The sequence below is a fragment of the Coenobita brevimanus genome, chromosome 50, assembly GCF_032717465.1.
Source record: "Coenobita brevimanus isolate Jiangsu-jjx chromosome 50, ASM3271746v2, whole genome shotgun sequence".
In the NCBI taxonomy this organism is placed as follows: Eukaryota; Metazoa; Arthropoda; class Malacostraca; order Decapoda; family Coenobitidae; genus Coenobita; species Coenobita brevimanus.
The window spans coordinates 12230377-12302465 of NC_137003.1; the positions used below are offsets into that span (position 1 = coordinate 12230377).

A 72089-nucleotide genomic window follows, 5' to 3' on the forward strand; every position below is an offset into this window, starting at 1 on the left:
GCATAGAGTCTTTGAAGCGAAACAACGAATCAATTTTGAAAGAGCCTATAGTAGCAAATCGAAAAGCGATGCTTGTGTAAAACTTTTACCGACTCTGAACTAAAATTATTTCCGTTTTTGTTGAAATCTCACCAAAATAAGGCAAAGTTGGGTAAGCTACCTCCTCATTCAGTGTAGGGGAACATTGTTTGATTGATATCTATTTATCAGGAAAGTATTCACTAGACTCCTAAATAAATGTGCACTGTAACCTTTATGCACAAAATATTTCTCTCAGAAAGATATGTATGGTATAAGTGGATGACAGACAAGGCTTTGTGAATAAGTAACCAATCACTCCTTCTACATTCATTCTTTTCATATAACCATGTCATCGAAGCATACTGGCCTCTACCTTCTTATCAGGAGACATTTATTCCACTTTTATTCCTGAATCACACAGTTTCCTATCTTATCCATATTACTGACACCACGCACATCCCTTATCAGTTCAGTGTTCATATCTCTTTTGCCTTTAATTTCACATTCTCTGAATCCCCATATGAACTTAATTCTTAGGTCTCGCTTTAGAATTAAGCCATTAATAGCAACAACCACGTTTCCTTCCTGAGCCACTATATACTGCACTTCCAACATTCATTTACATTTTCTGTTACTATTACTGCACTTTGATACCTGAAACTATGCATTCTCTCTAGTTTTCCTTCATTCATTAGTACGACAGTTTACCATCTTCCTGATGACTTGTGTTTGCAAGAGCTCCCGTTTCTACAGAGATCAGAACTCCATTTCCGGGCCTCCTCCCTTTACTGACTTTCGTCTAACTGCTTGTGCTATTTAAATTTTTCATTTTACATTATCGATACAGGTAAAAATACTGACTGCTTTTTGGGAAAGATTAAATATAAAAGCATTATGCACGGACGATTCTAATTTCCCCGGGACCCAACAATACTCCTACTTGCATTAAATCCACAGATCTTTACATGCCACCACTTTGGCCCTAATACTATGTAACATCCATACTAAATACATACAAGGGCTACCACATTTAAGGAAATTGTGAATGTACTGGTGGCCATGGGCCTTGAGGTATGCTGTTATGGCCTTCTAAAGAAAACTGAAATACTCAAGTTTTCCATATCCTAATTTGCGATCAACTAGGCATTCTTTCAGTCAGTAGTCCACTGGTTTGCCGTTTGATCTTCCTTGTTATATGGGTTGGTTAAGGTATAATGTAGTACAAGTAATGTTTCATATGCTCAGTTAGCCTGTTAAATGAGAGCCCATGCTGAGGACTTGGAGTGGGTTCTTACAGAGAGAGAAATGTTTTTAAAACATAACGCCACATCAGTAATGCTGGTTCAGCAAAATTTGGTCGTAGCTCACGTTTGTGAATATATTTAGCAGTGGAAGCTCTCCTTCAGGTAAAACAGTGTGTTAACACAGTCTTTTAATGTCTGGAGTTTCTTCGAACTTAGCATCACGGGCAGACAAAACTTTTGGTTTAATCGGCTGTAGAGTCACACTATCGTGACCATGAAACAGGATACAAAACCCACACTGGCAGACGAAAAAAGATGTTTTTCCAAACAGTTTCGGCGACAGCTGTTGTCCTCATCAGTGACCACTCTTGGTCTGTAGATCCACTGAAGAGAGCGATAGTTGTCGCCGAAATTGTTTGGAAATACAGGTACATCTTTTTTCGTCTGCCAGTGTGGGTTTTGTATCCTGTTTTGGTTTAGTATCCGTGCCGGGCAACACCACCATATATCTGTCCCTTTACATCACATAATTATTTGTCCTTGGTATACAGATTATAGTAATCACTACTGGTAATAATTATTAATGGCCGATTAGTGTAAGCAAATGAAACTTTCTTTCCAATATTCTCATGTTTAGTAGACTATTTGTTACCTTATCAATAGGCTACCATAATATAATCGGCAGCAAGCACAAATTTCTAAATTCTTTTTAACTCAATAAATATTACTAGCTTCTAGTCCAAATTTGACTCCCATGGGATTCTGCAAGGACTGTACTTCGCTTACAACTGTTTGCCTACTGGCTTAAAGCCGAGGCTCTTTTACATCTAAAGTAGGACTCGCGTAAATTTGCGCCTGTGGTGGGGCCCGCACCTGTGTACAGTGTTGCCACGTTTTCTATACCGTTATCTCTCTCTCTCTCTCTCTCTCTCTCTCTCTCCTGGCGCGAGATGTGAGCCACCCTGAGTACTTTTGATTCTTTTGTAAGTTATTTATAATTGTGCTTTCATTTGTTAATTTGGTTTTGTTATATTTAGTGATATATATCATTTTTTGTATACGGCAATAGATGACCCGTTATTGCAGTACCATGATTGATTTTCATTCATTCATTCTCTTTCTCTGGGTGTGGAAGTGTTGCCACTCGCGAGTGAATAATGTTTTTTTTTTTTACTTCGGTATTGGCATATGCCTACTATTCTGTCCTACATATTAGCTTATGATTATAAATGTGATTATTCCTCGCTCTTAAAATTACGGTAAAAGCCAGTAAATGTGAGCATTTTTCCCTAGCAACACCTGTACAAGCTATGCTTGGGTTTATGGAGGTACAAACCTTAGGCCAGACTGGGTGTGTCAGTGTTGCCACTCACAAGAATTATATGAATTATTTCTTTTACTTTGGATATTGGCATATTTCTTCTTTTTTCAGGCTCATTATCTTATATCCATAACTGTGATATTATTACTCTCCCTAAAACTATGCTAAAAACCATTAAAAGTGACTACAATTTCTTTTAGCACCACTGTACACTATGTATGCCATGTTTCTGTGTTACTGTATAAATATTTTATGGATAATAAGATTACTGTTGATTCATTCATCAAAATACACAAGTGTAAGTTATATTCAACTGAATTTATCGTATTTGTGATGCCTTGTACATAAATAGCTTCTGTTTCACATCGCAAGTTGGGGAAACGTGGCACCATTGTACACAGGTGCGGGCCACACCAAAGCCGCAAATTTACGCGAGTCCTACTATAGTTCATGAGCTCGTCCCGAGAGGTCATTGAAAATGCCCCAAGAAAGAACAAATTCGTCCTACTAGTGTGTAATGCTTGAGAATAATATTAGAGATACTGCACATTGATAGTATCACTAATTCCTAGAGTTCCCAAGACAATGATCCGTGTCGTATGTTATCACAGCCTAACCTTCTCCCGCGGAGTGGGAACGGGTGTAAAGTTTTTATCGCCATGTGCATGCGTGAGTGCGTGTGTTGAGCGTGAGGCAGAAACAAAAGTCACAGGCAAAATCAAGGTTCGGCCCATGTGCCCGGGTGTGAACAAAATAATTAAAAGAGTTCCTATCAAAATTAAACCAAACTTGGTGTATGCCTCGGGGATTGCCCAAAGGGTGGATCTAATATATTTTTTAGATCTACAGGTCTACGGTCAAGATCACATCGCGGTGTTAACTTATACAGGCTTCATCCAGTTTAGATAAAACTTAGGGATGCGATTTATGGTATAGCAGGGATAAAGTTACTCAGTGTTGAAAATAGCCAAGGCTACAGGGAAAGTCAAAGGCTAAGGTCACAGGGCAAGGTCAAGTTACTTTTTATCTGATCTGAAGTAAACTTAGTAGATGTGTTAATGGTCAGGCAAGGATGAAAGAATTTAATTTTGAGAGCAGTTATTGAGAGGTGAAGGTCGTAGGACATGGTAAAATTTACACCCATGTGTCTCCGTGCAAACAAAATAACTAAAACAATTCTGAACACAGTTGGACCACATTAGCTGGATGAGATGAGGATCCCTTAATGGATTGACAAAGAGTTTTTTTAAACAATAAGTCAAAGATAAAGGTCACAAGGCAAGGCCAACTTAGTTTTTATTTGATTAAAACCAAACTATGCACAAGGACTTTTGTTTAGGTGAGTATAAAGAGATTTTGATTTTAAAAAAAGTCAATCAAAGGCCAATGACGCATTGAAAGGTCAAATGTCACAGTCACTAGGCAAAATCACCTCAAACGGTTTTGATCAAGTTTAAACCCAAGTTTGTGGAAGGGTTAAAAGTTATGCAAGAATGAAATATTTCGATTTGAGAATAATTAGACGAATATCAAGGTGGCAGATTAAAGTCAAATATTATTTTGCCCCTTACACCAATTGGTGGGAACGGATGATGTTTATGTTATGCAAGACAGTTAAGTGAGTATATCACGTAGCACTGGTATCACGATCGCCAGGATGCAGGACAATTTTCTTTCTGGCTTAGAATTATATTTCATATAGCTCATTCATCTAGTTAAGGCAGGCTGAACAAGAGTAATATACACTTTGACAGTTAATGCTTTAAATTAAGAGAGTTGTAATAAAACCTCTGCACATTTTCTGCATTTATTCATGGTACATTCTTCGTACCAACCACAAAGCCGAAAATAGGAGTGTACAGTTCCTCTATACATTTCTGGCGATAAATAATTAAGCAGCCGTATAGTCAAGTAGCCAGGCCACTCATATATATATATATATATATATATATATATATATATATATATATATATATATATATATATATATATATCTATCTATATATATATATATATATATATATATATATATATATATATATATATATATATATATATATATATATATATATATTATATATATATATATATATATATGCTTGGGAAGAGGGAAGGGTCCAGAGGACTGGAAATCAGGTATAATTATTCCATTATACAAAGGAAAGGGGGAGAGAGAAGTATGTGGTAACCATAGGGGTACTTCGTATTTGCCTTCTTAGTGTGACTGGTAAAATATATGGTAGAATACTCATTGATAGGGTTAGGCATATGACAGAGGAGCTAGTTGGAGAAGAACAAGGGGGATTTAGGAAGGGAAAAGGGTGTGTAAATCAGATATTTGTTCTAAGATGTTTAGTGGAGAAGTATCTAGAGAAGGGAAAGAAAGTGTATGCTGCCTTCATGGACTTGGAGACAGCTTATGACAGAATAGATAGGCAAGGTATGTGGAAGGTATTAAGAATATATGTAGTGGAGGGGAAATTGTTGAGTGCTGTGAAGAGTATGTACGAAGGAGCTAGGGCTACGGTGCGAGTGGATGGTGAGCTGAGTGAGTTCTTTGTTCTCAATGTGGGACAGAAAAAGGATTGTGTGATGTCTCCATGGCTGTTTAATATATACATGGATGGGGTTGTAAAGGAAGTGCAAGGTAGGGCAGTGGATATGGGGGTGGCTCTGATGAATGAGGGTGAGATTTGGAAGATTCCGGTGTTGCTGTTTGCTGATGATACAGTATTGTTGAGTGAAGACGAATGGGAGTTGCAAGGTTTGGTGAATGAATTTGGGACAGTGTGTAGGAGGAGGAAGCTGAAAGTTAATGTAAACAAAAGTAAAGTTATGGTGTTTGAGAGGAATGAAGTCACAGAATGTACAGTAAGGTTGGATTGTGAGGATATGGAGAATGTGAGTGTATTCAAGTACTTGGGTAGTGTGATGAGTAAGGATGGAACTTTGGGGGATGAAGTGCGTGAAAGGGTACAACAGGGAAGGAAGGTTGTTGGTTCACTGAAAGCAGTGATGAGGAATAGGGATGTGAGTATGGAAGTTAAGAAGTCACTGCATGAGAGTATTGTGATCCCTACCCTGACGTATGGATGCGAGGCGTGGACCCTGCAAGAGGGGAACAAGTCAAGAATGAGAGCAATAAAAATGAGTTACTTGAGAGGAGCATGTGGAGTGACATGGAGGGACAGGTTGACGAATGAAGAAGTGAAGGAACGTTGTGGGGTGGATCTGGATGTGGTAGAGAAGATTAGGAGAAACACACTGAGGTGGTTCGGACATGTGGAGAGAATGGAGAATGAAAGACTGACTAAGAGGGTGTGTGTATAGGTGAGGTGGAGGGAGGGAGAGGGAGGGGTAGACCGAGGATGAGGTGGAGGGATGAAGTTGAGAGGTATATGAGGGAGGGGGGGGTGAGTTGGGGGGAGGTTAGTCAAATGGTAGGTGACAGAGCGACTTGGAGGCGTTTTGTCTGCGGCCACCCTTTGCGGGATTAGGGCGTCGGGCTATAGATAGATAGATAGCTAAATAGATTTATTAATATAGTTATTTATAAATAAATAAATAAGTAAATGTATATACATTTATATTATTTATAATATATATATACGGCATATACTTATTTATATATTCAATTATATATATGTATATATATATATATATATATATATATATATATATATATATATATATATATATATATATATATATATATATATATATATATGCGGGTAGTGGAGGTACATAAACTCTGTCCTTCACGTACCCCCAAAGGAAAAAGTTACAAACAGTTAAGCCCGGTGATCTCGGGGGCCACTTGCATTTTGTCCAGCGCGGCCAGTCCATCTGTTTGGCAGGTGCTCGTCGAGAAATTTGAGGACAACGGGTGAGAAAAGAAAGTTTTTGAGTTAATGTATGTGCAGTCTATATTTATTAACATATTCCAATAAGTTTTGATATTATAGCTACTTGAAAATAAGGAGTGTTTTTGTGCTCACCCTGTGTATATATATATACGCTTTAAGTACCTAACGCCAACAAGAGCACATCGGAAATTACGGTGCCACTGTATCTGATTATGCAACTGGCGTTGCGAAGTGAAAGAACACATACCACATACTTTTATTCATCTTTACACTAATGACAGGAAATCCAGCTGTTCGTCTAATTACAATATTGCAATAGGGAAACTAACACATAAAGAGCTGACACACATAAGTAGCACCAGTACAGAATGTCGTGAGCCATGAGATTAAGGCTGACATCTCGTCACTTAGATTAACCCTGGGATGCTGCGTGTGGGATTCTTTAGGTGGTTTTGGTGAAGTTCTCAGTGGTGATATCCTGGCTGGAGCTCGCACGTTTTTTTTGTCACGCCACACCTAGACGGTCGGGGACAAAAGTTCGTCTACTATTTCATTTCATCTACTTCACATTAATTGAAGGCATCTACGTAATTGTCATGCTCATGTAGCATATCAGAGAGAATTAACCATCGGTAGAGAAACATATTAAGCCTCCAACTACTTATAATATTAGCCAGCAGCAGAAAAAATTAGAGGACGTGAAATATATAGGTCTCCACAACCTAGTATTGTGACCAACTGTATTCTCTCCGTTTCCTTCTTATTACTTTCTTCCCGACACTTGTTAAGGTGGTGCCATTCCTTATTTCTTCGATTCGTTACAAACTTAGCCCAGTTGTTCCTTGGGCTAATACCCCTATTTCTAAAATATATTTGGGCATTTGTAAGGGATTTATCGTGTCAATATCGAACTATATAAATAGGAATTTGGAGGTCCTGTGTTCGTGTACGCTTGTCAAGCATCACTGCAATTAACACAAATGTATGTCAGTGTAGCGCATCTGTCAAGAGACCTTTCTGCATGCCGTTTATGATGGCAATCGTTAACAGGCCACTGTTGTTTTACCACAGTATTATCATAAGTTCTGCTATTATTCAGTTTTTATCGCTACTGTTGTTTGCATCTATCAACTTTTGTCTAGAGTTAATTATATTTTGCTGAAGCTTTGCAGGTCATAATTTTACAAATTTATCCGTCCCAAAATAACAGTATTGGACTCTAAATTTTAACTTTTACGGTAACTTCAACTTTTGGTCTATTTCGAACCACGGCTCGCACCCCTTTTCCTGCGGCTCGCACTCCTTTTCCTACTGCCTTGGTCGCTTTCCGGACAAAGTCCCCGAATCCACGTTTTCTTCTTTTTCTCCCGTCTGGTCTTGCCGTCTCGTCGGAGAAAGCGACATTTGTCTCACACTCCTCACTGTTAAAAGAAGAAATCTGAGTCACTGTAACTGCATAAATTTTCACCCATCCACACCCGCTCACCCACCTACCCAAACACACACACACACACACACACATACTGTATATATATATATATATATATATATATATATATATATATATATATATATATATATATATATATATATATATATATATATGTATATATATATTATCTATCTATCTATCTATCTATATTATGGATGAGTGATGCCGGTCACTCTCACCTTAAATATCAGGACTAACTTACCTAGCCTCGGGCTTCTACGCTCCTCATGGGGCAATATGTGTATATATATATATATATATATATATATATATATATATATATATATATATATATATATATATATATATATATATATATATATATATATATATTTATATATATATATATATACACAGTGTGTGTGTGTGTGTGTGTGCAGTGAAGAAGGAACCAAGGGCATAGAAGCTCACAAGTTGTTCCCTCAAAAAAAAAAAAAAAAGAGACAATAGAAAGCCCACAACAAGATCTGTTCATTCCAAGATGCCTAACACGCTGCTTTTAAAAGACAGGAAGTCACAGGCAGTAGAAAATACAGACAGAGGAAAATAGTTCCAGAGCTGACCAGTTGCATTCAACAAGAACTGGGAGTAATGGATAACTCTTGCATTGCAGTGTAGGACAGAAAGAGGATCGGAGTTTGCTGTTAGACGGTTGTTACGCGCCCACCGTACTGGTGAAGGGATGCAAGCAGAAATTTCATAGGAGCAGTGACCATTGATGTCGCGGTAGTAAAGAGATAAAGATGCAACAGTGCGGTGAAGAGATAGAGGTTGAAGGGAGGCAATTAGAAGAGAAGAGTTAAGAAGACGAAAAGCCTTTGACTCCACTTTGTTGAGAGAAGCTGTATGTGGGGAGTCTCCCCACATATGAAAGTTGTACTTTACTCAGGGGCTAATAAAACCGTGTATAAAGTCAACAACTCCGCAGGGGTAGAGAAGGCATGGAGTCGGCTTAGCACACCTAATCTTTTTGAAGCAGATTTTACAGGGGAGGTAATAATTATGATCTTTCCAAAATCATTCCCATGAGAATGAAATCTCAAGAATTTTCAGAGATGATGCAGAAATGAGTTGGGTACTGTTCAGACTTAGAGGATATTCCTGTGGTAGATTTTGATGGGTCAAAAGTTGTAAGAACTGAGTTCCTGATGCATTGCAAATAACAAAACAACTTTTCCCCCAGAGATATGAGCCAAGTCAGACATTAAGTGTGCCACAGCCTCGGCCCTTGCTTGTTGAAGCAACTGCTAAAGTGGATGCTGCAGGAAGTGGTTGGAAATGTGGTGGGTGGAGTCATCAGCATATGAATAGATAGGGTTAGATGCACAGCTTAGAAGGTCATTGATGAAAAGAAGGAAGAGAGCTTGTTATCGGACAGAACCCTAAAGAACACCATTACTGATAGCCCTAGGAGAGGAATGGTGGCCGTCTACAGCAGCAGCTATAGAACGACCAGAAAAGAAGTTAGAGATGAAGGCACGGACAGGATAGAAAAAGATTTTTTACCAGACTCGATCGAAAGCCTTTGAGATGTCACGTGCAATGCCAAAGCTTTCACCAAAGTCCAGAAAAGAGGATGACAAGTTAATCTGAAAGGAGTGTGAGAAGATCGCCAGTGGAGCGTCCCTGGCGGAGCCCATACTGACGATCGGAAAGAAGGTTATGATAGGAAAAATGCTTTTTTTGTGTCATGAATAGATTCAAAAATTTCTGAAGACAAAATGTTAAGGCAATTGGGCCATCGATAGAGGGCTGCGAATTGTCATTCTTCTTTGTGACAGGCTGAATGAAAGCAAACTTCCAGCAGAAGAAAAGGTGCAGGTTGACAGACAAAGGCGAAAGAGTTTACCTACGCAGGGTATAAGCACGGAAGCACAGTTCTTGAGAACCACAGGAGGGATCCCCATCAGGCCCATATACCATGTTAATAGTGAGGCCAGTGATGGCAAAAAACACGTCAATTGAAGAAGTTTTAATGTTAACCATGCGGAAGTGAGAGGGGGAAGTGATGGAGGAACAGCACCGGAATTATCTAAGGTGTTATTGGAGGAGAAAGTTTGCGCTAAGAGTTCTGCTTTATCTGTAGAACAAACAGCTACAGAGTTATCAGAGAGGAAAAGAGGAGGGAAGGATGATGAAGTAAAGTTGGTAGAAAGGTTTTTGGCAAGGTGCCAGAAGGAATGGGATGCCTTTAGGTTGGAGAGTTCTGAGCAGTTAGTGTGAATGAAATTTTTAGCAGAGTAAAGGACAGACTTGCCATGATTCTGGGCAGAAACCTAAAAGGGATGAGATTCAGGGGTGGATTCGCTCCGGTACCTGAAAGCAACCATGACTGAACTGATTTTTTTTTTTTTTACAGGCCTCACCGGAGTGATAGGATGGTAAAGTTGTGATTGGAGGAGCCAAAAGGAGAGAGAGAAAAAAAAATGACAGCATAAGCAAAACTCTTTGTTGTAAGGAAAACTCAAATATGTTGGAACTCTCTCCAAGACAGTCAGGGATACGAGAAGCGTGCTGTATAACCTGCTCTTGGTCACTAAGGGTGGAAAAGGTGTAAGCTTCTTTACCAGGTGGATTAGTGAAAGGAGAGGAGACTCAAAGGCGTTGTGAACATGGAAATCACCTAGAATGGAAATTTCAGAGAATGGAGAAATTGGTAGGATATGTTCCATCTTAGAAGACGGACAAAAAAAAAAAAATAGTAGAATTAGGTGATAGATAAACAGCACAGACATATTTAATCATAGAATGATAGGACAGCCTAAATCAGAGAGTGTAGAATTCAGAAGATTCAAGTTAAGGAACACGAAAACAAGTTATGCTGCTCCATACATATACACAGCAATCACCTTTGGCTTTGAAGTGAGCAAAGAGGAAGTAGGAGGATACAGAGAATGGTTTGTTATCAGTTGCCTTAGACTGTTTAGTCTCAGTAAGGATGAGGCGAGGTTTAGAGGAAGAAAGGTTATGTTCAACAGAGAGAAGATTAGAGGAAATACGCGACTCGGTGGTTCCAAGCATCTCTTTTGACCGTCAACAGGAAAAGAACGGATGGTGGGGGTTTTTATGCCCCCCCCCCACACTTGGGGACTCCGAGACTGGGTGTTCACACACACTCACACACACATTGTTTTATATACAGTATATATATATATATATATATATATATATATATATATATATATAACATAAACACTCATTAGTAGTTGTAGCTCCATAACGGTTAAGATTTGGTCACATGTTGATATAACATTTTTTGCTTAGAATTCACTCATTTATCATTTCTCAAAGTTATGCCCTTTCCTCCCAGGACAATATATATATATATATATATATATATATATATATATATATATATATATATATATATATATATATATATTTCGTGGTAGGTAAGGGCGCTCACCATCCACTCACTCGATGTAGTGCTGCCCTCGGGTGTCTGCCCTTTCCTCTCCTCCCTCCTGCTTTCCTTCCATCTTCTCCTGTCTTTCTCTCCTTCATTCTTTCCTCGTCCTTCTGCTTACGGGTGACTTTACACTCCCTCTTCTGTCTTTCTTTCCTTAATTCATTCCTCTTCCTTCTGCCTGTGGGTGACTCTACAATGAGTGACAAGCCAAATTTGTTTCCTGTACACCAGGAAACCATTTACTATGCTGGGTTGTAACCATATAACCAAATTTTGACGCCTGGTGGTTTAGTGGGTAATTACGGCGCTCCAGTCGGATTGAGCCGGTGAAGGTTAGTATCCAAGTGGTGGTTGGGGTTTATTGCTCACGTAATGCCACTTAGGGATGAGTGAGGCTGGTCACTCTCATCTTAAATGTCAGGACCAACTTGCCTAGCCCTGGCCCCCTACGCTCCTCATGGGGCAACGTATAATTGGATGATGATAATATATATATATATATATATATATATATATATATATATATATATATATATATATATATATATATATATATATATATATATATATATATATATTCACGGACTGTCAAAGTTTCTGTGATAGGTAACATGCATGAACAAATAGATACTGTAACACAGAATGTAATTCTTAGCGAATTATACGCTTGTGCCTAATCCTGTTTGTCTGTCTGTCAGTCTGTCTGTCTGTGTTTTACCAAGATTAAGAAAAAGCTATTGGGTGGAACTGCACCAAATCTGGCATAATAGAGGACCACCACCTGAACAGAAGACTGATTTTTGGATGAGAAAGGTCGCAGGTCATAAGTCGCGGACTAGTCAACTCAAACAGTTCAGACACAGTTTTGACCAAACTTGATGGAAGTGCTGGGGAAGAGGAAACGGTTCAGTAATTCAATTTGTACGAATAAACGATCCAAGACAAAGGTCACAAGACAAGGTCAAAGTTTTGACCTTTAACTCAGCTGAATACATTCGCTTCGTATTAGCCATACAGGAATATGAGTTTTCACCACCATGACAGGATTAGGCCCTTCTCTGCTAAGGACACTTCTGTTCTTCGTATTTCCGTATTTCCAGATGATTCGACAGTAATTAGCTTCGGAGAGGATTATTCTGGAGTTTTAAGCAAAACTTTGAGTGACTCTTTCAATACAAATGGTCTCAGTTAAGATGCCTCAAAGTCGCCTGAAAACAGGGACATATAAATCAAAAGAATGATTCATCTTCTTCAAGTACTGAACAGGACGGGCCTTACCAATCAGTCTTGAGTGTGTCTGCGGTAAGATCCTGGGGAATGAGTTGTATGAGTAGAGCAAATCCATCTTTTCTGTCTGTCACCTCCAGGTCTACCAGGGGCTCATTACTATCTGCCAGGAGCGAGCTAGTGTCTCCCAGGGGTGGGCTAGTGTCTCCCAGGGGCGAGCTAGTGTCTCCCAGTGATGGGCTAGTGTCTCCCAGGGGCGGGCTAGTGTCTTCCAGGGGTGGGCTAGTGTCTCCAAGGGGCGGGCTAGTGACTTCCACTGGCAGGCTCGTTTCTCTCACATCATCACCTGCAAGCCAAAGAGAGAAATAATATATTATGTTGGCTTATTAATCATTTCCATCCAAGGATGTCATTCCTACTTTATTCTTCAGGACTGCAAGAGATCATACCATTGGGGGATAGTTAGATGGTATTAGCACTGAAGCCCAGTTCTTGATAAAAACAGAAAGGGCGCCATGACGACTGTACACCATATTAGTACTGGCGTCAAGGCAGACAGAGAGTACATAATTTTAAAGAAATTTAGAGAAAGATAAAACGGTGGGATGAGGAAGTAGATGAACAAGGCAGGAATTTTCAAAGCAGTTACTGGAGAGAAATTCAGCAAAGAGCTCAGCTTTATCAGAGGAAGAGACCTCTTCAGATCCATCTGAGTGGAAAAACTAAGAAAAACATGGATAAGGACATTGTTCGAGATGTTTTGGTTAAGGTGACAGAAGGAGAGCAAGAAAATCTAAATTCAAGCGTCTAGAGCAAAAGATCTGGATGGAACTGTTATTGGTAGAGCAAGGTACAGACTTACCATGTTTCCAGGCAGAACGTAAAGAGTGCACAAAGGGAAGAAGGGAGAGAAAGAGACTGAGGAAAAGGATAAAATGGAGTAATATGAAAAAAAAAAATGAAAGTATTAGATATGGGAAACGGAGTGGAGATTTGGAAGAATGGAGTAACAGGGGAAAGGACGGAGTAGAGAGAGAGTGGGGGTATGGAAGGGGGGAGAGAGAGAGAGAGAGAGAGAGAGAGAGGCTGTGAAGAAAGGAAAGGTTGAGGTGGGAAGTACAAAAATGTAAACAAACAGCAACAGAATTATTAGTTCTTTGGAGGCTGTTTTATGTAGGGAAAGCTTTAACCAACGTTGTTATCCAGTGAGCCAAAACATATTGGCAGAAAGGCAGTAAAAGTCGCCGTCACTCACCAACCCTCCAAACGAAGCCGACAGGAAATAATGAGGATTAACATGCAACGTGGAAAATGTTTTGTTGAGGTATCTTACGAAAGGATGAGTGGTAACCATGATCTACGCTGTCAGCATGAAAGGGAGAGTAACATCGTCGCCACTGGGCATTGTATACAGTATTATCCGTGTTGCTCTCTAAATGTGTGCTGCATATTTTTAGTTCTAAAAGATATTATACTTCAGAAATGAATTATTGCTGTGAACGTCGTGGTAGAAGCCAATAACGTATCCAAGCGATTTTTATATGATTGTACTGCATCACAACTCACCAGTGAACGCTGACTTGGAGCCTACACGCTGTGGTGCTGTTTACCCTGGGTGGGGCAAGCAGCTTCAGCATCCACCCAGAAACCAAACTTCCTCATATTTTTCTGCCTCTCGTCATGGGGATGAACCGTGGTCCAACCCCAAAGAGGCGCTGTTTACAAGGGGACGCCGGTTCCCTGCACAGTGTATGTACTGTACTGTACATGATGGATGGCCTACATAATCGGTTGCGAACCTGCAATCGTCTGGTTTGCTCGGTTAGATGGACCGTGGTTAATAAACAGCAACAACTCTGCTAGAGGAACTATTGAACTTCATGTGATAGAAGGTATCTGCTATCAACTTTATGTCCATTGTCCCACTGCTGAAAACCTGACTCATTTATTGTGAAGCACTTTTCGACTGGCATATTGTTATGTTCTCTTTGAAGGTTTGGTATCCTGGATTCATATCCAATAGCAGCCTAGTTTGCATATAGTTTAGCTGAAGATATTTAGGTCTTTTAAACATTCCTCGCTTAATTTGTTGCCCAGATATCAGTAAATCTACCTTCACTGTCCTCTCTGCAGTTTCTCTATACCTCTTTTGAAATAAGGTAACTAGAAATGAATGCTCTAAGGGTGGACATATAAGAGACTTACAGAAGGAATGGATCATATGTTTTGATTTAAAGTTGAATGCTCTTCCTATGAATCTGATTACTATGCTGGATTTCTAACAACCTCTGTACACTGTTGCTTGTTTCAAACTATTTGCTATCTTCATTCCTAAGTCTATATTTTCCATTATCACATTCAATATTGTTCACAGTATAACTTTAGCACTTTGCATTTGGTAATACTGGAATCCATCTTTCATATTTGAGCACAGATAAGTTGGTAAAGGACTCTGAAGTATGTCTTTGTAAGGAAATGTCTGCTCTGGTCCCATTATTGTACTAGTAACAAGTTTTTATATTTCACAGAATAAGCCTTCACCATTATCATTTATTTATATTAAAATCAGATTAGGATCCATCACTGTACCTTGTGGCACCTGTTTGTTACATGATTCCAGTCTGATTCTTTTCCATTTACTACAACATTCCACTTACGTCCAGCCAGCCAGTTTTCTGTTCACCTGATTACTCTACGGCTGATACCACAGGTCTTCTGTTTCAGATTTTTTTTTTTTTTTTTTTGTAAGATATATTACCAAAGTCCTTTTGAAAATCGAGATACACAGTGTCAGAAGATTTTCAATGTATTGTTAAAAGATGCGAGAGATCTGTAAAGCAAGAGTGCTTACTCTGAAAACTATAGTTTGAACTTTCATGAGACTTGTTTCTAAGTATTTGACAAACTTGTCTCTGATGATATTTTCCAACAGCTTGCAAACAACCGATTTTAAATCTAAATAAGTAGTAGTCTTCTGTCTGGTAGTTCTTTCCGAAGATTGGGGTTATGTTTGCTGGAATTCACTTTGTGCCACCTTCCAAATTTTTAATGTGAAGAAAAATCAGCTAAAGGCTTTGATATTTCATTCATTTCTCCTTAATAAATATGGAGCCAATTTATCTGGCGGTGGTTTGTTAATCGCCATGGGTTTCGTTATTGCAATTCGTTTATTGCTCTCTAGCCGTACTATCGTGAATTATATTAACTTTATTTAAAATAAAGCGGAGAAGGTCAGGAACGGAATATGTGTATTGTTTTGTAATTACAGACGCAAAGTAGGCGTTACAATTTCTAGCAGTTTGGTTACATCGTCAGCATGCTTTCCATTGACTGTGAGTTGTGAGGTTACTGTTGGCGATCGTATCTTCATGAATCTGATGTAGCTGACAAATTCTTTCGGTCTGCGCGACTGATGCTAGCAAAGTGTTCTTGAAGAACAGGGAGGTGCGGGAAAAGGAACGGAGGTAGTAGGTGAGGGAGCTGGGAGAGGGAAGGAAAGAGCTGGGAGAATGAAGGGGTTAGTTGGGAGAGGGAAGGAGTGAGCTGGGAGAGGAAAAGGGTGAGTTGGGAGAGAGAAGGAGTGAGCTAGGAGAGAGAAGGGGTTAGTTGGGATGGGGAAGGGGACAATGGCTTGCAGTTGGACAAAGAATAACAGACAGCAGAAACACATACCTGTAGACAACGGTATGGCAGGTGTGACGGTGACTGGGTGAGTGGACACAGGCCCCTGCATCACCATCACCATCATCAGCAATATGAGGTAATCTTGCATCTTGCAGACACTTGGGTGAGCCCGGCTGGCTGTGGCGGGACAGTGAGGCTACCACGAACACGCTCCTGGTTTTATCCCCCCGATTTGGCCTTGAGTTACCTGATGTCGCTGTCTGGTAACCAGTTGACTTTGAACGGGAAATTCCAGTTTTTAAAATTACAATTCTGAGGACGTCATCACTTTCTCTGTTGTTGATATCCATTAACGAGCTAAGCAGGGACTATCATTTTTGAAAATGGAATGGTTAGATATATATTTCACTAAGTCTTTCACAATCAGAGAACTCTTCGCGCTCGAACTTAATCATCTGCAGGAATGTGAGGACGAGGAATGGGAATAAGAGAGAATGGGGAAAAGGAAGGAGGAAATCGTGAACTTTGTGAAAGAAGAGGGGCAGGAAATGGAAGGAAGAAGACGGGATATAGACGAAGGGGAGTAGCAGGAGGTACGAGAGTTCGATAGAGAGTGGTGAGGAAAGCAAGCAATACGAGGAATTGTTGAGAGACAGAAGGAGGGAGGAGGGACAGAGCGTGGGACAGGTAAGGAGGCTATTAGACTGAGAGGGCGAGAGCTAGAGGGAGAAAGAAAGAGGTTGGGAGCTAGGAGCTTTACAAACGAAATGTGAAAGGGAGTAGGAGAGATGTTGGAGTGAAAGTACGGAGCAGGAGAAATGATGGGACGAGAGGAGAAAATGGGAAACTCAGCGAGATGAGCGACGAAAGGAGTGGAGAAGACAATTGTGAGAAGGAAGTAGAGAGTGGGAGGGACAGTGGGAAGAGACACGAAAGGAGTGAGAGAGACAACGGAGAGAGGGAAGGAGGGAGCGGGACAGACAGCCAGAAGGAAGAAGAGGAGAGTGGGAGAGAAAGCAGGAATAAGGAAGAAGTAGGGAATGGGAGAGACAGTGAGGAGCGGGAACAAGGGAGTGTGGGAACAGTGGGAAGGAGGAAGAAGAAGGAAGTGGGAGAGACAGCGGGGAAGAGGAAGAAAAAAGTGTGAAAGACAGTGGGGAAGGGAGAAGAAGGGAGTGGGAGAGACAGTGGGGAGAGGGAAGTAAAGAGTGGGAGAGGCAATGGGGAGAGGGTTGGAAGGAATGCTAGAATATATAGGAAGTGCAGATAACATGAGATCTATTAGGCAAAAATAAGGTTATCTGCTGGGGTAATACTACACAGAAGCTAAAACCATGAAAATATGGTAAGGAAGAGGAAGGCTTGGCACCTGCCACCTCACCCTTTGAAAAATAATGTTCGGAATGCAAGAGACAAAAAACTCAAGATCGTTGGAAAGAAAGTTTTTGCATTTAAAAATCAAATGATGAAATTCCATGAACTCTGCGATGTGTATACTACCATTTTGACACATAAAAATAAAAAGAACTCATGCAATCACAGTATCTCCTCTTAAAGAAAGAATCTTACAGTCATCTGTATATCATGTCAACCTAGTAATGACCAACACTCAATTACTTGATAATAACAGTGTCGATATATTAATCTAATCGAATCTTCAAGATATCTATAAATTATACACTAATGACTGTTACTGGTAGAGCTACCAATTTCCCATCTAACTGCCTATTATCCAGTCCTTTTTAGTCCCATCAGAAGCGTAGTCTCCCGAGGCTAAGCACCTCAGTCCCAACATTTTAGACAAGGATGACCGGCCTCAATTACCCCTAACTGGCTTTATGTTAGCAATAAATCCCCACCATCTCTCCAGTATAAGCCATTCTGGGCGTCGGTCGGTTGAAGCGCTTTCACTCACTAGACAAGTGGTTCCCACCTGGGAGGGGGGAAGGAATCCTTCTTGAGAGAAATTTGGACATTCCAGGGAGAAAGAAGCAGCTAATACCAAAATGGACGAAGTAGACTTTTTGATGTGTTAGTTATAGAACTGACAGTTTTTTTTTTTCTTTGTCAAATGCTTTTATGCTTTTAATTTGTGACTTTTAGAAGTAAAGTCGGAATTCGAAACCTTACATAATTATCATGCTACATAAAACCATAGAACCTCTAAAATAGTCCAAAATCTTTGTTAAAATCTCCATGATACCATTAAATTTCTTGCCGTTACTTATCAAAAAGTACCGTTAAATGGAGGCGAATAACTCTAGAAGCTAGTTATTCAAGGTAACTCCAAAAAGACTGATTGATTTACAAATTTTATTGTGTAAGGTTTACATAATAAAAATTACACAAATGGCGCACCCCCTAGTAACACATACGTCGGGTGGATTGCCTTGATGGGTTGAACCATTGTAATAAACATATAAATAGATTAATAATCACAGATATAAAGTTACACGAATATGGTATGATTACACATTGTTTCTTAACGAGAAACAGGCAATGGTAAATTTCCTATTATAAAATTGTGGAGATTATGGTATGGTCACAGTGTAATGATATAATAATTATTTCATATCAGTATTCACCAAGGAAAATCTAGGCCTGGTCCCTCAAGCAGCAAATATTTACCATGAGAATACGGAAAATATTCTTAGTAAAATAACCATTAGTAAGGAGGACGTATTGAAAGAAATTAATAAGTTAAAACCTCAAAAATCGCCAGGTCCGGACGATATATATGCAAAAATTATGAAGGAAACCAAAGAAGAATTATGTCAGCCACTTTTAACGCTATTTAATGACTCTTTAAGTTCAGGAGAAGTTCCAGAGGCGTGGAAAACCGCAAACGTAGTGCCCATCTTTAAAAAGGGTGATAATTCAGCTGCGTCGAATTATCGTCCGATAAGTCTAACGTCAATAGTAGGAAAAATGTTAGAGTCAATTTTGGCAAATAAGATTAGAGAACACTTAGAAAGATTTAATCTTATAAACGAAAGTCAGCACGGATTCAGGCAAGGACGATCCTGCCTCACAATTTTGTTGTCATTCTACTCGGAGGTCTATGAGGCAGTAGATAGCGATAAAGCTTACGATGTTATTTATCTGGACTTTAGTAAAGCTTTTGATAGGGTCCCACACGAAAGGTTAGGTAGAAAGGTTCGAGCACACGGTATAGACGGCGATATCTTAAAATGGATAGAATTCTGGCTGAAAGGATGAAAGCAGAGAGTATTAATAAATGGAACTAAGTCGGACTGGGGATTAGTAACTAGCGGTGTACCACAGGGTTCAGTACTCGGTCCCTTATTATTTATCATATATATAAATGATCTAGACTTAGGAGTCAATAGCAGCATCAGCAAATTTGCCGACGATACAAAAATAGGGCGTATCATTAACTCGACTGACGATTGCCATAACTTACAAAAAGACCTCGATACATTGTCCAAATGGTCTAAAACTTGGCAAATGGAATTTAACGTTGAAAAATGTAATGTACTTAACGTAGGCAAGACCATTGGAGATACTAAATACAGCTTAGATAATAAAGAAATTAGCAAATCGGAATGCGAGAGAGATCTAGGAGTTATGATTAGTAACGACCTTAAACCAAGGCAACAGTGTATTAATGCGAGAAATAAAGCAAATAGGGTCCTAGGATTTATTTCGAGAAGCGTGAGCAATAGATCATCTAAAGTAATACTGAAACTTTATCTAGCATTAGTAAGGCCACATTTAGACTACGCAGTACAATTTTGGTGTCCTTACTATAGAATGGATATTAATTCGTTAGAAAATGTACAGAGAAGAATGACTAAAATGATGCATGACGTCCGGAACCTGTCATATGAAGACAGACTGAAAAGACTAAGTCTGCATTCGCTAGAGAGGCGTAGAGTAAGGGGAGACTTAATTGAGGTGTTTAAGTGGATGAATGGTATAAATAAGGGAGATATTAGCAAGGTACTTAAAGTGAGCATACAGAACTAGAAATAATGGTTTCAAACTAGAAAAATTCCGTTTCAGTAAGGAAATCGGTAGAAATTGGTTTGGTAATAGAGTAGTAGACGAATGGAATAAGCTACCTAGTAAAGTAGTTGCTGCCTCTTCCATTGAGAGTTTCAAGCATAGGCTAGATAAGCATATGACAAATAAGGGGTGGATATAGAATAAAGAAAATCTTATAACCAATACTAATTCATAATTTTTTTCTTTTCAGGTTACACTATGATAGTCTCTATTCTCCTTTCACACTTTCCTGTAAAATGTCCACGCCAGTTTTTCTATACGACGTGGTGTTCTTTCTGACTTTTTCCTGCCGGCTTCGGCTGGAGGGTTTGGAGGGCGTGAGGAGAGCCTTCTTCTTTGCTATCCTTATCTCCTTCTAGTAGTTCAGTTACTCTTCTAGGAGCTGCCTAGCATGGGCCAACCGGCCTACTGCAGTTATCCTCTCTTCTTATGTTCTTATGTTTAATGAGAGAAAGAGAGAGAGAGAGGATTATAACATAAGAACATAAGAATATAAGAAGAGAGGATAACTGCAGTAGGCCGGTTGGCCCATGCTAGGCAGCCCCTAGAAGAGTAACTGAACTACTAGAATGAGATAAGGATAGCAAAGAAGAAGGCTCTCCCCCGCCCTCCAAACCCTCCAGCCGAAGCCGGCAGGAAAAAGTCAGAAAGAACACCACGCCGTATAGAAAAACTGGCGTGGACATTTTACAGGAAAATGTGAAAGGAGAATAGAGACTATCACAGTGTAACCTGAAAAGAAATTTTTTTTGAATTAGTATTGATTATAAGATTTTCTTTATTCTATATCCACCCCTTATTTGTCATATGCTTATCTAGCCTATGCTTGAAACTCTCAATGGAAGAGGCAGCAACTACTTTACTAGGTAGCTTATTCCATTCGTCTACTACTCTATTACCAAACCAATTTCTACCGATTTCCTTTCTGAAACGGAATTTTTCTAGTTTGAAACCATTATTTCTAGTTCTATCCTGTATGCTCACTTTAAGTATCTTGCTAATATCTCCTTTATTTATACCATTCATCCATTTAAACACCTCAATTAAGTCTCCCCTTACTCTACGCCTCTCTAGCGAATGCAGACTTAGTCTTTTCAGTCTGTCTTCATATGACAGGTTCCGGACGTCATGTATCATTTTAGTCATTCTTCTCTGTACATTTTCTAACGAATTAATATCCATTCTATAGTAAGGACACCAAAATTGTACTGCGTAGTCTAAATGTGGCCTTACTAATGCTAGATAAAGTTTCAGTATTACTTTAGATGATCTATTGCTCACGCTTCTCGAAATAAATCCTAGGACCCTATTTGCTTTATTTCTCGCATTAATACACTGTTGCCTTGGTTTAAGGTCGTTACTAATCATAACTCCTAGATCTCTCTCGCATTCCGATTTGTTAATTTCTTTGTTATCTAAGCTGTATTTAGTATCTCCAATGGTCTTGCCTACGTTAAGGCAAGGGAGGGAGAGGGAGAGGAGGAGGAGGTAGGTTAGCAATTATAGAGGACTTTAGTCTGAGAACTGTCAGTAATTATAAGATTTAGAGGAGAGGTAAATTGGCAAACACAGGTGGAGGGAGAGAGAGAGAAAGAGAGAGAGAGAGAGGGAGAGAGAGAGAAAGAGAGAGAGAGAGAGGGAGAGAGAGAGCGTGGTTGCATACTGTTGTTGAAAAAGAATGATAGCATTAGATATTAAGTTACAAGAATATAGTATGACGACATGACGTTACCTAAATAAATATTGAGTGATACTTTTACAAAACGGTCGTGCGGTTACATTGTTACAATTTGTAGTACATCATAATATGGTACTAAATACTGTATAATATCTAAATATGTAGACTTGATGCAATATACTTAGTGATAGGTACATGAGGAGAGGGAAAGGCTACAACAGTAGAAGTTGGTACGAACTTCAGTGAGATACCCATTAGGGAGAGGGGGGAGAGGAAGGTCAGTAATAATGGGATTTAGGAGGAGATTATTGGCAAACAAAGGTGTGGAGAGAGAGAGAGAGAGAGAGAGAGAGAGAGAGAGAGAGAGATAGCAGCAGAAGCGGCTGTGTGGGGATATAACAGATAGGTGAGAAGCAAGGGAGGGGAAGGAAGAGGAGGTAGGTCAGTAATTACAGAGGATATTAGTTTGAGAACTGTCAGTAATTATAAGATTTAAACGAGAGGTAAGTTGGCAAACACAGGTGTGGAGAGAGAGAGAGAGAGAGCGGGAGAGAGAGAGAGAGAGAGAGAGAGAGAGAGAGAGAGAGAGAGAGAGTCGAGACTGGAGGGAGAGCTGGGGGAGTGGGGAACAAAGCAAGGTAAAGGATTATCAGTGGGAGAGGGGGGTGCATTCCCTGCGGAAAGGGGGAATGCGGGTTGGGGGGGGGGTCTGCCTGGGGGTAGTGTTCTGGAGAGGATGGGCTGGGCTCCCAGGGGAAGAGAGGGTGGAGGAAGAGAGTGATTGAGCAGGGCAAGAGTACATGTACCCTCACACATACATATATCCCTATATACATACATATAGATATACATAAAAACATGTACCTTCACGCATACATATATCCTTATATACATACATATAGATATATATAAAAACATGTACCTTCACACATACATGTATCTCTATATACATACATATAGATATACACAAAAAATGAGATATGCATACAAAACAAAAACATATACCGTATAAACATATACCCACATACAGACATGTCATACATACACATACACATACATATACACACATATATACAAACATATACACACACATATACATATACATACATATACATATATACACACATACATATATATACACACATACATACACACATACACATATATACACAAATACATACATATACACATACACACACATATATACACATATACTCATACATACATATACCCATACTGCATCCACCCATATACACACACATACATATATACATTTATGCACATACATATACAGACATACCTATATACAAGGACGTATAGAGGTGATGTGGGATTAAAATATATGAATTGTGTTACACTGCACAAGCGAAACCTGGGAATTCATTGATCACATTTTTAAGGATAGAGGGTTGTAAGAAGTGTTCCAATAGATCATCTCTACTATTTGAGGAACATAATTCTCTGTATGGTTTAACATATGGACACTCAGCAATGTAGTGCTCTAAGTTGTGCTTTGCGGTCTCTCCACATACTCTGCAGTTTCTAATCACATTGCTACCTGACTATATTATTTCCCAGAGATATCTATATTGTAGTCTAATTCTACTGTAGGTTGTTTGCTGCCTTCTGGTATTATAGTAAGTTTTACACTGACATAGTCAGGTGCCTTGTACTTTGATATTGATACATAATTTCTGAATGTTACGTGTGTGTTTTTTTATCTTTTCTGGGTGTTGGCTGTACTGTTGTATAACTCTAGAACCAATTTTAGCTTGGATTCCACTCACAGGTAGGGCGAATTTATAGTCCACACTATCTTTCAGTGCCCCTTCTCTCGCTAGAGCGTCTGCGCGTTCATTTCCTATGATACCACAATGAGAAGGTGCCCATATGAAGTCCACTGATTTACCATTTTTCTGTATCTCATATACCAGTGCACGTATTCTGTCAGCCAAAAGTTGGTACTCAGGTGATCTTGACTGCAGAGCCTGTAAAGCGCCGAGGCTGTCAGACACTATAATAGCATCTTCATCTTTTCTTCTTGCCGTTGCTAAGGCATAGGTTATTGCGAGCATCTCACATTGGGTGACTGAGCTCCCGTCACTGAGACGCATCGATATTGCACCACCCTCTTCCTTCTGTTCTCCATACCACGCAACCCCGGAGCCCGCTCGTCCATCTTCCAAGAGGGACCCGTCGGTGTAGTAGATCGTGGAATCCCCTGGGAGACCACTGAGCCTGTGCGGGAAGTCCTGTCTGAGGAGAGGGGCAGGCGTATCTGCTTTCTTTTTCTGTGGAGTATTAGAGAAGAGGAATTCCGTCCTCTGGGAAAGGGGAGGGGGGCAGGGTGAACAAAGATTTTCTAACAAATGTTAGGAATGACCAGTAAAGTTTAGAAACCTCTACACTTGACCATCAGGCATCATTTGGCTGTATGGTTGCCCTCAATGCAGCGAATGGTTTCCTGAATCTCGATAATCCTCTTTAATTGTCAGTCAGTGTAGAATTGCCTGAATGTAGCTGACATCGAGCGAAATGGTGGTGGGGGCCCCCTTCACCTATCTGTCAGTGCATCAATGCAGGACTATTAGATTGTTTCCCTACACTAGATTCATTTCACTGTTTTTAGTCGCAGCATCATATTGTATTTTGAATATATTTTCCCCACTATGCCATCGAATCTGAAGAATTTTTTCACTTGCATTAAATCTACACTAAGTCGTTGGCTTTCATAGCTTTAGTTCTTGTTTGCAGAGGAAATTTCTCAGTAATAGTATCAATTTAGTGGCTCCTTGCTGCAACATTATGAATTTATATTCTCCCTAATTAGATTCAGAGTCCAGCACTGTACACAGTATGTTTGACATCAACTCTCTATTTGCTTAGGCCTCTGTGATTCAAAATCCCAACATCATCCTTTATCACTTACTTGGCCTCCCCTGTCTACTCATTTCTTAGACTGCGGGTCTGTATATCCTCTTAATCAGTCTCCATATCATCATGCCACTTTAATATGCCCTAATCGACCTTTTTCAGTATTTTTTCTTTGCTTCAACAATTATTTAAAAGTGTCACCCTTCTCCATGTCATATCACCTAACCTCCCGCTTAGTCCTTACTCGCTTTATTTGCAAGACTTAATCTTATTTTAGTTCCCAGTATTATTTTACAGAACAGGCCTGGTAACCAGTGAACACATTCGAAGCCAACATACCTTCATAAATATCCATCGTCCCATCAACAGACACTGATTTGTCTTTCCTCACACTTCTCAGTATTCCAAATACTTTCGCCCTGTCTTCAATCTTTCAGATCCGTGGGTTACTTCTGATGTAATCATCATCATCATCATCATCATCATCATCATCATCAATTACCACAAGTCCATACTGAAAACGGGTTCCCTCGACTTCCTCCACGAATCCCGTGTCTGTGTCAGTCTCTGTCGTGTTTTATCTACAGAATTCTCTACCCCATCTCTTCAACTCCTGATTGGCCTTCATCAGCTGCGCTTGCAATATTTTCTAGTCCAGTCAGTCAGCATCTCACTCCTGTTATACTATATTCTAGCGATACACCTTGCAGATACCCCTTTGTGTGTGCGTGTGTGTGTGTGTGTGTGTGTGTGTGTGTGTGTGTGTGTGTGTGTGTGTGTGTGTGTGTGTGTGTGTGTGTGTTATTTCTTTGACTTCTGTGTACTCTTCCTCATATTGATATTGATCTCGTATCTCTCAGAGGTATTCTTAGCATTAATCTCTCCATTCTGTTTACGAGCATATAACTTCATTTTCCAGTGATTTAATCGGTTTTTAGGTTTAACACATACGCCATGACCGGGAGCATGCAGCCGTTACACTGGTTGTGTAGCATACGTGTTGGCTGGAAACTAATCGTGACGTTTTGTTATCTACCAGATGCTTTCCATCTAAAGATCTCATTTATTTTAATGCTCTCAAACTTGAATCCTCTGAAACCTCAACAGTTTGACAGTTGTTATCCTATTTATCTCTATTTCTCAGCCGTTTATTTCTCATCTAACTGTACTGATTTACTGAATTTATCACACTCTTACATCTAAAGTGCAACACTCTTCCATTTCTTGCTTCTCAGAAATCTACATCTAAGCAGATTTCAGTGTTCACCACTTCATTTGGCGATCCTCTCCGTCTACTGATCCACCAGGCGAACACACATACATCTTTTCTGTCTTTACACGGAGGCCAAGATCGATATATTCCTTCAAAACCGTTTAGAACTAATAATTCAGAACCTAGATGGTTAAACAACAGATTAAAATCTCTCATAGGCCAAAGGAAAGGAATATATAGAAAAATAAAACGTGGAGAGGAACACTTACGTAACCGGTACACAATTTTAAATAGAGAAGTAAAGAGGGAGATAAGAAAAGCAAAGAGAAGTTATGAAATTAAGGTTGCCAGTGAATCAAAAGAAAACCCCAAGGGTTTTTATCAAATGTACCGAACGAAAAATAAAGATAGGATAGGACCACTCAGAACAGAATCAGGTGACATTACCAGTGAAGATAAAGAAATGTGCTCCATCCTAAATAATTATTTCATATCAGTATTCACCAAGGAAAATCTAAGCCTGGTCCCTCAAGCAGCAAATATTTACCATGAGAATACGGAAAATATTCTTAGCAAAATAACCATTAGTAAGGAGGACGTATTGAAAGAAATTAATAAGTTAAAACCTCAAAAATCGCCAGGTCCGGACGATATATATGCAAAAATTATAAAGGAAACCAAAGAAGAATTATGTCAGCCACTTTTAACGTTATTTAATGACTCTTTAAGTTCAGGAGAAGTTCCAGAGGCGTGGAAAACCGCAAACGTAGTGCCCATCTTTAAAAAGGGTGATAAATCAGCTGCGTCGAATTATCGTCCGATAAGTCTAACGTCAATAGTAGGAAAAATGTTAGAGTCAATTTTGGCAAATAAGATTAGAGAACACTGAGAAAAATTTAATCTTATAAACGAAAGTCAGCACGGATTCAGGCAAGGACGATCCTGCCTCACAAATTTGTTGTCATTCTACTCGGAGGTCTATGAGGCAGTAGATAGCGATAAAGCTTACGATGTTATTTATCTGGACTTTAGTAAAGCTTTTGATAGGGTCCCACACGAAAGGTTAGTTAGAAAGGTTCGAGCACACGGTATAGACGGCGATATCTTAAAATGGATAGAATCCTGGCTGAAAGGACGAAAGCAGAGAGTATTAATAAATGGAACTAAGTCGGACTGGGGATTAGTAACTAGCGGTGTACCACAGGGTTCAGTACTCGGTCCCTTATTATTTATCATATATATAAATGATCTAGACTTAGGAGTCAATAGCAGCATCAGCAAATTTGCCGACGATACAAAAATAAGGCGTATCATTAACTCGACTGACGATTGCCATAACTTACAAAAAGACCTCGATACATTGTCCAAATGGTCTAAAACTTGGCAAATGGAATTTAACGTTGAAAAATGTAAAGTACTTAACGTAGGCAAGACCATTGGAGATACTAAATACAGCTTAGATAACAAAGAAATTAGCAAATCGGAATGCGAGAGATCTAGGAGTTATGATTAGTAACGACCTTAAACCAAGGCAACAGTGCATTAATGCGAGAAATAAAGCAAATAGGGTCCTAGGATTTATTTCGAGAAGCGTGAGCAATAGATCATCTAAAGTAATACTAAAACTTTATCTAGCATTAGTAAGGCCACATTTAGACTACGGAGTACAATTCTGGTGTCCTTACTATAGAATGGATATTAATTCGTTAGAAAATGTACAGAGAAGAATGACTAAAATGATACATGACGTCTGGAACCTGTCATATGATGTCAGACTGAAAAGACTAAGTCTGCATTCGCTAGAGAGGCGTTGAGTAAGGGGAGACTTAATTGAGGTGTTTAAGTGGATGAATGGTATAAATAAGGGAGATATTAGCAAGGTACTTAAAGTGAGCATACAGGATAGAACTAGAAATAATGGTTTCAAACTAGAAAAATTCCGTTTCAGAAAGAAAATAGGTAGAAATTGGTTTGGTAATAGAGTAGTAGACGAATGGAATAAGCTACCTAGTAAAGTAGTTGCTGCCTCTTCCATTGAGAGTTTCAAGCATAGGCTAGATAAGCATATGACAAATAAGGGGTGGATATAGAATAAAGAAAATCTTATAACCAATACTAATTCAAAAATTTTTTCTTTTCAGGTTACACTGTGATAGTCTCTATTCTCCTTTCACACTTTCCTGTAAAATGTCCACGCCAGTTTTTCCATACGGCGTGGTGTTCTTTCTGACTTTTTCCTGCCGGCTTCGGCTGGAGGGTTTGGAGGGCGGGGGAGAGCCTTCTTCTTTGCTATCCTTATCTCATTCTAGTAGTTCAGTTACTCTTCTAGGAGCTGCCTAGCATGGGCCAACCGGCCTACTGCAGTTATCCTCTCTTCTTATGTTCTTATGTTCTTATGTTTAGCAGTGTATAAATGTTTATACAGCACCCTTCCTGTACCCTTGACAGTCTTAGAGAAAGCATCGACATCAGTACTTTGCCTCACACTTACAATTTATCCTTCTGCTTGCTCTTTAAATCATTCTTTCTTTTGGTTTCCACAGATTTCAGCTTTATTGGAGCCACCTGTCCTGTTTTTACTGAAAAGTCCGTGGACTCTCTCAACAACCATCGTCTCTGGCGTTGCAGCACTGGTGACTGGAATACCCTCAGGCATTACATACTGGACTTCCCCGGTAATTTTTGTTGCGTCCATGACTTGAACCATCTGAATGACCTTCTCGACCACGGAAGATAGTATTCCTTTTCCAGATCCTCTGACTAATTTCATCAAGCATATATTTGATGAAGCTTGTTCTAAGTGTCCATACCAAGGTGACCTTCAAAAGTGTGTATGTGTGTGTGTGTGTGTGTGTGTGTGTGTGTGTGTGTGTGAAAGGAGGCAATTATGTGTGTGTCAATGCACGAGCCAACGTTTTAACTGCGTGTGTGTGTATGTGTACAGTATGTGTATATGTGCTTGCTTGTCTGGTGGAGGAAGGAGGAAAAGTGGGATTGGTAATAACTTCTGGAAAGTCTGAAATTATTAATATGAACGTGAAGAACCAAATCGATTGTGTAATTGGGAATTATGTGGTGAAGAATGTAGAAAATTTTAAATATCTGGGAACGATTGAGGTGGAGGGATGGAGTTGGGAGGTATATGAGGGAGGGGGAAGTGAGTTGGGGGGAAGGTAGTCAAATGGTGGGTGACAGAGCGACTTGGAGACGTTGTGTCTGCGGCCACCCTTTGAGGGATTCGGGTGTCGGGCTATAGATAGATAGGTAGATAGATTGTATCACCTAATGGATCATTAAACAATGAAATTGAAAAGAGGATTAGACAGGCTTGGCGAACTGTTGGAATGTTGGAATCCGTTTGGAATAATAATATGCTTTCGATGCATACTAAAGTAAAAATTTACAAGTCCATGGTTAGATCAATTGTAATTTATAGGCATGAGTCATGGTACAGTACAATTGCAACAGATCAGAAAGTATTAGGATTTGAGAATAAAATACTGAGAGGGACTCTTGGAGTAAAGTGGCAAGACAGAGTTCCAAATGAAAGAGTAAGGGATATTACGAGAATGGAACCAGTTGATGAATATGTGAGACTGTCTCGCTGGAAATGGCTGGGGCACATATAAAGAAAAGAAGGCAGCTTAATACAGCATGTGCCGGAGAGGACTGCTAACGGAAGAAGAGGCAGAGGTAGGCCGAGGGAAACCTGGTTGAGGACAATGAAAAGAGAAGCAGGAGAGGACTGTTGGTGGGACCTGAAGGGGATGGCAAGAGACAAATATTGGTGGAGAGAGTTCATCCAGGCCATATGCATCCCGTGGCGTGCCACAGGAAATGATTGATTGATTATGTCTGTGTGTGTGTGTGTGTGTGTGTGTGTGTGTGTGTGTGTGTGTGTGTGTGTGTGTGTGTTTATGCGAGGAAGAAGGAACCAAAGGCCACGAGCGCGCAATAACAGTTCCCTCCAAGAGAAAAACAAAATACAATAGAGAGCCAAATTCAAGATCCGATCATTTCGAGATGCCTGGACACACTGCGTTTGAAAGACTGGAGATCATAGGCAGCAGGAAATACAGACAGAGGGAGACAGTTCCAGAGTTGACATGTTGCATGAGGGACTGGGAGTAACGGTTAACTCTTGCATTAGAGAGTTGGACAGAAAAGGGATGAGAGTTTGCTGCTAGACGGGGGCTACACTTCCGTCGTAGAGGTGGAGGAATGTGCGTGAAAGGAGGCAATTATGTGTGTGTACATGCGCGAGCCAAACGTTTTAACTGCGTGTGTGTGTGTGTGTGTGTGTGTGTGTGTGTGTGTGTGTGTGTGTGTGAAAGGATGCATTTATGTGTGTGTACAGTACATGAGCGAGCCAAACGTTTTTACAGCGTGTGTGTGTATGTGTGTGTGTGAAAGGATGCATTTATGTGTGTGTACAGTATATGAGCGAGCCAAACGTTTTTAACTGCGCTCGCTCGCGCGTGTGTGTGTGTGTGTGTGTGTGTGTGTGTGTGTGCATGAAAGGATGCACTTATGTGTGTGTACACGCACGAGCCAAACGTTTTCCTAGAATATGTCTGGGAGGATTACATCATGGAAATTTCCACCGCAGCCTTCTCTCGTTGCTCCTCCTCCCCCTCCCCCTGCTGTTCCCCCTCCTCCTTGATTATTTTCCTACTTCCCCACCTCTCGTTTCTTCATCATTCTTCCCCTTCGCCAGCTTTGTTCTTCCATCTTTCTTTCTTCCTGAGCTACTTCCCTCATCTCCCTATTTTTCCCTTCTTTCTGCCTTTTCCCTCCTTTTTTTACCCTTCCCTTGATTAATCTTTGTCCAACAACACTTTCGCTCTCCTTGTCCGTACTCTTCCTCCCATCCCCCTTGTCCTTTCTCTTAGTCTTTCCAAATTCTTCTATTTCGCTATTTCCTCGCTAACCCATCTCCTTGGTTCATTATTTTGTCCTCTCAACTTTTTTCTTGTGGTTTTTCCTCTCCACTCGCTTTCCTTACTAATTCTCTTTTCCTCCCAGTCTCTCTTCTCTTCTCCTCTCTTTCCCTACCTTGGCTCCATTCTCTAGTCTCTTTCTTTCTTTCTTTCTTCTCGCCGTTGCTCCAACTTGCCATTTTCTGCTGTTTGCCTTCTTATTCTTCCACTTTTCTTTCATCTCTTTTTCAGTTAATATAATTCTTTCCCTTCCCACCTCTCTTCCCTTCTCTCTATTATGTTTTAACGGTGTGTGTGTGTGTGTGTGTGTGTGTGTGTGTGTGTGTGTGTGTGTGTGTGTGTGTGTGTGTGTGTGTGTGTGTGTGTGTGTGTGTGTGTGAGCACAATAACCGAAACAGTTTTTGTCTGATTTTAACTAAACATCGAAAAGGGTTGTTGGTATGATAGTGAGGGAACTTGTTTTTGAGGAGAGCAGGTCAAGGGTTAAGGTCACAGGGTTACTTCAAACGCTGGCCCAGCAAAGCCAACTTAGTTTTTTTTTTCTTTCTTTCTTTTTTTTAATGGAACTTAGATCAAACTTGGGAGAAGAGATCGAGGTAAGGCAGATGTGAAGTGACTCGGGTTTTAAAACAATCATTCAACGGCCAAGGTCACAGGTCAAGGTCACATGGCAAGGTCAACCGAAACAATATTTATCCAATTTTAACAAAGGTTTGTGGAACGGTGGAGAACAAAAGAAGAATAAAAGAATTCGATTTCAAGATAATCAGTCAATGATAATGGTAAAAGGGAAAGGTAAAATGTCAAGACCACAGGACAAGGTCAACACACACAGCATTGTTCGGACCTGAACAAAGCTGGGTGGGAGGCGAGAAGGGTTTCATTTTTTAAAACAATCAGTCAAGCGTCAGTGTCACAGAGCAAGGTCATGTCCCGACCGGTGAGTATATGTATGAACAAAATGTCAGATTCTGATCAAACTTGGAGGATGAATTAAGGATCACTCAAAAGACTTGTCTCTTCTTTCTTTTTAGAACAATGTGTCAGAGATCAGAGTCACATGGCAAGGTCAACTTGTACAGTTTACATCTAATTCAGACTAAACTTTGTGGAAGGGATCAGCTAAAAACTTGGATATAGAGAATCTGTTATGAAAACAAACGAAGGTCAATTCACAGGGAAAGGTCAATAGTCAAAGTCATTGGTCAAAGTGACCTCATTCAGCAGTGATCTGAGTTGAACCAATGTTAGTGGAAACTTTAAGATTTAGGCTAGAATTAAAATATTCCATTTTGTCTAATCTGACACACACACACACACACACACACACACACACACATATATATATATATGTATATATATATATATATATTGTTACATAGCCTATGATTTCATCATCCTTTGTTTAATTTTAACGCACAGTATGCTGCATGTTTGATCACGAGCGTGTTCTGCCTCAGTCCCCCCCTTCTACCGTTATAGTAGAGTAAGTCGTTCTTTCTGTTGTTCAGAGCGGGATTGTTAACTCTTTGTCCCCATGGCTTCATTTGCGCGTCCTTCTTACAAGTTGTATCAAACTCTGCTGGCCCCTATATAATGAGCTCAGTCTCTGCATCATTGCCACTTAGATCTGCTCCTCATTTTGTTCACATCTCTGTCCTCCCCTGTACAGTTATTGTTGTGAGTGCTCAGGAAGTCTCCAACCATCTAGCAGCTGTGTGGTTTGAGTATGGCTGTTGTTGCATTTTTTCTTGTGCTGTGTAGCATAGGGTTAATTCTTGGGCCTAGTGAGTTTTTTTTTGTGATTTATGTAAGGGTTCTTTTTGTCAGTCATTTTTGATAATATTTTGTATCTGTAATAATTTATCTTGCATTAACTGAGCATTACCCAGTGTATTTTCATTTTATCAGGGCTGACTTAGGTAAATTTACTCTTGCAAATTTCATGTTAATAGAGGCTATTGCAGTTAACCATATATTTAACCTGTTTTTTTTGCCATTACATTATCCTTATGAGTCCTGAATGTTTTGTTGTTAGTTTGAGCATTAAACTTTAACTTGTAATTTTACCTCTTTTGTTTTGAACCTGGAATTTTACGGGACAGTAGTGACTTTTAGTATTCTCACTTAAAGTGTACATTATCTTTCTCTGTTCCGTAACATAAATTTGGCGACCTCTTATCAGGATATTCAGGATATTATCATAAGGATATTGCTCGATATTTTGTGACTGTGATTTATTCATGATGTCTACTATTACTACGCTTGATGAAGCTAAAGATTTTTTGTCAAATGTGCAAACAGTGTGTGATGTAGAAAACAGAACAAAGAATGAACTTAAGCTTGTAGCTCAACAATTGGGAATTGCTGTTCGCTCTCATCATTCTAAAGATCAAATTGTTGACATGATTAATGAAAGCTTGTTTAATGTAACTCCTCCAAATGAGCAAACACAGATTGAATTAGCTAAGTTACAGCTAGCCCTGCAGGAGGCTCAGGCTAAGAAGGCGGAGTCTCGTGTTAAGGAGGCTGAATTTCAAGCACGTGCTAAGGAGGCTGAGTCTCAGGCTCGTATTCAGGAGGCTGAATTTCAGGCAAATGCTAAGGAGGTGGAGTCTCAGGCTCGTATTCAGGAGGCACAGATACAGGCACAAATTGAACTTGCCAGGATTCAGGCAGACCATGAGTATCGCATGAAACAAGGTGGAACTGGATCATCTAGCTCTGATGATTTTGATGTGGCTAAAAATGTTAAACTTGTCCCTCCTTTTAATGAATCTGATTTAACAAAGTATTTTCAGTTGTTTGAGAGGGTAGCTACAGGTTTTAATTGGCCCAAGGAGTATTGGCCAGTACTCCTTCAAACTGTTCTTACCGGTAAAGCTCAAGTAACTTATGCATCTTTGCCTCAGGATCAATCTGATAATTATGATGTAGTTAAGAGCTTGATTCTTAAGGCCTATGAGCTTGTTCCTGAAGCCTATAGAGTAAAATTTAGGACAACTTATAAGCAAGATAAGCAATCCCATGTTGAGTATGCAAAAATCAAAGAAGAACTGTTAGAGCAGTGGTTAAATTCTAAGAATGTGGATTCTGATTTTGGTAAATTTAAGCAGATGATTTTGCTGGAGGACTTCAAAAGGTGTATTAGTAAAGATGTAAGCCTATATCTCGATGAGAAAAGAATAGATAATTTGTCTGATGCTGCAGTTTTAGCTGATGAATATGTTCTCACTCACAAGAGATATTCTAAAGAAAAAGGGAAAGCTGAGAGTAAGTACGTTGCCTCTACTCAGAGTACAGGTAACAGGAAAGAGAATAAAGATGATGTTTCTCAGGAAGTAAATACCAGCTTCACCTCTAGATTTCAGAAAAGTAAATGTACTTATTGTAGTAAGCTTGGTCATACTACGGAGAAATGTTTTAGGAGACAGCGTGATGTGAACAAAAAGGAGTCTTTATATATTCAGTCAATTGGTCTAGTGTCCACTCTTGAGAGTTCCCAGAATTCCTTAACTGAGTTAACTGAACCTGCTTTGAGGGGTAACTTAAATTCTCATGATGGAGCTCCTCTTTTGAGCAGTAACGTGGGTGACACTCTCAAGAGTTCATGTGCTAATTTCCTGTATGATGGTTTTGTCAGTCCTCTGGACAGTAATGCCAGGAAATCAGTTAAAATATATCGTGATACAGGTGCTTGCCAATTCCTTATGCTGACCAGTGTTCTAGGCTCTAATGTTAATTCCTCTGATGAAACTGTAATCTTACAAGGTGTAGGGAATAATTACTTCTCTGTCCTTCTGTGCAGAGTGAATTTAGAGTCTGGTTTTGTTAATGGTTCCGTTATGGTTGGGTTGGTTGAGACACTCCCAATGTCAGGTGTAACTTTCTTACTTGGAAATGATATTGGTGGAAGTCAAGTGTGTCCAGCTCCTCAGTTGTCTAGTGAGCCGGTGGCTGCGTCCCAGGATTGTGATGTCCCTGATGTGTTCCCTGCATGTGCTGTCACTAGGGCTAAGTCTAAAGTTACTGGTGATTTAGAGGATAATGATGATGATGATGTTATCCTAGCTGACACTTTTCTTGCTAATTTGGACCACTAACTAGATGAGGCAGTACCCCGTAGTGTTGATAATTTGTCTCGTCAAGAGTTGGTTAAGTTGCAGGTTGCTGACCCTGAGTTGAAAGGTCTAGCTAACTCTGCTTACAGTGAAGAAGAGTCAGCCGGTGCTTCTACTTGTTATTATGTAAAGTCAGGAGTACTTATGAGGAAGTGGAGACCCCCAACAGCATCAGCCGACTGTGAATGGGAGGTTGTACATCAAGTTGTCATCCCTCGTGTTTGTAGGCAGGATATCATTAGAGTGGCTCATGATTCCAGTTTGGCAGGACACCTTGGAGTGAAGAAGACTGTGGCACGCATTTTGAAACACTTCTACTGGCCAGGTATCTTCAGGGATGTTTCCTGGTATTGTAAGTCTTGTCACACCTGTCAAGTTGTGGGGAAGTGTAATCAGACCGAAAAGGTTGCACCTCTAGTTCCCATTCCTCCTTTTGAGGCGCCATTCACCCGTGTGTTGGTGGATATTGTGGGCCCTCTTCCTAAGACTTCTTCAGGATTTTCTTATGTGTTGACCCTGATTGATATGGCTACTCGTTATCCTGAAGCCATTCCACTTAGAAATATCTCAGCAAAGAACGTGGTTAAGGAAATGCTAGGGTTCTTCACAAAGTTTGGTCTGCCCAAGGAGGTACAGTCAAACCGGGGAAGTAATTTCATGTCAAATGTTTTCAAGCAGTCTCTGAAAGAGTTGGGCATCACCTAGATCACGTCTTCAGCATACCATCCCCAGACTCAAGGAGCGTTGGAGAGATATCATCAAACATTCAAATCGATGCTCAAGAAATACTGTTTGGAACATCAGAAAGACTGGGATAAAGGTCTTCCATTCATTGTGTTTGCCGCAAGAGAATCTCCAAATGAATCACTGGGCTTCTCACCTTTTGAACTACTGTTTGGCCATGAAGTAAGAGGACCCCTTAAGCTACTCAAGGAATGCTGGCTGTCGGAGGAAGATGACGTCAACCTGCTGGAGTATGTGATGAACTTCAAAGAACAGCTGTCCACTGCTTTACAACTGGCGCAAGAGAATTTAGGAGCTCCTCAGGAGAAGATGAAGACTTGGTATGATAAGAAGTCCAGGTAACGCCACTTTCAGCCAGGAGATCAGGTTTTGATTCTGCTACCTGTGCATGGGCAACCTCTTCAAGCCAAGTTTAGTGGTCCTTATTTCGTGGAGAAGTGGTCCTTATTTCGTGGAGAAGAAACTCAGTGATGTCAACTATGTCATCGCCACACCAGATTGTAGAAAGAACAAGCAACTATGTCACATCAACATGCTAAAGTTATATCACAGGCGGGACGAAAATAATCCAGTCTGCACTGTAGCTGTTCCATCCGAGTCTGCAAGTGAAGCTCTCCCATGCAGCATGAGCCTGAGTGATAGTTTGGGGAAGAATCCTGATATCATGAATGATCTCCAGACTAAGCTTTCTCATCTACCTCCCGAGGAAAGGCAGGAGTTTTCGGCATTACTGCAGGAGTACCCGCAAGTGTTCCATGCTACTCCAGGAAGAACCACTGTGTTGATGCATGATGTCGATGTTGGAGATGCAAAGCCAATTAAACTGCCTCCTTACCGTGTGAACCCAGTGAAAGTTCCTCTCATCCAGAAGGAGCTTGGCTACCTGTTGGACCACAAGATGATTGAGCCCTGTCAGAGCGAGTGGAGTTCTCCTGTCACTCTAGTCCCTAAGCCAGGTGGGTCACAGCGGCTTTGCATTGACTACAGACGTGTTAATCAGATCACCAAAACAGACACTTACCCTCTCCCTCGCGTGGAAGATTGCATAGACAAGATCGGAAAGGCTAGGTACATAAGTAAGTTTGATTTGTTAAAGGGATACTGGCAAGTATCTATGACTGAACGTGCTAGGGAGATCTCATGTTTTGTAACACTAGGAGAGACTTTTGCATGTTCCGTGATGCCATATGGTATGAAGAACGCACCAGCCACTTTTCAGAAGCTCATGAATGTTGTAACCGAGGGTTTGGCAGGGTGTGTTGTTTATATTGATGATGTATTAATCTTCAGTGACAACTGGAAAGATCACCTATGCCATGTCAGTAAATTTCTTGACCGTTTGGTTCATGCTAATCTTGTAGCTAATTTATCAAAGTGTGTGTTTGGTCAAGCTAAAGTTCAGTACCTTGGGTATGTAATTGGTGATGGACATGTTGCACCACCAGGAGCTAAGGTTCAGGTTATAAGTGATCTTCCCAGACCTAAAAGTAGGAAGGAGGTACAAAGATTTTTGGGAATGGTAGGTTATTACAGGAGATTTGTTCTTACCTTTTCTATTCTTGTATCACTACTTACAGACCTACTGAAAAAGGGAGTTAAATTTGTCTGGACCGATAACTGTGAATCCTCTTTCAACAAACTTAAAGCTATTCTATTAAGTCAGCCAGTGCTCGCTACTCCAAATTTTGCTGAGCCTTTTAAGATGGCTGTTGATGCAAGTGATACAGGAGCTGGGGCTGTTTTGCTGCAAGAGGATGATCAGGGTATTGAACACCCTGTATCTTATTACAGTAAGAAGTTCACTCCACCTCAAAAGAACTACTCAACTATTGAGAAAGAGCTTTTGGCCTTGATTTTGGGTTTACAGCATTTTTCATTTTATTTGTGTTCTGGTTTTGACCCCATAGTCATTTATACCGATCATAACCCACTGAAATTCCTTAGTAAGTTTAAAGATAAAAATCAGAGATTGACAAGATGGAGTCTACTTCTTCAGGAGTATTCATTAGACATACAACATGTCAAGGGGAAAGAAAATGTTATTGCAGATTGCTTATCTAGACTTTAGACAGATTGTTTTAGAGTAATAAGAAATTTCCTTTGTAAATTTCTTTTTCTTTGTGGGGAGGTGTTACATAGCCTATGATTTCATCATCCTTTGTGTAATTTTAACGCACAGTATGCTGGATGTTTGATCACGAGCGTGTTTTGCCTCAGTCCCCCCCTTCTACCGTTATAGTAGAGTAAGTCATTCTTTCTGTTGTTCAGAGCGGGATTGTCAACTCTTTTTCCCCATGGCTTCATTTGCGCGTCCTTCTTACAAGTTGTATCAAGCTCTGCTGGCCCCTATATAATGAGCTCAGTCTCTGCATCATTGCCAGTTAGATCTGCTCCTTATTTTGTTCACATCTCTGTCCTCCCCTGTACAGTTATTGTTGTGAGTGCTCAGGAAGTCTCCAACCATCTAGCAGCTGTGTGGTTTGAGTATGGCTGTTGTTGCATTTTTTCTTGTGCTGTGTAGCATAGGGTTAATTCTTGGGCCTAGTGAGTTTTTTTTGTGATTTATGTAAGGGTTCTTTTTGTCAGTCATTTTTGATAATATTTTGTATCTGTAATAATTTATCTTGCATTAACTGAGCATTACCCAGTGTATTTTCATTTTATCAGGGCTGAGTTAGGTAAATTTACTCTTGCTAATTTCATGTTAATAGAGGTTATTGCAGTTAACCATATATTTAACCTGTTTTTTTTGCCATTACATTATCCTTATGAGTCCTGAATGTTTTGTTGTTAGTTTGAGCATTAAACTTTAACTTGTAATTTTACCTAACTCTTTTGTTTTGAACCTGGAACTTTACGGGACAGTAGTGATTTTTAGTATTCTCACTTAAAGTGTACATTATCTTTCTCTGTTCCGTAACAATATATATATATATATATATATATATATATATATATACAGTATATAGATAGATAGATAGATTTATATATAGATATAGATATCTGTCTGTCTGTCTCTCTCTCTCTCTCTCTCTCTCTCTCTCTCTCTCTCTCTCCTGTATATACAGACACACACATACACACACAATGAAGCAGGAAATATCTCAAACGTTTTCATGTATTCACATCTTTTTTGTATAGCTAATTGCAGGACGTGGAGGGGAATGTCCCAGGGGACCCAACTCAGTAACGCTGATAACAACCATCGTTCTAAACTTACATTCGTATTTCTAGTGAAATGAATAATAAATTAAATAATAACAGAAATAAAACTTACCCTGTAAATATAAATTTATGAATGAAAAAGAATTATATACCATACGGTAAGCACAGATGAGGAATGTTGTAGGTTTTTCTTGGGAAGGATTAATAGGGTTGTTGGGTGGGGAGGGGATTATCAAGTATTGGCCAAATGACTTACCCCAGTCAGCTCTCTCTCTCTCTCTCTCTCTCTCTCTCTCTCTCTCTCTCTCTCTCTCTCTCTCTCATAATTAGCTATGTGAAATAAAGACACAGCCATAATTATTAGTTATACATGCCAGTGCGCAGAAAAAAATTACGCAGAACATACTGTACACAGCAAGCCACTAAACAATCGCATGTATCTTTATATATACATGAAAAGTGATTTATGTAAAGAAAGGAAATTTCATTTATATATATATATATATATATATATATATATATATATATATATATATATATATATATATATATATATATATATATATTTGTACTATGTACGATCGGAAACGTGTCAATAAACGTAAATAAGCATAAACAAAACTATACACAAACATACGTACGGTATAAGCACATCCTCTACATGCAGCATTACATACGTATACACACACAAGTCCCCTCATATGCAAGTGTGTACTTAAATTATGAGAGGAAAAAATATCCTCAAGTGAGATAAAACTAAGTTATCTTAACTATAGTCAAACCAGAATATGATGAGCTCTGGGGTGGAGAGGGGGATTAAGTACAGCTCTGCCACATCTTTACCTAAACAAAACCACCCGGAATCCAACGTTTTCTATAATATTTTGAATGGGATAACTCCGCCAAAAATATGCTACCCTAATTTTGTTACGTTTAGTCTTTTTGGTTCCATTAAGGCTATTATCGGCTATTATAGTATAAAAATACAAGCTATGGCGGGTGGTAGGTGATTGGCCGTGACTGACCTAATCATGCGGGTCACCAGAAACGTGGCAGCATGGTCTAAACAACTCTGTCACATGTTGTATAGAGTCGTTGTATAGAGTCGTTGTTTATATATTCTTATAAAGAAAATAAATCGTTACTATGATTTAAAAAAAAATATATATGGAGTATTTCAAGCTAATATAAAGTTGTTAATATCTTAACATTGGACAATGTAAAAGTTGAAGGTTTAAATGTTTGGCACATGCGATTTTCCTACCTGCCACACCTCAGAGCTCATCATATTCTGGTTTGATTATAGGCTATGTATTTTCTCTTTGATGAAGTTATCCAACTTGTACAGTCGTGGTCATAAATAATCATCTATCATCCGGTACCCCGTGCCTCAGGCTGCCTCCTTTATGCACGACGTCACAGAGGAGTACAAGGGGCTGAGAGGGAGGGGCAAAAGAGACAAGGGAAGGTGGGTGGGGGGACGAATGATGGTGTGAGGGTGGGGTAAGGGGAGGGAAGGGAGGGTAGGTAGGGGAGGGAGAATGAAATGCGAAGTGGTGGTCACATTATTTGTTTATTTTCTTTCATTCAGGGCATGATAAAGGAGCTAGTATTCGGTAGATAATGCTGCATTATATCTTGTATAGCGCGTCAGATAACAAGCTTTAGATAGTGGTGATATGAATTGCTGGCTCATGAGAGAAAAATACTGACATGACAGATCAAACATTAGTGCAGAGCCATCAAGACTGCAGAGCCATGTAGACTGTCAACGAGTGGGAGCCAGAGAACGAGAGGACACAGGCTCGGCTCGTCCAGCACACCACGGACGAGCGGGAGCTGTTCAGGCGAAAGGGCAAACCACCAACAACATTGTTTCCTCGCTGCCGCTAAAACTGCAAGTGGTTATTAAGAGACAGGAGTTCACTGGACTACTTACTAAGGCTTTCCTTGTTGCTTTGGCATTAGGAATGTCGGTAAACATTGACATAAATATATTTTGGGAGTCTGGCTAGGATTTTGTTTTATTTTCCTTCTAACATTTTATAGAGATATCGTAATTATATCCACCCATGCGCACAGACATCAAATTTATTTATTTTTTTACGCACAATTAGTTTAAATAGCTTTTTCATATAGAGATGCCATAAAATAGTTGACATGATGGTGACTGTATAGAGAGAGTGTATACTGAGAGGATGATCATACTTACTGTGAACACACCCACGTCAAAGGTTACATATGATATTTTTTCTTTTTTCCAAATTTAACTACATGTCAGGGTAGAGGATGCTTCTTAGTTAAGCATTACGGAAGTCAAAAGCATCCAGATTCCATTCTGCGTTCGACGTCAAAATGCACGAATAAACACAAATATCTGGCTCCGGACTAATATCTGATCTGACACGTCAGTATATTTCTCTCACGAGCCAGCCATTGATATCACCACCCTTTCTAAAGCTTTTTATCTGACTCCGGTATACAAGATGTAATGCAGCATTATCTACCGAATATTACATGCTATAAATCAGATCCTGAATGAAAGAAAACAGACAAATAATGTGACCACCACTTCGCATTCATTCTTCCTCCCCTACCAACCCTCCCTCCCCTCCCTTACTCCACCCCCACAGCATCACACACCCCAACCAGGAGGCAGTAAAGGAGATGAAAACAGGGAAAGCTGCAGGTATGGATGGGTGTGCTATGGAATGCCTGAAAGGTGGTGGAACGACTGTTGTTGACTGGTTAGTAAGATTGTTGAATGTGCCTTGTGAAAGGTATGGTGCCAATTGACTGGGCAAGTGCTTGTGTGGTACTGTTGTATAAAGGTTGATAAGTATGAATGTACTAGCTTTAGGGATAGAAGTCTGTTGAGTGTTGTAGGTAAGGTGTATGGTAGAGTGTTTATTAAGAGAGTTAGAGAGAGTATAGAGGGAGTGATTGGTAATGAGCAGTGTGGCTTTAGGAGAGGGAGGAGATATGTGGATCAGGTGCTTGCTGTGGGACAGGTGTGTGAAAAGTATTTAGCGAAAGGTAAGGATGTGTTTTGGGCGTTCATGGATTTAGAGAATGCATATGATAGAATTGATGGGGAGGCTTTGTGGACTGTTTGAAGATTGTACGGACTTGATGGTTGGTTACTAAAAGGAGTGAAAAGTTTTTATGTAAATAGTAAAGCATGTGTAAGTGTGGGAATTACTGTGAATGATTGGTTTCCCGTGAGAGTGGGGCTGCGGCAGGGATGTGTGATATTGCCTTGGTTGTTTAATATTGATATGGATGGTGTTGTAAGAGAGGTGAATGCAAGAGTGCAAGGTGGAGGTCTGAGTCTGGTGAATGCTGATGGTAGAGAGTGGAACCTGAAGCAGCTGATCCTTGGAGATAATGCTGTACTGGTGGCTAATTCTGAGGAGAGATTGAGACTGTTGGGAAAGGAGTTTGGAAGGGTGTGTGAAAGGAGGATATTGAAAGTAAATGAGAATAGGAGTAAAGTGATGAAGTGTACGAGGTTGGTAGATGGTAGGAGGATGAATATAGTTTTGAATGGTGAGTTGCCTGAGGAGGTAGAGTGTTTTAAGTATTTAGGGTCACATGTTGTTGTGGATGGAAGAATAGATGCAATTATGAAGTTCAGAATGAATGAAGTAGGAAAGGTGCTGGGAGGAAAGAAAAATGTGTTTAGATGTCGTTAAATTAGAATGGATGTAAAGAGAAGGCTGTATGAGGGTGTTGTGGTACCGACTGCATTATATGGGGCTGAAACATGGAATATGGGTGTAGCAAAGAGGAAAAGTTTGAATGTAAAGGAGATTAGATGTATGAGGAGTATGTGTGGAGTGATGCGTGTGGATTGAGTGAAAAATGATGAAGTGCGAAGAACTGAGTTGTTCAGATGTCTGATAAAGTTGAGCAGAGGGTGTTGCGATGGTTTGGGCATATGGAGAGAATGGATAATGAGCGATTGGTGAAAATGATAACCAGATCTGATGTGAGAGATGTAAGGTTGAGAGGAAGACCACGATAAGGATGGATGGACAGTGTGAAGAGAGCACTGGATGCGAGAGGGATGTCCATTGAGTGAGGAAGAATGGCCGTGCGTGATAGAAATAAATGGAGAAAAATTGTGAATGAATGAATGATGACGTAGCCCTGAGGGGATATTTTCCCGCATTTGTCTGATCAGCTGATCAGGTCAGGTGCGGTTAAGGGGATGGGTCTACTATGATGTGGCAGGGGTAAACCATCTCTATTGTCGGGCCCTGCTGCGGATGTCACTGATTGCACTGCACAATTGACCCTCGTACGGTGTGGTGCTGTGAGGATCTGTCCCTTCTCCCCTCTGGGGCTAAGATGCAAATGAATGTGTTGAGTGGATGAGTAAATTGGGAGTGTGTTGTCCTGTCTCGGCTACCTCCACTTCCTTGGGGGATGCAGCCTAGGTATATAGACAGATAGATAGACATCCCTTTGCTCAGGTTCGTATCAACAAACTCTAGATTCTTAATTACACTGGATTTAGTAATGTTCCTCTAAACAGCAGATTGGTAAGACGAGACTAAGGAGACATATCCCAGTCCATCCGGTGATTCTCGTCTCTCATTATGTATAAATATAAGGCAGTGGATGTTTGTCATGTCCTAACACTATACTTGATTTTTTTTTTTTTTTCTAGCATTCTTTTCCTGGTTGGCCTACATAAAACCTTACTGCACTCTTTAGATGGTATTTGGCAAATGGAACCACTTGAATTAGCAGGTGAGCTCTTGAACAACCTCCTTTTCACTGTACATGAATTTTTGAACACTACAATATACAGTCCACATTTTCATCAGATGAGAAACTTGGGAAAATTTTTCGCTGTATGTTAATCACGAGGTTGTTTTGTCACGAGATGGCAATGGAATGGTCCTATAGAAGATTTTCTCTGCATGGATGAGAATTTTATCTATGAAGGCTTTGGGGTAGCTTAATTTCGGTTTTGTATTAAAATATTTTCAAGTTCCTCATCTGCAGATTCAGTGCGACAAATGTGAAGAGCACATATAAACACTGATGAAATCACTGACAATTTAACTTCATCCTGATGAGCAGAGTAAAAATGAATATATGAACAAACATTCGTGGGCTTTCTGTAGATACTGAACCTAAATGCATTCCTTGCTCTATGAACAATGCAGTCAAAGAATGGCTATTTACCATCATTTTCATGTTCCACGTTGAATTTGGAGTGGAGAGGTATATGAGAGAGAGAGAGAGAGGTGTGGGTTGGAGGGAGGGCAGTGTAATGGCAGGGGACACGCTGACATAGAGGCGATTTGTTTGTTGCTACCCCTAGCAGGATTAAGGAGTCTGGCTATTAATAGATAGATAGACTTTGGCTTTTATGGAAGATTCTAAATTGTTCAACAGGAAGGAAAGTATTCAGGTTTTCACTGCATGGTCAAAGACATAATGTATCATCTACATCATTTTAACCATACTACATCAGAAGGTAGAATGTTAAAAAGTACTTGTAATCTTTTCTCACAGAATTTCATATATAAATCACTGAGAACAGGTGAGAGATGGCTTCTCATCGCCATACCAAATTTCCGACTGCAGTTTTCACGATTAAATTCATGTTTGCAATCTTTAACCCATACCACACTAGCGACATAGATCTATGTCCCCTTCAAAAATGCCAGTGACGTAGATGTACGTCCTGCAGCATTGAGAAGTCATTGCAAGCATCCAAAGTAAAATGGAAGGTAATATCATATCTTGCTAACTTCAGACATTTCTCCACTATGCTTACAACACTGATTTAGGAGCAAGGGAGGAGAGTGAGTCTTCACAGGCTCACAGCCGCTCAGCTCTGCCTGTAACCTTGAAGATTTCAGAGGTTGAGTGGCACCAACCTGACTCAATTCAACCTACTTTCTGGCTTTGGTGATTACTTTTATCAGTGCCATGGATCTTACATTGATGTATTAAGCCCATTTACACACACACACACACACACACACACACACACACACACAAAATCGGTTCACAAGCTAACAGCCACTCTGCTCTGTCAGTAACCTCAAAGATTTCAGAGGTGGAGTGGCACCAACCTGACTCAGTTCAACCAACTATCTGGCTTTGGTGATTACTTTTATTAGTGCCAGGGATCTTGTACTGATGTATTAAGCCCATTTAGCCAGAATAAGAAAAAATCCAAAATTGGCTGGAGTAGAGGGGTATCATTTTTTTTTTTCCCCCAGCGCAGTACGGGTTAATAAAAAGCTTCATCAGCTAATGAATGCTAAGACTGTCAAAGAAATGTTATTTAGTGAATGGTTAAGATATTCAAGCAGATATCAACAGAAACTGGTTAAGATATTCAAGCAGATATCAACAGAAACTGGTTAAGATATTCAAGCAGATATCAACATGAATATTATTGGTGAATAATAATGTTAAGAAGCGAGATTTGCCAGTTAGGTAGTCGAGGACCATCTCGATGTTTCTGGACGTTTACCGTAGGTTTCGATACGAGTCAGAGTTGCCAGTTTGCCTGCTGCCAGTTTGTGAGTGTAGTTATTTCATAAGTAATGCATTAATTTTTGTGCTTTTTTTTCTTTATGTTTTATTTTAGCGATTGCTTGTTAAATTATGTAATTTGAGTTTGTATGGTAAATGATTTAGGGTGTTATGTAATGTAAGACATCTCTGGCATGTTTTGATACCTCTGAGTTGGGAACTGTTGCCCGTCGAGAGTAGAGGCGCGTTTTTGTGAGGCCCAGGCTTGAGCCTGGCTCAAGCCAGACTTAAGCCAAACGTCCATTCCTGTTTTTGCGGTGCCCAGGCTCAAGCCGGACTTGAGCCGCGCTTGAGCCAGACTCAAGCCAAGTCGATCCACCCCTGGAGCTGGCTTGAGGTAGCTCGAGCCCGGGAGTGTGACGTCATATGTAAACAAAGATGGCATCTTCCATTGTGTTGTATGTGCTGTTCTCACTTTTTCTTCAATATGCCACGAGTATGTGGCTTGCACCGATTGATTTTGATATACAGATATGCTAGAATTTACAGTTGATGCACGTGAGAGAAGAACATGTGTAGCTAGAGTGAATTGGACAGCTCGTTTGTGGTGCAGATCAGATGGTGTTCACTCAGTATTGTTTTTGAATTAGCACTGGGCTGTTCGTTGTCTAGTTTTTTTTTTTTTATGTTTCAAAATACGTTTTCTAGTGTTCCATACTTCACAGAGGTATTTCTTGAAGTGCTAGAATTTTTTATCTGCATCTTCTTTTGCATATGTTAATAACAGTATGTTCTCTAAAGTGCCTTCTTCTACCTCATATTTATTTCTTATGTCTTTTAATGCATTACAATTTTTAAAGAAATGTTCAAGAGTTTCTTCTTGTTTTGTTACATAATTCACAATACGTATTTCCACCAATATACCTTGCTCTCCAGTTTAATTTTAAAGTGTTCGAGCAACATCTGTGCAGCAGTATAGAACCTTGTGTGTTTTCAGTAAGTTTTTCTTTCTTAATGTCTAATTTTTTCTCTTTATAAAGTATAATTGAGGATTTGTTTGTCAGTTCTTCTCTCCGACATTTTCTTTTTTTTGTATTCATTTACTTTCTTCTTTATTTCATCCTTTTTTAAATTGTCCAGTTGGTTAGTATTTCTTATGCTGATTTCCTTCATATATTCATGAATATTTCTTATCCATGCGTCTCCTTTTTTTTTTTTTTTTTTTTCATTCAGTTCTAAGAACACTTTTGATGCTCATGAATTATTTTCTTGCAGAAGAAAGCATATAATGAGTGGATGAGGAACAGGGGCGTCGAAGAAGCTGAGAGGAGGAGGAGAGAGTTATATGTAGAGAGGAGGAGAGAGGTGAAAAGATTAGTATGAGAAAGAAGAGAGCGTATGAGGAATTTGGAAGGAATTTGAGTGCAAAGTGGAGGGAACGTAAGAAAATGTTCTGGAAAGAGGTAAAGAGAGCTACACAGGGTGCCAACGAGGTTAGTTGGGGTGTGAATGATAAAAATGGTAGATTACTAGTGGAGAGTGGAGAAAAAGTGAACAGATGGAGAGAACACTTTAATGAACAGGAGGAGTCCCTCCACGGAACACTGGTCTGTACTGCTCCTGTACAAAATAAAGGAGAAGAGTAAAGGTTTCCTTGGTGACTCGCATATTTCTGAAGAAATCAAGATCTCCTTTCTGATCCAGGTGATCACTGAAGCCTTTCTGCTTTCCATGTGATTTTCTGCACGAACCCAAAGGAACATAATGTAATTATAAAGTATGGTTTTGCTAATATTCTTAATATATATAATTTTTTTTTTTGAGGAGGTGGGGGGACACATTCACCTAACAGCAAAGTAGCTCACTGAAGGGAACACCTGAATGGAAATGAGGGTCAGTTTTTAGTTTCACACAACCACTGATCTTTGCATCAAATCTGAGTGTTTCCAATGGTTTTTGGTGTGATTCATTTGATTTTGCCCTTCAGATCTATTGCCAATCAATGGTTTCAAAGGAATGAATATTTTTGCAAGGTTAGGTTAGAATCCACTATTTCTTTTTAGAAATAAAGGTCAAAATGAACAGAATCACACCCAAAACCATAGGAAACAGTCAGGTTTGATGAAAAAATATGTACTGTGGGCCTACTACTTACTCTAACCCAACCCAACCTAATGTAACCTAACCACCTAACCTAACCTAATCCAACCCAACTTAACCTAATGCAAGTATTAATCATTTGCGAGCAAAGTGCATAGAATGAAAAATGGTCTATATTGGCCCAGAACTTATTTGGTAAACTTATGTTTCTAAGAATCTCTGGTTGTGCGAATCTAAAAATTGTCCGAAATGAACACTACCATATACCCAATAATCACAAGGCAATGTGACGCTATGGCAGAAATTCCCCACACATTCAATACGTTGTTATCACAAATGAATATCATCTTGATAATTCCATTCCCCTGAAAGTATGCACTGATAAAGAGTTCATAATGCAGGTACAGTTCATGCAACATACAGGGAGTGCTGCCTGTTGCATGCACACCTGAATGAACCAGACATGCACTCATACAGCTTGTTGGCCAACTTAATACTTAAATGGCCAATCATTTGCACACAAAAGAAAAAAATAGATATAAAAATATATGTATAAATCTGGCAGGCGCAACATCTGCATGATGAAGTTAGCTCATCTTCTACCAAACTGAATAAGGCATGCCAAACTCTTGTCTGGATGATCCTACATTCAAATTTTATCCAACCAACAAATAGTCAGCTGCCTAGGCTCATCATCGTCCTTACCAAAATATTTGACAAACTCATTACCTGCTGCCAAGAAAACTATTGACCTATGAGGCCTCTTCTCAGCTACCTAGTCACAAACAGACACTTAGAAAAAGCCGCCTTAAACTCATACTCCTGACATGATCTAACCAGTAATACGACCATATATATATATTTTTTTTCAATGTGTAGATGGGAAGTGGGAGGTAAAAATCTGGAGATACTTGTGTTGGGGTATGTTCACCTTATACAATCTGCTTCAGACAATTATGGAAGTTTGATTTTCCTTAATAGTAAAACAATGGCTGTAAATTTACTGGCGCTGCCAAGCCTAATAAGTACGTAAAATGAAGCAATAACCTATTATCAGACTTTTACTCAACAAACTTTTGATATGTGTTAGATCTTACAAATATCAAAACCTAACCAGTCCATGATTCCAGTTGTTTCCTACCATCAACAACATAACTTTTTGACCACATTACAAACATGATGGTCACAAATGTGTTGTCTCCAGCATTATTATTAAGCTTGCTACCACTACACCATAATATCAATAAGAGCTCTGTCTACTTGCCCATACACTGTCACTGAGAGTACCTTGTTCCTAGGGTTCTCAACAAGCACCCCAAGTTTGTAAAGTTAAAGCTTTCCTTATATAATGCCCTTCATCTTTCCAGTGGTTAACACAGCTGCTTTATGTACCTAGTGCCTGTTGCCATTAAAGACGACAACGCAGTGACCTTGCTCATGTAGTCCTCTACAAGAGTGGACACAACATTTGCAGACTCTTGTGTCTCTGCAAACAACGGAAAAGTTCCCATCTGGAGGGAAGAACTACTGCTTAGATCGAAAATATCTGATTCTCCAATATCTGCCATGCTGCTTTGCGTCATCAGCTGACCGGGTTGTTTGTTTACATTCGTCAGTACGGCTCGAGTACTGTTTTTGCGGGGCCACTTTGGCTTAAGCCACAGAGCGAAGCCAGGCTTGAGCCTCAGGCCTCACAATAACGCGCCTTAGGCTATACTCGAAGTTTCGAGAGTAATGCAAGCTTGTATAGGGATGGGGAGAGACTAGGGCAAGTTTAGTTGGTTTTCAGTTCAATTTGAGTATAGTGCAGTGCTGTTAATGAAGTTCGTGAAGTGTTGCTGGCAAGCATTAAGTGTAATTACAGTCAGTGAAGATTATTTTCGGTACTTGCGAAAACAGGGAAGTGTTATCAAGCACTGGGTGTAATAACATTGTTGTCAAGCATTAAGTGTAATAGCAGTTAGCAAAGTTTGTATAGCTCCAATGTTTGTGAGAACAGTGAAGTGAAGTTGGAAAGCATTAAGTGGAATTATTTGGATAATAAAGACAGTGAACTTTAAAAAGCCAGTGTTTTTCGCCTCAGCTGATCTTGTGTACTGTACATCTTAAGGCTGGCCATAGGAAGAACAACTCACGGGACAACGTCCTTCTTATACTGGGCTACTGCTGTTGGAGCCTGTGGCAGTATGGGACGAGGACGTAACAATAATGTTACCACAGAACTACAAGCATAAAATCACAACATACATTAGGCCCATTAAGTTTGCCCACAAGATCCATATTATTTTTTATATTTCAGTCTGAGGTATTACCAACAAGTGGACAAAGCAATGATACTAACCATTTGGATAGCTTATATGTAGCTGAAACTACTGAATTATGATTCTAGCAGGATTGTCCTGCTTGAGAGTTTTGATTATATATATATATATTGTTACATAGCCTATGATTTCATCATCCTTTGTGTAATTTTAACGCACAGTTGCTGCATGTTTGATCACGAGCGTGTTCTGCCTCAGTCCCCCCCTTCTACCGTTATAGTAGAGTAAGTCGTTCTCTCTGTTATACTTTGCGGGATTTTCAGCTCTCTGTCCCCATGGCTTCATTTGCGCGTCCTTCTTACAAGTTGTGTCAGGCTCTGCTGGCCCCTATATAATGAGCTCAATCTCTGCATCATTGCCACTTAGATCTGCTCCTCATTTTGTTCACATCTCTGTCCTCCCCTGTACAGTTATTATTATTGTGAGTGCTCAAGAAATCTCCAAACATCTAGCAGCTGTGTGTAATTTGAGTATAACTGTTGTTGCATTTTTTCTTGTACTGTATAGCATAAGTTTAATTTGTAGGCCTAGTGAAGTTTTTGTAATTCGTGTGGGGTTCTTTATGTCAGTCATTTTTGATAATAGTTTGTATCTGTAATTATTTATCTGGCATTCACTGAGTATTATCTGGTATCTCATTTTATCAGGGCTGACTTAGATAAATTTATTCTTGCTAATTTCGTGTTAATAGAGGCTATTGCAGTTAACCATATATTTAACCTGTTTATTTGCCATTACATTATCCTTATGAGTCCTGAATGTTTTATTGTTAGTTTGTGCATTAAACTTTAACTTGTAATTTTACCTAACTCTTTTGTTTTGAACCTGGAACTTTACGGGACAGTAGTGATTTTTAGCATTCTCACTTAAAGTGTACATTATCTTTCTCTGTTCCGTAACATAAATTTGGCGACCTCGCCAGGATATTCAGGATATTATCATAAGGATATTGTTTGATATTTTGTGACTGTGATATATTCATGATGGCTACTATTTCTACACTTGATGAAGCCAAAGATTTTTTGTCAAATGTGCAAACAGTGTGTGATATAGAAAACAGAACAAAGAATGAACTTAAGCTTGTTGCTCAACAATTGGGAATTGCAGTTCACTCTCATCATTCTAAGGATCAAATTGTTGGCATGATTAATAAAAGCTTGTTTAATGTAACTCCTCCAAATGAGCAAAGGCAGATTGAATTAGCTAAGTTACAGCTAGCTCTGCAGGAGGCTCGTGCTAAAGAAGCTGAATTTCAGGCAAATGCTAAGCAGGCGGAGTCTCAGGCTCGTATTCAGGAGGCTGAATTTCAAGCACGTGCTAAGGAGGCTGAGTCTCAGGCTAAGGAGGCGGAATCTCAGGTTCGGATTCAGGAGGCACAGATACAGGCTCAGGCACAAGTTGAACTTGCCAGGATTCAGGCAGACCATGAGTATCGCATGAAACAAGGTGGAACTGGATCATCTAGCTCTGATGATTTTGATGTGGCTAAAAATGTTAAACTTGTCCCTCCTTTTAATGAATCTGATTTAACAAAGTATTTTCAGTTGTTTGAGAGGGTAGCTACAGGTTTTAATTGGCCTAAGGAGTATTGGACAGTACTCCTTCAAACTGTTCTCACCGGTAAAGCTCAAGTAACTTATGCATCTTTGCCTCAGGATCAGTCTGATAATTATGATGTAGTTAAGAGCTTGATTCTTAAGGCCTATGAGCTTGTTCCTGAAGCCTATAGAGTAAAATTTAGGACAACTTACGAGCAAGATAAGCAATCCCATGTTGAGTATGCAAAAATCAAAGAAGATCTGTTAGAGCAGTGGTTAAATTCTAAGAATGTGGATTCTGATTTTGGTAAATTTAAGCAGATGATTTTGCTGGAGGATTTCAAAAGGTGTATTTATAAAGATGTAAGCCTATATCTTGATGAGAAAAGAATAGATAATTTGTCTGATGCTGCAGTTTTAGCTGATGAGTATGTTCTCACTCACAAGAGATATTCTAGAGAAAAAGGGAAAGCTGAGAGTAAGTACGTTGCCTCTACTCAGAGTACCGGTAACAGGAAAGAGAATAAGGATGATGTTTCTCAGGAAGTAAATACCAGCTTCACCTCTAGATTTCAGAAAAGTAAATGTACTTATTGTAGTAAGCTTGGTCATACTATGGAGAGATGTTTCAGGAGACAGCGTGATGTGAACAAAAAGGAGTCTTTAAATATTCAGTCAATTGGTCTAGTGTCCACTCTTGAGAGTTCCCAGAATTCTTTAACTGAGTTAACTGAACCTGCTTTGAGGGGTAACTTAAATTCTCATGATGGAGCTCCTCTTTTGAGCAGTAACTTGGGTGACACTCTCAAGAGTTCATGTGCTAATTTCCTGTCTGATGGTTTTGTCAGTCCTCTGGACAGTAATGACAGGAAATCAGTTCAAATATATCGTGATACAGGTGCTTGCCAATCCCTTATGCTGACCAGTGTTCTAGGCTCTAATGTTAATTCCTCTGATGAAACTGTAATCTTACAAGGTGTAGGGAATAATTACTTCTCTGTCCCTCTGTGCAGAGTGAATTTAGAGTCTGGTTTTGTTAATGGTTCCGTTATGGTTGGGTTGGTTGAGACACTCCCAATGTCAGGTGTAACTTTCTTACTTGGAAATGATATTGGTGGAAGTCAAGTGTGTCCAGCTCCTCAGTTGTCTAGTGAGCCAGTGGCTGCGTCCCAGGATTGTGATGTCCCTGATGTGTTCCCTGCATGTGCTGTCACTAGGGCTAAGTCTAAAGTTACTGGTGATTTAGAGGATAATGATGATGATGATGTTATCCTAGCTGACACTTTTCTTGCTAATTTGGACCACTCACCAGATGAGGCAGTACCCCGTAGTGTTGATAATTTGTCTCGTCAAGAGTTGGTTGAGTTGCAGGTTGCTGACCCTGAGTTGAAAGGTCTAGCTAACTCTGCTTACAGTGAAGAAGAGTCAGCCGGTGCTTCTACTTGTTATTATGTAAAGTCAGGAGTACTTATGAGGAAGTGGAGACCCCCAACAGCATCAGCCGACTGTGAATGGGAGGTTGTACATCAAGTTGTCATCCCTCGTGTTTGTAGGCAGGATATCATTAGAGTGGCTCATGATTCCAGTTTGGCAGGACACCTTGGGTGAGGAAGACTGTGGCACGCATTTTGAAACACTTCTACTGGCCAGGTATCTTCAGGGATGTTTCCTGGTATTGTAGAAGTCTTGTCACACCTGTCAAGTTGTGGGGAAGTGTAATCAGACTGAAAAGGTTGCACCTCTAGTTCCCATTCCTCCTTTTGAGGCGCCTTTCACCCGTGTGTTGGTGGATATTGTGGGCCCTCTTCCTAAGACTTCTTCAGGATTTTCTTATGTGTTGACCCTGATTGATATGGCTACTCGTTATCCTGAAGCCATTCCACTTAGAAATATCTCAGCAAAGAACGTGGTTAAGGAAATACTAGGGTTCTTCACAAAGTTTGGTCTGCCCAAGGAGGTACAGTCAGACCGGGGAAGTAATTTCATGTCAAACGTTTTCAAGCAGTCTCTGAAAGAGTTGGGCATCACCCAGATCACGTCTTCAGCTTACCATCCCCAGACCCAAGGAGCGTTGGAGAGATATCATCAAACACTCAAATCGATGCTCAAGAAATACTGTTTGGAACATCAGAAAGACTGGGATAAAGGTCTTCCATTCGTTGTGTTTGCCGCAAGAGAATCTCCAAATGAATCACTGGGCTTCTCACCTTTTGAACTACTGTTTGGCCATGAAGTAAGAGGACCCCTTAAGTTTCTCAAGGAATGCTGGCTGTCGGAGGAAGATGACGTCAACCTGCTGGAGTATGTGATGAAGTTCAAAGAACGGCTGTCCACTGCTTTACAGCTGGCGAGAGAGAATTTAGGAGCTGCTCAGGAGAAGATGAAGACTTGGTATGATAAGAAGTCCAGGTTACGCCACTTTCAGCCAGGAGATCAGGTTTTGATTCTGCTACCAGTTCATGGGCAACCTCTTCAAGCCAAGTTTAGTGGCCCTTATTTCGTGGAGAAGAAACTCAGTGATGTCAACTATGTCATCGCCACACCAGATCGTAGAAAGAGCAAGCAACTATGTCACATCAACATGCTAAAGTTATATCACAGGCGGGACGAAAATAATCCAGTCTGCACTGTAGCTGCTCCACCCGAGTCTGCAAGTGAAGCTCTCCCATGCAGTATGAGCCTGAGTGATAGTTTGGGGAAGAATCCTGATATCATGAATGATCTCCAGACTAAGCTTTCTCATCTACCACCCAAGGAGAGGCAGGAGTTTTCGGCATTACTGCAGGAGTACCCATGAAGTGTTCCGTGCCACTCCAGGAAGAACCACTGTGTTGATGCATGATGTCGATGTTGGAGAAGCAAAGCCAATTAAATTGCCTCCTTACCGTGTGAACCCAGTGAAAGTTCCTCTCATCCAGAAGGAGCTTGGCTACCTGTTGGACCACAAGATGATTGAGCCCTGTCAGAGCGAGTGGAGTTCTCCTGTCACTCTTGTCCCTAAGCCAGGTGGGTCACAGAGGCTTTGCATCGACTACAGACGTGTTAATCAGATAACTAAAACAGACACTTACCCTCTCCCTCGTGTGGAAGATTGCATAGACAAGATCGGAAAGGCTAGGTACATAAGTAAGTTTGATTTGTTAAAGGGATACTGGCAAGTACCTATGACTGAACGTGCTAGGGAGATCTCATGTTTTGTAACACTAGGAAAGGCTTTTGCATGTTCTGTAATGCCGTATGGTATGAAGAATGCACCAGCCACATTTCAGAAGCTCATGAATGTTGTAACAGGGTTTGGCAGGGTGTGTTGTTTATATTGATGATGTATTAATCTTCAGTGACAACTGGAAAGATCACCTATGCCATGTCAGTAAATTTCTTGACCGTTTGGTTCATGCTAATCTTGTAGCTAATTTATCAAAGTGTGAGTTTGGTCAAGCTAAAGTTCAGTACCTTGGGTATGTAATTGGTGATGGACATGTTGCACCACCAGGAGCTAAGGTTCAGGTTATAAGTGATCTTCCCAGACCTAAAACTAGGAAAGAGCTACAAAGATTTTTGGGAATGGTAGGTTATTACAGGAGATTTGTTCTTAACTTTTCAATTCTTGTATCACCACTTACAGACCTACTGAAAAAGGGAGTTAAATTTGTCTGGACCGATAACTGTGAATCCTCTTTCAACAAACTTAAAGCTATTTTATTAAGTCAGCCAGTGCTCGCTACTCCAAATTTTGCTAAGCCTTTTAAGATGGCTGTTGATGCAAGTGATACAGGAGCTGGGGCTGTTTTGCTGCAAGAGGATGATCAGAGTGTTGAGCACCCTGTATCTTATTACAGTAAGAAGTTCACTCCACCTCAAAAGAACTACTCAACTATTGAGAAAGAGCTTTTGGCCTTGATTTTGGGTTTACAGCATTTTTCATTTTATTTGTGTTTTGGTTTTGACCCCATAGTCATTTATACCGATCACAACCCACTGAAATTCCTTAGTAAGTTTAAAGATAAAAATCAGAGATTGACAAGATGGGGTCTACTTCTTCAGGAGTATTCATTAGACATACAACATGTCAAGGGGAAAGAGAATGTTATTGCAGATTGCTTATCTAGACTTTAGACAGATTGTTTTAGAGTAATAAGAAATTTCCTTTGTAAATTTCTTTTTCTTTGTGGGGAGGTGTTACATAGCCTATGATTTCATCATCCTTTGTGTAATTTTAACGCACAGTTGCTGCATGTTTGATCACGAGCGTGTTCTGCCTCAGTCCCCCCCTTCTACCGTTATAGTAGAGTAAGTCGTTCTCTCTGTTATACTTTGCGGGATTTTCAGCTCTCTGTCCCCATGGCTTCATTTGCGCGTCCTTCTTACAAGTTGTGTCAGGCTCTGCTGGCCCCTATATAATGAGCTCAATCTCTGCATCATTGCCACTTAGATCTGCTCCTCATTTTGTTCACATCTCTGTCCTCCCCTGTACAGTTATTATTATTGTGAGTGCTCAAGAAATCTCCAAACATCTAGCAGCTGTGTGTAATTTGATTATAACTGTTGTTGCATTTTTTCTTGTACTGTATAGCATAAGTTTAATTTGTAGGCCTAGTGAAGTTTTTGTAATTCGTGTGGGGTTCTTTATGTCAGTCATTTTTGATAATAGTTTGTATCTGTAATTATTTATCTGGCATTCACTGAGTATTATCTGGTATCTCATTTTATCAGGGCTGACTTAGATAAATTTATTCTTGCTAATTTCGTGTTAATAGAGGCTATTGCAGTTAACCATATATTTAACCTGTTTATTTGCCATTACATTATCCTTATGAGTCCTGAATGTTTTATTGTTAGTTTGTGCATTAAACTTTAACTTGTAATTTTACCTAACTCTTTTGTTTTGAACCTGGAACTTTACGGGACAGTAGTGATTTTTAGCATTCTCACTTAAAGTGTACATTATCTTTCTCTGTTCCGTAACAATATATATATATATACATATATATAGATTATATATATATATATATATATATATATATATATATATATATATATATATATATATATATATATATATAAGCTGCTCTCCACAAGAAAAATAAAACAAAATATCCTGTGTGCTTTCGTTGGTTGGTTGGTTAGATTTGTCCACCTATCTTGATAAGATGGACCCGGGCTCAGGGTGGAGAGCCCGCCAGAGTTATCAGAGGTGACGTGGAGCGTCCTCTACGAGGAACTGCTCGGACTTGTTAGTTGAGAAAAAAGATGTGGATCCGTCTGTTTGAGATGGCCTAAGAAGATGTCGGGGTCAAAGGCGGTCTTGATGATGTTATGAAATTCGTTTCTATCGATGGTCTTGTAAGGGCTCAGGACAGGTTCAGAGGCTGTGGACGTGGAGGGTGTAGTGCCTTCGATATCCATGTCGGCTGGTGGCGGTGGTCTTGGCTGTTTCTTCCTCTTTTTCCTTGATATCGGTGGTGGCAAGGGAGAGGTACGTGCCTCCTCGGTGGCCTGGAGGTTCACGACAGCAGCAGGAGGTGGTGAGGGGGAGGTGTGGTCGCCTTCGTCCTGTGGGATGGAAAGGACGGGAGAGGCGGCCCTTCCCTCAGCTGCTGACGGCAGGCGGTGATTGTCGTTGGTGTCGGTGTCCATGGGCGGGGCAGAGGTAGTGCAGGAGGAGGCAGTCGCTCTGTTTAGAGGAGCGTCAAGCTGCAGCCTTTTCCGCGGTGTTGTGCGGGGTCTAGGAGGCTGCAGCGTGGTGGTGTGACGCTCCTGACGAGGGGCTGGCCGAGCATCACGAGCGAAGCTCTGAGGGATGACAAGGCGCAGCAGCCTGTTCTTCTCGAAGATTTGGGGGAGTAGAACGAGCATCGCTGCCTTGTCATCACCACAGAAAGCCTTCGCCATCGTGATGCACATGGCGACAATGGCATCCACATCCTCAGGAGATCGGGGATCCCCAGGCCGGCGCCCCTGGGCCGTGGGGCGCCGCCGTGCATAGGCAGAGCCTTGCACAGCTGCACCTTTCGTTCCAGTGACGTCTCTAGCCTCGGGACTCTTCGGTGTCTGGTGAATGTGGAACTCCACTGTCTCGCCCTGGCGTAACGAGAGCGAGTGGCGCCGTGAAGAGGTAGCAGCGATCTCTGAGCGATGCACGAATACATCGGCGCCAGTATCCTGGGACCGGATGAACCCGTACTTCGCCCTGACGCTGTACCACTTCACGGTTCTGGTGATGGTGATGGTCTGCACTCCCCCTTCAGGCCCGATGCTGCCAGTATCAGCCCCCCTCAATGGGTCGCGAGCTGTGGCAGAAGTAGAGGCCATGCTGGAGAGAGGAGATGTTGCTGCTACCGCTGCTGGACCGCGAAATGAGTGCTTTCATGTATTTAAATCTTCAGAGGAGAACAAAGATATGAATACACAAAAGTTTGTGGATCTTTTTTGATTACTTGTTGTCTTTGGTTGCATTAGCTTTTCCTACTAGCCTACATCCCTTGAGTCTTTTAGCATTTTTGTTAGTCTATCACTGAGCTCATCAATGTCAGACTCAGCATAACTTAAAGCATGAAATCTGTTTGATATTATCTAACTGAAAGGCTGCCTTGTTTTCTCTTATTTTTATTGGTAACATTCTTATTTTTTTTAATTATCTTCTTTCTTTCACTTATAAAATTGAATCTGGCTGTGCAACACACCACTCTATTTCCACTTACTATATTTACTTTGACATTTATGATCGTGTTATTCTTATCTGCTTTAATTAAGTTGATTTCAATCATTGTTTCTCTGTTTCGACTACTTCAGGTGCATTTTCTCCCTGCATTTGGTCTCCCTGCATTTGGTCTGATCAGCTAGTCAGGTCAGGTGCGGGTAAGGGGATGGGTCTGTTATGATGTAGCAGGGGTAAACCAGTTCTGCTGTCGGGCCCTGCTGCGGATGTCTCTGATTGCATTGCGCAGTTGTCCCTTGTGCGGTGTGGTGCGGTGAGGATCTGTCCGTTCTCCCCTTTGGGGCTAAGATGAGAATGAATGTGTTTGAATGGATGAATAAATGGGGAGTGTGTCGTCCTGTCTCGGCTACCTCCCTTTCCTTGGGGGAAGCAGCCTAGGTATATAGATAGATAGATAGATATTTTGTGAAAGAATGTGTTCATTATCTCATGTTATTCATTTCATCAAAATGTACCACCACTTCACCTCTGTCATTCCTTGTTCCCACTCTGGGTGTTCCCATACACGCTTCTCCATTTTTTGATTTGCCAACTTTTGCATTGAAGTCTCCCATGGGTATATTATAGGCGATATTTTCTTTTTCCATAATCTAGGAGATGTCGCCATAGAATGTCTCTATTTCTTCATCTGAGCTTTGAGAAGTTGGTGCATATACCTGTATTACTTTCAGGGTGTATTTTTTGCATAGTCTAATTACAACCCATGCTACTCTGTCAGATACACTGCCTAATTTAGCAATGTTTTCTGCAAGATTTCTGCTAACTAGACCCCCTATACCAGTAGCCCTTTGAATTTTTTTTCCTTTGTAGTAATATAGGTGGTTGCTGTCTTGGAGCTGAAAAAATGTTTCTACTTTTCTCTGATTCTCACTCAAACCTACAATATCTCAACAAATGATTTCTCATTCAATCATTAATTTATCAAGTTTGTAATCTTCTTAAAGGCATCTTATATTTTATGTGTAGATCTTCATGGATTCCATGGTCCATGCTGTCTAAGACAGTACCTTGTATATCTGCAAGACCTTCCCCTACCTGCCAGTGGCAGGATCCCCCTGCTACCTGGCTCATCCCTGGCTGGCAATTAGGGAAATGGCTTGCAGATAGGATATATGAGGCACCATCTTAGACTGCATGGACCATGGGACCCCCAGTAGATATACTCGTATGGGGCTCCATTGAATGTACTGAATAAGGTGGCACAAAGAAACTAACATCTCACCAGAAACTATGTTACAGTGAGGTGAGATTAATTGTCACAATCCCCCCAGCCAAACATGAATTATACTGGCAATGATAACTCAGGCATTCCTGTGACATCACCATCAACTAAAAGTCCAACCACACTGTCTCCTGTGCTTGCAGGCAGTGTACCACCCAACGTAAAAAAGCGCAGTCTTGGCAAATCGGAGACCGGGACATTAAACAAACTGAAATCTATAAAGATCTCCATGTACAATGCAAGAAGCCTCACAGAAGATTACAAACTTGATATCTTTAAAACTAAATTAGAAAACGTTAGTTGGGATATTGTAGGTCTGAGTGAGATCCACAGAAAACAATAAAAATTAATTCACTTTCAAGACAGCAACCACATACTTTATTACAGAGGAAGGCAAGACGAAAGAGATAGTGGTGTAGGATTTCTAACTGACAGAAACCTTGCACAGAAAACTGTTAAATTCAGCAGTATGTCTTACAAAGTAGGATGGACTGCAATTAGACTATGGTGGTACCATTCTTAAGTGGCGGTTTGGGTGGGGTACCAACCTCTGTACAGTGTTGCCACGTGTTCCATACCCGCTATGTGAACGCTCTGATATATATGTGTAATAGGCATCACAATAAGATAAACACATAAGAATATAATGGTAACGTGTGTATTATAATATATGAAAGAACAGTAAACTTATTATGCGTAAAATATTTATACGTCAATACAGAAACGTGGCATAATTATTTTACAGTGGTGCTTAAAAAAAAGTAGTCACTCTTATTGGCTGTTACCGTATTTCTGGGGTGGGTAATAGTGTCACAATTATGATTATAAGATAATGTGCAGGAATATAAGAAAAAATATGCCAATTTCTTAGTAAAAAATATATATATACATTAAAACCCTCATGAGCGGCAACACTCACACACACCCAGCCCGACCCGAGGGATAGAGGAATAGGCCTGTTTGGGGACACCTCTTAACCTCTTAAAAAAAAACTCGCCAAGACTTTTACCTCCTGGGTGGTGTGGAAATAAATTCAAATTTACAATATGTACATTATAACTTAAAAGAAAATAACCAAAATGTATCCTAAAATACCACAGACGAGAGAGAGAGAGAGAGAGAGAGAGAGGGGGGGGGAAGGCAGACCAGGGGCAGTGTTGAGTGCAGCTGAGTGAGAGATGGAGGAAGGGAGGGAAGGAAGGAGGGAGAGAGTGATTGAATGAAAACAAATCATGGCGCCACAACAACGAGGTCATCTGGCGCCATATGTAAAACAATAATATTTTTAAACATAATTAGATATAATAAAACAAAATAAAGAAATGAAAGCACAAGTTTATAAGTCACTCATAAAAGAAACAAAATTCCCAAGGGTGAAGCACATCTCCCCAAGGAGAGAGAGAGAGAGAGAGAGAGAGAGAGAGAAGGCAGGCAAGGGGCAGTGTTGAGTGCATTGTCAAGCTGAGGGAAAGATGAAGGGAGGGAAGGAAGGAGGGCGAGAATGATTGAATGAAAACAAATCAAGGCGCCTCAACACCGAGGTCGTCTGGCGCCATATGTAAAACAATAATATAATAAAAAACAAAATAAAGAAATGAAAGCACAAGTTTATAATCCACATAAAAGAAACCAAATTCCCTAGGGTGATGCACATCTCCCCCCAGGAGAGAGAGAGAGAGAGAGAGAGAGAGAGAGAGAGAGAGAGAGAGAGAGAGAGAGAGAGGCATCGCGAGTATGGAAAACGTGGCAACACTGTACAGAGGTTCGTGCCCCACCCAAACCGCCACTTTAGAATGGTACGACCATAGGCAAAAGATACACCCTGAAAGTAATACAAGTACTGTATATGCACCGACTTCTCAAAGCACAAATGAAGGAATAGAAATATTCCATGTCAACATCTCCTAGATTATGTTATAAGAAAAAAACACATACTATCCTCAAGGGAGACTTCAATGTAAAAGTTGGTAAATCAAAAAATGGAGAGGCATGTATGGGAAAATTTGGAGTGAGAGAAAGAAATGTCAGACGTGGAATAGTGTTGAATTGTATAACATGAGAATAAAGAATACATTCTCTCAGAAATGAGTGGGAAGGAAATGAACCTGGAGAAGTCCAAATGGGAAAATGAAATTGACTTCATTATAAATGATAAAAATAACACGATCATAAATGTCACAGTTATCAACAAAGTAAAGAAGTGACTATAGAATGGAAGTGACTATAGAATGGTGGGTTGCACAGCCAGATTCAATTTCAGAAGTGAAAGAAGAAAGATGATAAAAAATAAAAGATATGACCAATAAAAGTAAGTGAAAACAATGCACCCTTTCAGTTAGATGTAGCGAACAAATTTCAGGCTCTAAGATACGTTAAGTGTGACACTGATGAAGTGATTGATAGACTAACAAATGTGCTATGAGTATCGGCAGAGGTAGTAAGGAAAGTTAATAAACCAAAGCAACAAGTATTCAAAAATTACTTTCAAGCTCATGAAATGAAGAAGGGAGATGAACGTAAAATCAGAGAAAGATGAAATACAAAGACCGGAATTAAATAATCTTATCAACAGGAGAGAGCTTAAAAAAAAAAAAAAAAAAAAAAAAGAGAGAAACATGGACCAGGTCAAAGAACACCAAAGAAGGTGAATGTCTGAAACAGGTCCGAGAAAAATGGCACTTGGAAAGCAACAAATTATATCACTGAAGGACAAAAACGGTGTAACCATTAAATGCTGAGAAAGGATGTGAAGAGAGTTGGGGATTTTTACAAAGACCGTATACATGAAAGACAACAGCAAAAATTGCTAACTTTTCAGTTCACAGAATCGAAATACTTGAGGTAACACCAGACAAAGTAAACATTTCTCTTAGAAGTATGAAAAGAGGGAAGGCCTAAGGAGAAGATGGAATAGTAGCAGATTTAATGTCGGGTAGAGAAGAAGTACAAAACAGGCTTACCCACTTATTTACTTAGTGTATAAAGAAGAAAATTCCCAAAACATGGTGTAATGCATTAGTTATATTGTTTTGCAAAAAAGGCAACTCAAAAGATCTTATTAACTATCGACCATTTAGCTTATTTCAAGTTATTTACAAACTTTTCACTAAAGTCCTTACGAACAGCATAACAAATCTGAAAGAAAATCAACTCTTGAACAGGCAGGATTCTGAAGCGGGTATTGGACTATTGAACAAATACACACAATGAATCAGCTAATTGAGAAAACTACTCAGTATAATAAACCACTATGCTTAGGTTTTGTTACCTCCACCAAGGAGGTTATGTTTTCACCCATGTTCGTTTGTTTGTTTGTTGGTTGGTTGCTTTGTGAGCAAGATTACACAAAAATCACTGGACGGATTTCCACGAAACTTGGTAGAAGAATGGGCCTTATCCCAGAATATACTCCATTAAATTTTGGTGCGGATCTGGTAATTTTTCAGTGAATATTGCATGGATATTGATGAAAAAAAATCAGGCATATTTAGGATGTTTGTAACTACAAATGTGTACAGTTTGGCGCGGATCCATATAAAATTCCGGATCTAGCGGATTTAAATATGCCTTTATAGGAGGGTAGTCTTTTTCAAGCTGTCGTACAGTAACAAACAGGACTTGATTGAATTATAAGGAACTGCATGTTGGGCCTTGGCGGAGGGATGCGATCTAAAGAATGCAGTTCTAGTTGATTATGAAAAGGTTTTCGACTCAGCGGAGCACACAACAATTATAAATTCATTGTGGGAACAAGGCATGAATGAGAACGCTGTAAAACTGGTCGTAAATATCTATAAAAAGGGAACTTCTACACTTTAATTACCTCAAGACTTGGAAAAACTTAACACTGAGAATGGTGTAAGTGAGGGAGATACAGTTTCACCAAAATTATTTACAGCAGAAAGCTAAACTGGGAGAACAAAGGAGTAAACATACATGGAGAAAGCCTGAACAATTTAAGAACTGCATATATCATTGTCCTAATCTCAGAAACAGCAGAGACATTGCAATAAGTGTTAATGACCTACACAGAGAAAGTCTCAAAGTAGCGCTAAAGATGAACTTGAGTAACACTAATGTTTAATCCAAATACCCCGAAGAGAATCACCAGAATAAGCGAAGAAATTTTTGAAGAAATTGAGGAGTACAATTATTAGAAGCAAATTCTAAACCTAAAGAAGAACCATGAAAGTGAAATAAAAAGACGTATTGCAACTGGATGGGCAGCTTTCGGTAAACACAGAGACATCATGAAAAGTAGCTTGCCAATATGTATGAAACGAAAAGCATATAACGAATGAATAATCTCAGCAATGACGTACGGTTGTGAAAACTGGAAACCGAAAAAATCGTTGGAAAACCAATTAATCTGGTATCAAAGAGCAGTTGAGAATATCTTTTAGATACAGGAAAAGATCAACTTGGGTGAACGGGCAGACTAAAGTCAAACACACTATAGAAGTTATAAAAGAACAGAAAATAAGGTGGGCAGGTCATGTAGCAAGAATAAGGGATAACCGATGGAGCATGAGGCTGATTGACTGGACTCCAGGAGATTGTAGGTGTAGCAGAAAAGGGCCAGACAAGAGCTGGGGAGATGAGACAAAGAAGTTTGCGGTCAAAAAGTGGCAGAGATTGGTTCAGTCAAAAATTCGTGGAAAAGGTTGGTGCAGGCCTGGAGTGGACTTGCAATATATAGTTGCTGATGATGATGATGTGATGATGATAAGAGAGAGAGAGAGACAGAGACAGAGACAAAGAGAGACAGACTGAGAGAGAGGCAGAGAAAGACAGACTGGTAGTAGAAAGAGACAGACAGACAGACAGGTAGAAAGGCAGACAGAGAGAGAGAGATGCAGAGAAAAAGACAAACTGAGAGAGAGAGAGAGAGAGAGAGAGAGAGAGAGAGAGAGAGAGAGAGAGAGAGAGAGAGAGAGAGAGAGAGACTGATAGATAAGTTGACAGATAGAGAGCTGGAGGGTTTGATACAGTTGTCTTAATAATTCCCGTCAGTGAGAGAGGCCTTTCGATAGCTTAAATATAATCGTCTAGCAGCAGGAATATAATAATAATGTCGTTACTCAGATTCAAGGAGTTAAATTAGGAAACTACTACTACTACTACTACTATTACTAACAATAACCTTCACAGAATTACGCCGACTGCCTCCTCGAGACAGCATCACTCGATTCTTTCCTTGCGCTCTTGTTGAGCTGTGCAACTTCATTTCACTGTCATCCGTATTTAACTCTTTTTAACTGGTGACTGTATTACAGGGTCTACACAAGCCTTGCGCCTCATACCGAGCTAAAATGTCTTCTCCATCACTCAACTATATCATCCTCATCCCCCTGGACTCTACCAAATGAACTCCAACCATTCCCGTTTCCTTTATATTTATTTATTTCTCTTCATTCACTACTTTTTGGTTATTCAGTATTGATTACTTATCCATCTTCCGTAGTCAACATGTAGTGTACTCCCTAATTAGTTACCCTTTTTGCCGTGCGTCTTTTTTTTTTTTTTTTTTGTTTCACGATCACATATTCTCTCTCTCTCTCTCTCTCTCTCTCTCTCTCTCTCTCTCTCTCTCACACACACACACACACACACACACACACACACAAGCCTGGTGGCGCAGTTGATAAAGCACTTGACTCTCAATCCAAGTGACCGTAGTTCGAGAGCAGCTCAGGCCACGCTGGGAGAGGTGAGGTGAGGTGAGCTCTCATCTGTCAAGTGTAGCTCACGGTGCGCTGTGGTGGAAGACTTGCAAGAGTTCGAAACTTAGCGGGGTAAAATTTAGACAACCTGTTCCCTTGTGCCTACGCCTCACTCCAAGCTCGGTGAGGCTAGGTAGTGTGTCGGCGCTTCTCATGAGTAGCCAATGTCAGCCTGTTGACCCCCTTAGGTTAGGTGAGATGATTAAGGGCCTGTGCATTTTTAGCCACTGGCTGCGATGAAAAAATTACAGTAATAATTATAATAATAATAATAATAATATTAATAAATTATTATTATTATTATTATTATTATTATTATTATTATCATTACACACACACACACACACACACACACACACACACACACACACACACACACACACACACACACACACACACACTTTTCTACATACATTAAAAGGCATATTTAATACATACATGTTTTTATTTAATGAATACAACTGTGTTACAATTCAGAAAAGTACTACCTTTCAATTACATCATTTTGCTATTATTCTACCACATTCATCTTAGTTTGTTATTATTATTATACATTTCTGTACCAGTGGATGGAGTGGCTGGTCAGTGGGGTGTGCAGCTGAAGTAGATGGGAATGGTAGTGCTTTGTTGGACATCTGTGCTGGTAAGGGGTTAGCAATAGCTAACACCTACTTTCGGCATAAGATGATCCACGGGTATGCATGGAGAATTATGGGGAGGATGGATGGTGAACTTGTTGAACGAAAGGCATTGATAGACTATCTGTGTGTGGATGAACGAATAAGAAGACAAGCGGTGGATGCAAGAGTGTGGAGAGGGTGGGGGAATGGAATCTCGGACCATCACTTAGTGATGGCCAAGGATGAGGCTATGGCACACCTAATGTCTGACTTGGCTCGTATCTCTGACTGGGGTAAAAATAATCTGGTTGTTTTTAATGCATCTAAGACTCAGTTCTTACACCTATCAACCCGACAAAATCTTCCACAGGTATACCCACTAATGTTTAATAATATTCAGCTTAATCCTGCATCATCCTTGAACATGCTTGGGGTTTCATTTACTCGGGACTTATCTTGGAAAGATCATATTACATCTCTTATAAAATCTGCTTCCAAGAGATTGGGTGTGTTAAGCCGACTCCGCTCTTTCTTTAGCCCTGCACAATTGTTGACTCTATACAGGGGTTTTATCCGCCCCTGTGTGGAGTACAACTCTCATGTGTGGGGAGGCTCCCCACATACAGCTCTTCTCAATAGCGTGGAGTCAAAGGCTTTTCGTCTCATTAACTCTCCTCCTCTTACTGACTCCCTTCAACCTCTGTCTCTTCGCCGCACTGTTGCATCTTTATCTCTTTTCTATCGCTACTTTAATGGTCACTGCTCCTCTGAACTGTCTGCTTGCATTCCTCCACCTCTACGACGGGCGCGTAGCACCCGTCTGGCAGCAAACTCTCATCCCTTTTCTGTCCAGCTCTCTAATGCAAGAGTTAACCGTTACTCCCAGTCTTTCATTTATGCAACAGGTCAACTCTGGAACTGTCTCCCTCTGTCTGTATTTCCTGCTGCCTATGATCCCCATTCTTTCAAACGCAGTGTGTCCAGGCATCTCAAAATGATCGGATCTTGAATTTGGCTCTCTATTTTATTTTGTTTTTCTCTTGGAGGGAACTGTTACTGCGGGCTCATGGCCTTTGGTTCCTTCTTCCTTGCATAAAAAAAAAATGAAAATGGTTGAAGAGACGAAGGGGAAGACAGGAGGAAACAGCTCCTGTGAGAAGAGTGGAGAAATTGCAAGACAGTGAGAAAATGGCAGAGTATAAGAGCACAGTGGAAGAAAGATTGGAAAAGTATGAGTTAGAGCAGATGGAATGGGTGGAAGACGTATGTAAGATATTCAAGGAAGAGATAGGGGCAGCGTGTGAGGTGGTTTGTGGAGTGAGGAGGAGATGTAGAGGTGTGCAAGGGACAGCATGGTGGAATGATGAGGTGAAACCAGCTGTGGAACGAAAGAAGAAGGCATATAGTGAATGGCTAGCAAGTAGAGGTAGGGGAGAAGATGAGATAGAGAAGAGAGAGGTATATGTAAGCAGGAGAAGGGAGGTGATGAGTTTGGTGAAGGAGAGTAAGAAGAAAGTGGATGAAGAGTTTGGGAGGAATCTGAGAGTGAAATGGAGGGAGAGTAAGAAATTGTTTTGGAAGGAGGTAAAGAAAGTAAGGCAGTGTGAAAGGGGTAATAGTAGGGGAGTGAAAGATAGGAATAATAGACTGTTGGTGGAGAAGAAAGATAAATTGAGGAGATGGAAGGAGCACTTTGAGGATTTGTTGAATGTAGAGAGTGACAGCAGTGCGAGTATAAGTAGTTGGGGAATGGCTGGGAGAAGGAGAGATGAGAGAAGGGAGGAAGAGATCAGTAGGGCGGAAATAGTGGAGGCAATGAAGAAGATCAAGATGGGAAAGGCCCCAGGAATTGATTGAGTGTGTGGTTAAATGCTGAGGTATGGGGGTGAGAGTGTAGTGGAGTGGATATGGAAGTTATGTAGATGGGCTTGGGAAGAGGGAAGGGTTCCGGAGGACTGGAAATCAGGTATAATTGTTCTTTAATACAAAATAAAAGGGGAGAAAGAAGTAGGTGGTAACCATAGGGGTATTTGCCTTCTTAGTGTGACTGGAAAAATTTATGGTAGAATACTCATTCATAGGGTTAGGCATATAACAGAGGAGGTAGTTGGAGAAGAACAAGGGGGATTTAGGAAGGGAAAAGGGTGTGTAGATTAGATATTTGTTCTCAGATGTTTAGTGGAGAAGTATCTAGAGAAGGGAAAGAAAGTGTATGCTGCCTTCATGGACTTGGAGAAAGCTTATGACAGAATATATAGACGAGGTATGTGGAAGGTACTGAGAATATATGGAGTGAAGGGGAAATTGTTGAGTGCTGTAAGAGTATGTACGAAGGAGCTAGGGCTACGGTGCGAGTGGATGGTGAGATAAGTGAGTTCTTAAATCTCAATGTGGGACTGAAACAGGATTGTGTGATGTCTCCATGGCTGTTTAATATATACATGGATGGGGTTGTGAAGGAGGTGCAAGGTAGGGCAGTGGATGTGGGGGTGGCTCTAATGAATGAGAGTGAGATTTGGAAGATTCCGATGTTGTTGTTTGCTGATGATACAGTATTGTTGAGTGAAGATGAATGGGAGTTGCAAGGTGTGGTGAACGAGTTTGTGACAGTGTGTAGGAAGAGGAATCTGAAAGTTAATGTAAACAAGAGTAAAGTTATGGTGTTTGAGAGGAATGAAGTCACAGAATGCACGGTGAGGTTGGATTGCAAGGATATGGAGAATGTGAGTGCATTTAAGTATTTGGGTAGTGTGATGAGTAAGGGTGGAACTTTGGGGGATGAAGTGCGTGAAAGGGTACAGCAGGGAAGGAAGGTTGTTGGTTCGCTGAAAGCAGTGATGAGAAATAGGGAGGTGAGTATGGAAGTTAAGAAGTCACTGCATGATAGTATTGTGATCCCTACCCTGACATATGGAAGTGAGGCATGGACCTTGCAAGAGGGGAACAAGTCAAGAGTGAGAGCAGTGGAAATGAGTTACTTGAGAAGAGCATGTGGAGTGACATGGAGGGACAGGTTGACGAATGAAGAAGTGAAAGAACGTTGTGGGGAGGATGTGGATGTGGCTGAGAAAATAGAAGTACACTGAGGTGGTTTGGACACGTGGAGAGAATGAAGAATGAATGACTGACTAAGAGGGTGTATGTAGGTGAGGTGGGGGGAGGGAGAGGGAGGGGAAGACCAAGGATGAGGTGGAGGGATGGAGTTGAGAGGTATATGAGGGAAGGGGAACTGTGTTGAGGGGAAGGTAGTCAAATGGTGGGTGACAGAGCGACTTGGAGGCGTTTTGTCTGCGGCCACCCTTTGCGCGATTAGGGCGTCGGGCTATAGATAGATAGAGATTCTGCACATGCCTTTATATTCTCTACAGTATATTCAACTAGTCATTTAGTTCCAGACTAATTTTCTACTCTGTTTCTTTCCATCTTAACCTATAACTTTCAACAGCTTCATTCATATTCAAGTTCTCTGACTGTAACATAATTCTTCCTTTTAAACTGACTCCATTCTTCTTTTGCATCTTCACGTTAAATTAAATCCTTATTACTGATAATATTGGAAAGTAATCTGAACCTGTTGATAAACCCCTGAGTCTGCATCTCTCTCTCTCTCTCTCTCTCTCTCTCTCTCTCCATGCACTGTAACTCTGTTCTGTTCATTCTCATCTTCCCAGCTCTTTTATTGTTTATACTGACTCTAATTACAATGTGTGGTAGGTGGAGACGCCCACCACCCACTTACTCGATGTTCGATGCCTTCAGCTTACTTTACATTGAGTGACAAACTAGATGGCTTCCTGTAATCTAGGAAACCAATTATCACATGGGATGGTAACCATATAATCAAATGCCGTGTGGTGGTCTTGTGGATTATGTTGCCCCAACCGGATGGAACGCCTAATGGTTTAAGTCTGAGAGATAAGGTTGGGATTCTTGCTTACTTTTGTTATTCAGGGACGAGGAAGTCTGGTCACTCTCGCCTTACATGTCTGGATTAAGTAGCCTAGCTCCCAGGGCCCCGAAGTTCATGAAGGAGGAAAAAATAAAGGAAGATGGATAATTGAAATAAGTGTTTCCTGAAAATGCTGTTGTTGCACACACTCTGTTCCACTATGACAAGTTCTTCCATACGAAATTTTTACAGGAAGTTAGACTGGGATGTGTAATCGGTGTGTAGTCAAATAGTATTCTATTTATTGAGGACATAGTTGTGTAAGGTTGGCTTGAAGTGAAAATGAAAAGAAAAATGAAAAATAAGTTTAACCCTTAACGCTCAGGGGTATTCTGTGCTGAACTCTTCTCATGTGTGTGTGTGTGTGTGTGTGTGTGCGTATTTTATTTGCCTGCTTTCAACCAATCACTGATCAGTAACTACAGCACCTGGAACTTTCAAAGATCATAATACTCACCAGTCCTTGATCTCTCCATACAAATGTCCCCAGATCTCTAGGTGGAGACGTTGTGGATGGGTGAGTTTGTTGCCATGGTGACCACGCAATGTCCCTTCCTTGCCTAGACAGGGATTCCCGCTTTCACTCCCTTCTGCACCCTCATGTTCCACATGACCTTCACATTCGTCTCCACCACCCGCTGCCACTGATGCCAGAATGAATCATCACATCTTGTAATATGCAAGTAGGAAAAGGCGAAAAACTTTAATTAGGTTGGGTGTAAGCACAAATGTACATCTACTTAGTCAACCCTCTCGTGATCAGGACAACTCTAATACTTTTAATCCTGCTAAAGCTAGGCGATTGAATTTAATGAGTAAATATATATTAACACGAGTGTTAATACTATCAACAGTAATTTTCTCATGGTCCACTGGTAATTGTACAAAACATGGCAAAACCTGACACATATTAGTAATCTACGATACCCTGTGTTTCATAAGTCTTTTAGTTCTATAGTTTTACAGAAAAACGATAATTGGTGCCATTTTTAAAACCAGTGAAAGACCATTATTGGGGATCGTAAAGGTTATAATTCAATATTCAGATACACTTAAAAATGATGGGAACACGTAAGTTTTTCGATTAGGAATTTATGACTGTCATTTGCGTACTTATATTTTCTTTAACGGGACATTAGGTAAATACTTAGTCGACAATGAGTAGGCTATCTAATAACCACCTACTTCTTATAACCGTTTCTACAGTAGATACGGCCTAAATATATAAATAAGAATAGGCAGACTGCATGTCCAGCATCAGACCATCTTGCCAGTTATGATAAAAAATCAGGCTATATATATTTTCAAAAATATGGCAACATACTGCTAGAATTAACTTTAAAATTGTAATATATATATATATATATATATATATATATATATATATATATATATATATATATATATATATATATAAAGAGAGAGAGAGAGAGGTATGTAGGCCTGTTAATAAGAGAAGTCACTTACCTATGCATATCAAAGCAAAACTTTCAGGTTGTCACTTCACACGCTCGTCAAACAATTTGGGTTGTGTACAATAGTAATACAGTATTGTTCACTTGCTATTGCGACAGCCTGAACATCTAAGTTAAAAAAAAAAAAACTGAACAGAAACTTACTTAAAATTTAAAATTATGTTCTCTAAATGTACCTCTTCTTACTTTTAAATCTTTTATCAATAAGTCACTATGTATGTGTGTGTGTGTGTGTGTGTGTGTGTGTGTGTGTGTGTGTGTGTGTGTGTGTGTGTGTGTGTAGTACAAGGTTTACAGTACCTTTTGACCGAATTTCGTTCAGTGGGTAGGCAATTTCTTTTTGTAGGTGGGTAGCCGCCCACCCAGATAACATGTTACGTTTCGGCCTGTTGCACATACAAGTCCTATTCAAAACTGAGAAAAAAATGGCATCTCAACACCCAACCTCGGAGTCCTCCGGGGAGGGGGGTTAATAGAAGCCCCCACCATCCACTTCTTTCCTAGTGACGGGCAAGAGAGATGCGAGGAACCACTGTCTGACACTTGTTCTTCCTTTCTGCAGCATTCGTGGCCTTTCCACAAATTTCCTTTCTGCTGATCACCACTTTGCTTCCTCTAAACCTCACCTTCTCTTCTACATCGAGACTCAGCTGTCTGAAGTGACTGATGGCAAACCCTGCTCTGTATACATCTATTTTCTATTTACTCACTTCAAAGCCAAAGGGGGCTATTGTCCATACGAATGCAATAACATATCTTGCTCTCGTGTTCCTGAACTTGAATCTTCTGAATTTTCTACTCTTTGGCATCAGCTGTCCTGTCATTCTCTGACTAAATATATCTGTGCTGTGTACTTATCTCCTGATTCTATTGTCTATGAAAAAATCTTCGACTATCTTACTTTTAAGATGGAACAAATCCTATCAATTACTCTTTTCTCTGAAATCT

General features: G+C 40.2%; 1 protein-coding gene across 1 annotated transcript; it reads right to left on the bottom strand.

Moving 5' to 3' along the window:
• Positions 1–6622: 6622 nt before the first annotated feature.
• On the bottom strand, positions 6623–16381 carry LOC145399621 (uncharacterized). Its single transcript, XM_080272164.1, has 3 exons — positions 16253–16381; positions 12632–12926; positions 6623–7873 (listed from the first exon to the last, which is right to left on the bottom strand). The coding sequence occupies exons 1-3, from the start codon at positions 16350–16352 to the stop codon at positions 7672–7674; spliced, it is 597 nt and encodes a 198-aa protein (XP_080128290.1). The 5' UTR covers positions 16353–16381; the 3' UTR covers positions 6623–7671.
• Positions 16382–72089: the final 55708 nt, after the last annotated feature.

Bases quoted from the DNA above. Each gene is read 5' to 3' on its own strand.
- LOC145399621 (XM_080272164.1), bottom strand. From the start codon at position 16,352: ATGCAAGATTACCTCATATTGCTGATGATGGTGATGGTGATGCAGGGG. The intron at 12,927-16,252 runs GTATGTGTTTCT...TTTGGCTTGCAG, and splicing joins TGCCATACCGTTGTCTACAG to GTGATGATGTGAGAGAAACG. The intron at 7,874-12,631 runs GTAAGGCCCGTC...TTCTTTTAACAG, and splicing joins GACACACTCAAGACTGATTG to TGAGGAGTGTGAGACAAATG.